Below are 72,089 nucleotides of genomic sequence, written 5' to 3'. Positions count from 1 at the left end.
GGGAAAGTGCAAAAAGCTGTAGCAATAGGTTGTATGTTAGAAGACTGGGCAGAAAAGCAGTGGCGAGAGCTGAAGCTGTGAACAGAAGTAGCCAAACTTAAAGTGATAAAGAAACTCACTGAGAAGGTCAGGAATTTACAAAGGCAGAGAGATGTAGACCTCATGCACATGAACCTGTATTAATTGCAGTGTGAGAAATTGATAAGGGAAAAGCAGAAAAGTGAAGAAGAAACTATAAGGGCTCACACGCAGACAGAAGAGTTAAAGACAATGTAGCAACTTGAAAACAGCTATGAATATAATGCATAAGTCAGCACAGAATTGAAAGGGGACCTCCGGTGATCATAAAAAATGAATGAACATAGAGAAGTTGCAGAGTCAGATACCTGCACAAAGGGATAATATGTTTGTTTGTGACCCCACTCTTTGAGGAGGAATGGGACGAAGACGGTGACATCAACTGGGGAGGGCTAGCAGATAAAGCAGCCAGATATGGACAGTAGGACACAGGGAAATGGAGTCCCCCTCTGGAGGAAGGGGCAGAGAAAGGGCCACTGTTCCTATGGCCCCTCGATCACTAGGAGACAACAGCCAGCAATGCTAGGAGGGCAACAGCCATCCTAAAATATTACATACACCATCCCTTAAGATGTTCAACAGCGAAGAGATATAGCCAAGTGTATAGGGATTGTCAGCCTGAGAGCTGTTACAACCTATCCACAAGCAGCGAACCATACACATTAGATAATGAGGAGGAGAAAAATCTAATACTGATGTGTCTCCATCCTACTATACATTCAGATTTGCCCAAGCCATAAAATGCAGGAGGGGGAACATTACATGAATTAAAGCAGGATGTACTGATGGCCATGGCAGCTATTAGAGGGGACCCAGTAGAAGCCCTGAATAAGTGTTGACAGAGGAAAGGCGAGCACCCAACTGCGTTTGCCGCAAGGTTGTGGCTCGTGTTCCAGAGTGTATACGGCCCAGGGTTAGATCGGCAAAATTTAGCTGTACCTTTTGACATGGGTCCATACACTAGTGTCTCATGGGACACAGGAGTTGCAAGAGGCGGATGATATATTTGACACCTCCAACAACACACACACACTGAGGTGCGAATGTCGACGAAAATGGTCAGAGCTTGGCAGAAGAAGAGAGGACATGGGCCTCAGGGAGGATGAATGGTGCCTCTTAGATAGCAAAGGGCAACATCGAGAAATGAGGGAAAGCGACGAGTCTCAAAGGGACCACCACCGTCCTATCAAATGGTAGGAAGAGGACGTGGGCGTGGATTAGGAGCCCGCCTACGGCCACAGGAAGTGGTAGGACCCCTGGGTGCTCATGGAAATGTTTTAATTGTGGCGAAGAAGGGCACTATGCCAGAGATAGTCCAAACCCCAACAGGCGGGGCAAATCAGATGCAGATCCTACCCTTGCCCCGAGAGGGGCCACAGTCGGTACAACAGAACAATCTGCAACCAATTGAGGCAACAATTGGGTTGTACCCCAATGCACAATGACAGTCTCAGGCCTCTTCAATATGGACGTGTGGTGCAAAATGAAATGGGACAGGGAGACCATTGGTGAACGGTAGGGTAGGAGGCCATCCTATCACTTTCCTTTGGCTGGGGATCCCGCACCACCCTGAACACATCTATTGTAAATACAGACGACTGGAAAATAGAAACTGACAACATCTTGAGTGGTTTTATGGGACAGTCTCAGGCAGGACAGTGACTAGCCCTTTAAATATACAAATTGGAGTGGTAGAGTTGATGCATCCGAGTGTATTAACAAAGATCCCAGCAAATCAAGATTATATCCTGGGGGATGATTACATGGCCAGAGCAGGACTGTGCTCTGATCCAGTTAACTGTATAATACGGCAAATGCTAGGAATTAATGAGAAGCAATTTTTTTTGCTGAAATCCCTGCAGGACAGTATAAGCAGAGAGAGTATATGGTGGGAGAAATGTGGATCAATCCTACTGACATGAGTGAGGACCTGACAATGCAAGGAATTATTGGACAAAACCGGAAGTGTTTGCCAAACATAAACATGACTGTGGACAGATGCAAGGGCCCAGATCCAAAGCCCCAAAAGTAGTATGGATTCTGCAAGCAGGCAGATGGTGATATAGAAAAGGTAGTGCAAAGTCTGATAGCACAACAGGTGTTAAGGTGAGCCGCCTCTATGAATAATTCACCTATTTGTCTGGTAAATAACCTGGATGAGAGTTGGCGACTGACTATTGATTATCAAGAACTAAATAAGGTAACACCCTTAACAGCACCTACAGTGGCTACTAGCCCCAAAACCATGATAAAACAGAGTGAATCTGCACAGTGGTTTACGGTGCTGGATATAAATAATGGATTTTGGTCAATCTCTTTGTCCAAGGAGTGTCAGCATAAGTTTGCATTTACCTTTAAGGGACAGCAATATACGTGGACAGCTTTGCACAGGGATTTCACAACTCCCGACCAATATTTCATCAATGGTTAAGCAATAGTTTGCAAGATTTTTCCAGGCCAGACTGCCTGACAGAGAATGTTGATGATTTGCTTCTACAAACAGGAACCAAACAGGAGCATTACCAGCTCCTGAATGAAGTGCTGCAACTGTCAAAGAAGCTTGGATTAAAAGTGAATCCGAAAAAGGCTCCGATAATGAGGCAGGAAGTGAGTTACTTAGGAGCAGTGTTAACACCAGGAAGAAGAGAGGTAGACAACCAAAGAATTGAAACAGCAGCTAGATTTCCTATTCCAACAGATGTGAAGGGATTAAGATTGTTTTTGGGGTTGATTGGATATTGTAGAGACCATATTGATGCCACAAAGGCAGCACCACTAATGATGTTACTGAAGAAAAATACCCCATGGAATGGAAGCCAGAACATATGCCAGCAATAATAGCTTCGAAACAGGGTTTGGCGAGTGCTCCCACCCTAAAAATTCCAAACTCAGCTGAACCTTTCTCCGTGGACGTGGCTGCAACAGACTCTACAATATCAGTGGGCTTATTGCAAGAGGTGCCCGGTCAGTTGAGACCAATAGCCTATGCTTCACACATGCTCACTCTATGTACAGCAAGGGTACATGGCATGTGAAAGGTATTTATTGGCAGTATTTTGGGTGGTACAACATTTTATCTACATTGTAGGGTTGAACCCGTTGACAATTTTGGTGGAACAAGGGTCCCGACACGAAACGCCAACTTTCCTGCTCCTCTGATGCTGCCCGGCCTTCTATACTCCTCCAGCTCCACACTGTGTTATCCCATTCAGATGCTGCTGGATGGACATATTAATGATGGCACAGTGAGCCAAAATAGAATTGCTAGATGGATGCTGTTAATACAAGGGAGAAACATAGAGGTAAAAAGGGCTAAATGTACCACCAGGTTGGCAGATAACTTAATTTACCAGGGGACACCTCATGAGTGTCAAGTGGTGAAAGTAAATGATTCCAAGGGACAATGTGTATCAAGACAAAAAGGAGGCAATACTGGTAAAGGGAATACAGGGAATATCCAAGACAAGGTACAGGCAAAGACAAAAACAGGAGAACAGCAAGGGAATGCCAAATTACCCTTAAAAATTTTAGTTGATGGCTCTTCATCTGTACAGGATAGAGAATGGAGAACTCATTGTGGGATCTATACAGAAGATGAGCAAAGACAAGAAGTAGATAGCATAGTCCTCAAGCTGCCTAAGACCCTGCGTGCTCAAGCAGCTGAGCTGGCAGCAGTGGCATATATGGTGAACTACTCAGATAAGTAGCCCCCAGGATCTACTATCTATTCAGATAGTATGTATGTGTGCAACAGTCTGAAGAATACCTACCCATATGGCAGGCGAGAAGCTTTGTGTCAGCAGATGGGATGGTCCTCCCATCCGCCCCATTGCGGAGGTACATCTTTGAGAAGGCAAAAGGGAAAGAATATGGAGTGATGAAAGTGAAAGCTCATTCTAAGTTATCACCAGAGAGAAATAGAAAGGTAGATGAATTCGCCAAATGAGGGGTGATAGCAGGAGAAGAATGGCAACCACAGATCGAGGAAACAAGAGTGCAGAAAGAGAAAGAAGTGGTCCCAATCGACTTAGCAGGAGAACAAAGAAAAGATAAAGAATTACAAGAAGTATTACAATGGAAGGAGTCAGAGGAATATGAGGAACGAAAAGGGTTACGCATGAAGAAGGTGTGCTACTGTGTGAAGGGAAATTTGTAGTACGGTACAGAGAAAGGAATCAGATGATTAATTGGTACCATGATACTTACGGACACTAAAGGTTGGAAGACACCTTGGAGAGGTTGAAAGAGTGGCCACAAATGAAAGGGGTCGTGGAACATTATGGGAAAAATTGTTTGATATCTGCCCAAAGTAACCCTGACAAAAATGTGAAGGGAGCACTTAGACACACACGGCCAGCAAAGGGGCCCACTACAAATCAACAAATTGACTTTGTGGGTCCCCTACACCAACTGCAAGAGAATATAAGTAAATCCTGGTGATAGTAGATAACTTCACCAAATGGGTACAGGCATTTCCCAGTCAAACTGATACTGCTAAAATCACAGCAAAGGTCCTGTTAGAAAAGGTTTTTACTCATTGGGGTTTACCAAGGAGTATTGAATCAGTCAAGGGCCACATTTTACAGTCCAGGTAATGCAGAATGTCATGACTCTGCTAGGGATAAAACAAAGGTTTCATATATCCTATAGGCCCCAATCCAGTGGGATAGTCAAAAAAATGAATTGAACTTTGGAAAATATGTTGGCTAAAATGGTGCAGCAACACCAGACCACTTGGCTGACCGTGCTTCCTTATGTCTTGATGATAATAAGAAGCACTGTAGCTTTCTTTACAGGATTTACCCCTTATAGGTTGATGACGGGTCAAGAGATGCGTGGGCTGGAGTCACTGCTAGGATTAGACCTATTCTGAGCCAGAAGTAGACTGAATATTGAAAAATAAGTCGGTACAATAGTGTAAAAGAAGCGAACTAAGTGGCTGCAAATAATATGGGAAGGAAGAAACAACAAAGTAAGGCCCACTCTGACTCCAAGACAAAGCCAATGGAGCTGCAGGTGGGGCAACAGGCATCCCTGTACCTCAAAAAAACACCCTTCCTGGCCCCTAGATTTGCAGGACCATATGAAGCGATAGACAAAGCAAGTCCATCGATATGCAAGCTGCTAATAGCCCCTGACAAGAATGGCTGGTATCATACTAACCAACTGAAACCATTTGGAGGGTGCCAGGATAATTATCATCATTTACACATAAATGTTGGGGAGAAAATTTTGCTCCAGAGTTAGGAAACTGAGAGTGGGACTGATTTTGGAACACAGACCAGGAGATTGTGCAACCAGAGCAACCTGAACAAAATGGAGATCTGGCAGGTGCACCATTATCTCCCAACTCCTTAGGGGTCAGATGGACTCCTCAGGCTCACCAATGGAAATGAAAACAAAGGAAAAAGATAAAGGGGAACAAATGGATGAAAAATCCACTCTCCAACCGAACTGAATGAAAGGATGGGATGGAAGCCTGCAACCAGCCCTTGATATACATGAATTGGCTGAGGAGGTGAAGTGATTAGCACTATAAATACAATAAAAGGAATAAAATCAGATCAGACAGAAACTACAATTGTTTTGTAGGAAGAAGAATAATCATGAGAACGTGGAAGATCATTATTGTCATTTTCCTTGGAATGGGGGTTCCTTCTGCGGTGAACACTTTGACTGGTATCTTTTGTGAAGGAGAAGGAATAACATTGGTTGATTGCAAGCAATGCATATTACATGTTCAAACAAATGTCACAGTAATGGTCCTGTGTCGGGAAGAAATGTGGGTTTTTGTGTCGCCATGGCCTGTCTCTGGACAGTTCCAACCCTACTTTCCAATCTTTGCCCCAGTGGCCAAGAAAGCAAAATTATCCGTTATATGGTCTGCAACAAAATTAATCCTTAGGGGACTTACATGGTTCAAGGTAAAATTTCCTAAAGGTCTGAAATTGCGTGTAATTATGAGTCTGGTAGACTTACTCATGGTGGAATGTAAATCTGGGGTTATCCCAAAGGTCAGACAGGTTGAGCAAAATTTAGGTATGTGTTCAGCAACAGGATCATCTTTCATACTTTATAGGGATGATCCGCCCACTACTACAACTGAACTTACTACCACAATAACCACTGGAACTACCTCAGAGCTATGGTGTAGAGAATCTCAGAGAGATACAAGGGAGTAGGATTAGTTCTGGAAGAAACAGAAGCTATACTTACTCTAGTACCAGGACATAGATACGTACAGGTACTGTTTAACCTGATGGATACATAGGTGCCATCCTGGTGTGACAGCACAGTCCAGCAGCTCTTTGATCACCTACTCCAGAGATAACTTAGTCATAGTGAATTCACATCTAAAAGAAAAAGGAGGAAGGCAGGGTTGATAGAGTTAGTGGGAGCAGGCTATGCGTCTGGGTAGTGACTGTTAAAACCCTTGACATAGCAGATTTGAAGACTCCAATAAGTTCTCTCCAGGAAAAGATGAGGATAATAGTAGATCTGGAATATTGGGATCAAGAAAAGACGGGTAGGATAGGACGGCAAGTGACCTATGTTAAGACCTCTTCAGGATATTACTAACGAGATGACAGTCAGAATGGCTTAGGAAGCAACTCGCAATAACAAAGCAGCATTTTGATCAACATATACATGCTGGCTTCTGACTATGGTCAGTACAAATATGTTGAAATTAGATGCTCATAGAGTACCAGATTGGGTGCCAGATGAGCAACTGAAGACATGGGTGGGGGAGAAGACGCCCCATGTCACCTCAGAAGTCTCACTCTCACCAACCAGGTCTTGAGCACCTGTGATGATAATAAAGGTCAGCTTTACATTGGTGCCGTGCTTCATATACCCAAACATGGGTACAATCTGATGCATGCCCTAATGCAAGTTCATAATGTGGGTAAACACCGTAAAGGAACGTGGACATCATTAAGTAAACCACCAACCCACACTATAGTTCTACAGGGATCTAAAAGGGGATTGGATTTGTCCCAATGCTATCAAGTGGGAAACCATTGAGCATGTCCAAAAGAAATGATCAAAGAAGAGCTAACTCAGTGCGGTTTTGCCTGTTATGGGAACTGTTCATTGTCTATCCTGCCAGTGAATAACCAAACTTTTCTTAAGTTCGCCTTAGTAGGAGAACCTGACTATATCGCGATGGCAGCCTCAGGATACAAAAAGGAAGGACACGGTGCACCTTAGATGGATAGAATGTGACAATCAGCAATATCTCTTCTGACTTAACCATTAACCATTAACAAAATTTTGTTTAAGCCAAAACCCGATGAGAAACTACGTATAACTCTATTCATCCACCCAAATGATACAGATGATGATTTGTGCCAATTATTAGCTACAGTACTACCACCTATTCCATCCTTCAAAGCAGTGGCAAAAGAAGTTATCCATAAATGGGCTATGCACGGGAAGTTGATTAAAACTCACGCAGAAGAGGCAAATAGAGACGTGCAGGCTCCAACATTTTGAAGTAAAATTTGTAATTGGGGACTGAAATTCAGGTCCATCCATGGATCAGAATTGTGTCTCATGTGATTGTTGCACTACAATTTGTTATACTTATTGTTGTAATAGTCTTATTTTGTTTGTTAAAACGCAAAGTTAAGAAATGGAAGGGACTGACAACAGGGATTGGTCTCAGATACCAAGAGATAGCTTGTATGGAAGAGGTTTTATAATGACTTATTGTAGGGAAGCAATAATGTAAACATAGCTAGTTCATAGTATTTGTGACTATTCGTTCATTTGTCATTCATATTGATATTATGTGTATCTTACAAGATGTGAAAAGTGTACAACAATGTATTTGCAACAGAATGAGACTGATTTGTAACTTTTTTTACGTTTATGACTATAGTTTTGATAAGTACAATGATCTAAATGGCATTTCAGAGAACACACCTGAAGTAATGCTTTGTTGAGAATACATCGCCGTAAGGAAGTAATACTCATCACTGTCTGGAGGTATCCTGGTGGTTGTAGCAAACCCAGTAGAGATGATCCTCAGATAAATCTTTGGATCAAAAGGAGGGAGATGTTGGATAAGGCTGAAGATTACAGGGAATGACAGGAACTGATAAGAAGCTTAACAGTGGGCAGTTATGTGAATGGGATTACGCTGAGTCAGTCAGGTCTGCCAAGAGTTAAAACTGCAGGAAATCAGGAACTCCTGTCTCTACCAGATAAGACATACATTTAGACAAAACATTCTGAATTGCTCACCTGCATGGATAAGTCCAAATAAGATATGCATTTGGACAAAATGTTCAGCATTGGTCAAGTGCACACATAATTCCAAATGAGGCACATACTTGGCACAGAGACTTGTGTATAAACGGCCTGACGAAATTCCTTTGTTCAACATACTTCAAAGATTTACATCGTGTAAGAAGTACCCTACGTCAGGAGGTAAAGTGAAGACATTGACACAGTTTCAGCCTGGCCAGCTGCGAACTCTCCCAGGTCATAACATTTGGGTTTAGTTACAGAAATCAGGGTAGTGAAAGACAGTGATTGAGATATCTCTAGCAGTTAAAAGTGTGTTCTATTCATTCAAGTACTTAATAAATGTATTGTGGTTTTATAGATCTCTGACTGTCTCCACTGTATGTTCGTCTATGTGACTATTGTAGTGTCTCAGAGACAGGCAACAGGACTAATGCTGTTCTCTACAGCAAACAGCAGCGATCTATTGAGCTGCACAACTAAGGAAGTACAGAGTGTTTCAACTAAATAGTGCAGGCTAGGGATCAAATTCGGGAAAATGTCATAAATGAAAGAGTAGAAACAAGGCAAGAGAAAAAGGGATTAGCATAGGAAATAATAAACAGAATGTACCAAAGAATAGACAGCATAAATCTAAATGTAAATCAACAGATAAGGCTAGTGGCTATAAAGAGAATAAGACAACAAAAATAAAGGCTAGGTATCTAAATACACATAGCATTGAAAACAAAGCAGAGAACTGATAGTGCAAATAGAAATAATAAAGTTATGATCTAATAGCCAAAAAATAATTCAAAGATGGGCCTTTACAGCATCAGTACAGACTTCTGCAGAGATCAGAATTTCTACCTGAGTTATTTCTCACCAACCATGAAAGAATTTCTCTCCCAGCATCCCTCCTCTGATCAGGTTTGGCAAACCATGTTTTTGAACTAGCCACTAAAAGCAATGTTAGAACAGTTTAGTACCATAGTCCAGAAATTGAGCTTCTATATTCTGAAGGAAGTAAACATTTTTAACAAACATTCATAGCAACTTCAGGAGCTGGAATCAGAATGTCATATCGGCTGAAAAAATAGCCCGTTTCTACAAAAAAAAATGGCACATCACAAGGCAATGATGTTTAGTAGACTCATAATCCACAGACAGGAATATACACCTGCAATAAGATTACCAATTAGGAAAACACTACAAACAGAAACTTCATGGCATCAAGATAGCAAAATTTAGCTTTTAATTGGTAAATAAGTGAGACTGCAGCGGAAGATCACAGATTTTAAACTTTCAATATTAACTAAGGAAAACATTGCAACTTCTGTCACTGCTCCACACATCCCACAATGTGTTTGCCTGACAGAAATTTCACTGGCCAAGATTGTCAGAAACTGTAGAAGGCCCAGACTTGAAGCCAAACTGAATATCCATAGCAGTCAGTTCGATTGCACAATATTATAGCTATCATGTACACAACGGTCAGTTAGGCAGGATTGTGACATACATCTTAAAAGATTTCATATCAGGGAGACAGGAGCTTACATCTTAAATTTATAATGTGCTGGGGCAACATTTTGTTCCAGTGTCAGCTTCATTGTCCCAAAGAATATAAAACAGTTAGATGTTCTGAGTGCTACATGGAGGTGAATAAGAACATAAGGAACAGGAACAGGCCATTTGGCCTCTGGAGCCTGCATAACCTTCAACCTAACTCAGCCTCTAATATAGTCAATATCTACCCTCTCTGAGGTAGAGAATGTCAAAAATTAGTAACCTTCAGCAGAAATTCTTCCTTATGCCTTTCTTAAACAAGAGCTGTTTATTTTTAACCTGTACTCTCCAAGTTCTCAATTCCCTGATGACAGGAATTATTATTTCTGCATCTAATTTGTCAAGCCACTTCAGAATCAAGTCTACTCTAATGGAATGGTTTAAGGACAGAGGTAGGTTTTCTTCACAAGCAAATACAATTAAAAATATATAACTTCTCCAAGCTTAAGTAAAATAGATATAAAAAGAATAAGGAAAGAAACTTATTGAACCATATGGCAATGCCATAGTTTATTTCTCACAAATAGATGAAAAGGCTTTCATTCTTTTAAGATAATAATGTTTGTCTGTAACAAATACTGCCCTCTCAGCTGGACATAAAAGATCCAATGGCCCTAGTATCCTTGCAATGATTATCTTATTATCATACTATGTTTATGAACCTTGCTGTGGTCGAATTGATTGCAACTATCTCTACATTTAAGAGGTACTTCATTGGTTGTAAAGCAATTTGGGACATCAAGGTCATAAAAAGCGCTATATAAATACAATTGATTTTATTTTTCCCTCCGAGGTAATCTCTCCCTCAAATTTCTTATAACCATACTTTGAAACTTCTGGCTTCAAACTTCAAACTTTTGGCATACAATTCATTATGATACATCTGCCATTATTAATTTGTTCCACCATTCCCCCACCTTTAACTTTGATTCCAACAAAACCTTCACCATGCCCTATTCCAGTACTGTCAGTGTCAATTTAAGAATTTAATCTTTACAGTATCTGATACAAAACAATCTTAGCCAACAGGTCCAATTAGACCATACCAAGGTCTCCTGGAGTTCACACTCCTTCTGCAAAATTACTCACTATTCTAGGATAATCTGGAGTGCAAAGACAACCACTGACTTCTTAGCTCCAGTAGCTAACGCCTGCTTAAATTCCTCTTTCATGCTGTCATCTCTAACAACAAAGACTTGGAGCTCAGGGATGTTTTATTCATTGAGAAAGAGATGACTGATGCAGCAGCCACCACTGTTTCTCATGCCCTTTTCCTTTGCCAACCAAACCAAATTTACTTAAAGCCCTGAACCTCTGATTCTCTCTGGTTTATCCCCCTTTACCTGTACAACTTCCAAATGCATCTCAACCCCTTCCAACTAAACTAATGAACACCTACTTTTTCTTTACTTCACAGCACAATGTAGATTTTGTTTTACTCTATGGCTACACTGCTGCTACACTGGCACAATCCCCCACTTCTTCCTCCAGTACATCGATGGCTGTATCGGCACTGCCTCGTGCTCCCACGAGGAGCTTGAACAGTTCATCAACTTTACTAATACCTTTCATCCCAACCTCAAATTCACCTGGACCATCTCTAATACCTCTCTTTCCTTCCTGGACCTCTCTGTCTCCATTTCTGGCGGCTGCCTCAAAACTGACATCTATTTCAAGCCCACCGACTCCCACAGCTACCTAGACAACACCTCCTCTTACTTAGCTTCCTGCAAGAATGCGATCCCCTGCTCTTAATTCCTTCACCTCAGCCGCATCTTCTCCCAAGATGGGGCGTTCCACTCCCAAACATCCTAGATGTCCTCTTATTTCAAGGACCACAACTTCCCCCTTCAGTGGTCGAAAATGCTCTCAATCGCAACTCTTGCGCTTCCCGCACCTCTGCCCTCACATTCCCTCCCTCCAACAAAAACAAAGACAGAATCCCCCTTGTCCTCACATATCACCCCACTAACCTCCGTATCCAACGTATCATTCTCCGCCACTTCTGCCACCTACAATCTGACCCCGCAACCAAAGATATATTTCCCTTCCCACCCCTATCTGCCTTTCGTAGGGACTGCTCTCTCAGTGACTCCCTCGTCCGCTCCAGACTCCCTACTAGCCCCACCTCCCCTGGCACCTTTCCCTGCAACCGCAGAAAGTGCTACACCTGCCCCTACACCCCCGCCCCCCCAACTCCTCACCTCCATTCAAGGGACCAAACAAAACTTTCAAATCAAACAGAGGTTCACCTGCACATCTGTCAATGTGGTCTATTGCATCCGCTGCTCCCGATGTGGCCTCCTCAACATCAGTGAGACCAAGTGGAGGCTTGGAGACCACTTTGTAGAGCACCTGTGCTCTGTTCACAACAAAAGACAACACCTTCTGGTCGCGAACCATTTCAACTCCCCTCCCCATTCCCTGGGTGACATGTCCATCCTGGGCCTCCTCCAGTGTCACAATGACACCACCCGGAAACTGAAATAGCAGCACCTCCTTTTCCGCCTTGGGAGCCTGCAGCCCAATGGCATAAACGTGGACTTTCCCAGTTTCAAAAGCTCCCCACCCCCAGCCTCATCCCATGACCAACCCTCCCTTTCATCCCCGCCTCCTGGACCTGACACAACCTGTCCATCTTCTCTCCCACCTATCCACTCCTCCCACCTCACTGACCAGACCCCACACTGCCTACCTGTACTCACTTATCACCATCCCATTTACCTTCCCCAGCCCCACCCCTCCTCTCTATATTTATTTCTGAGCTCCCTTCCCCCTCCCCCATTTCTGAACAAGGGTCCCAACCCAAAATGTTAACTTTCCTACTCCTCTGATACTGCCTGGCCTGCAGTGTTCCTCCAGCTCCACACTGTGTTATCTCTGACTCCAGCATCAGCAGTTCTTACTATCTCTTCTTCTTCATCTTAATTTCTAAACCTTTTGTCAGCTTTAGATTTGTTTGCCCTGCCTTTCCCCTTCACGAGACTACACCTTGACTGGACCTGGATGCTCTCTTCTCTAAACATATCCCATTGTTCAGATAGCATTTTGCCTGCCAACCTTTGATTCCAATTCATCTGAGCCAGATCCATTCTCAGTCCACTGAAGTAGGACTTCCCCAGTTAGTTATTCTTGCTCTGAATAGCTCCTTGTTCTTTTCTATAACCAATCTAAATTTTACAATACAATGATTAGTGCCTCCAAATATTCCTGTACTTCACTCCTGCAAACCAGGTCAAGCAATGCTCCCTCACAAACAAAGCTGTAAATGGGCAACAACACACTGCAGCAGCACAGAACAACGCCGAGAAGAAGAAGAATTCCTCTTCCAGGTTTTCAAGGATAATGGATATCCAAAAAACTGGGTCAGAAGATGCCTACACGAACAACACCAGGAAGATACCACACGCCCCAACACACTCATCACGCTACCTTACATCAGAAACATATCAGAACTAACCACAAGACTCCTACGACCACTGGGAATCAGAGTGGCACACAAACCCCACATCAACCCTATGACAATTGCTCACCTGAACCAAAGACCCACTACCCACTATGGACAGGACCAATGCCATATATAAGATTCCCTGCAGAGACTGTGACAAAGACTACATCGGACAAACAGGAAGGAAATTAACAACAAAGGTACACGTACACCAATTGGCTACAAAAAGACACGACCAATACTCATTCATCTCTATCCACATGGACAAGGAGAACCACCAATTTGATTGGGACAACACCAAGATCCTGGGACAAGCAAAGCAGAAACAGGCACGGGAGTTCCTAGAAGCCTGGTACTCCACGAAGAAAGCCTTCAACAAACACATAGAACTCGACCCCATATATACTGCACTGCGAAGGGAAACCGGAAGTGAGGTAATCCAGCTCAACAGACTCCAGAGTTTAAAAACCAGGCGGGAAAACGCAACAGCACTTCATCGGAGGCTGCACCGATGATGTTAACAAGCAGGGTAATGAAATGACTGCGGAACAACAACAACAACAACAACAACAAACCAGCTCGGTGAACCAACCAACCACAACATCCACAACTCGAGCTACAAATCTACTCCAAAACCTTATAAATGCTCCCTCGCTCATTAAGCTGGAAACACACTACTATAGTAGGTTTTCCTGAATATCGAGAAGAGGAACTCACTCCCCTCACTGCCTTTCACATGGCAATTATATTAGTCTGTATTTGGATAAAATCCTCTATTATAACTAATCTAGATTGTTGCATTTCCTATTTCCTTGCAAATTTGTCCATCTCTGCCCTTCAACCTTGGTAGCCAGTGGAATACACTTGGAAATTAACTGCACCGTTCTTAGTCCTTAGCGCCAGCCAAATAAACTTTGTCCCTTAGCTATTTCCCATATTCACTCTTTCAATATTACCCTTAAATCAACACCCAATTTTTGACTTACGTCCACACATTTAAGAACATGCACAGTAATCTAATTTAGACTTAATTACCTTTGTCTGTACATTAATAACTTACTAATTTGGAATGATTCCATCTGAATGCTGCCTCGTATTCTAACCCAATATCAACTACAGAAATATCTGTCCATCTTTGTAACTATACATCTCCCATAACAACAGCATTTCTACTCTTCACATTTCCTCCTGTGCAGTTCTTTGGCCATTGGTGCCATGGTCTGGATTGCACTCTGGAGCAGGATTTGAGAATAACACGCAACTTGAAGACCTCTGTGCTTCCTGCTCTTCGTTTTCTCCCCCCACTGGCCACCCACCCAGAATCCTGATTTCTTACTGCCTGAGGAGTGATGGTTTCCTCCTAAAGTGTACTATCCAGAAAAAAAAATTCTTCCCGATGGTTCACAGAAACTTGCTCCTCATCCTGAGCTTGAGTTCAAGCAACTGAAGAGAAAAACTTGATATGTGAAAGTGGATTTGCAGCTAAACGAACAAATCTCAGTGATTTTCTCTCCTTTCTTCCTTCACATTTCTGTATCCGTAAAACATTTGCTTTTCACCCTATCACAAAACTTCCTTTTTTGTCCTGCCTCTGTACTTGCGAAATTGCTCACTTTTTCCAGTTCTGACTAACGGCCATGGATCTGAGACGTTAGCTCTTCCTCTTCACAGATGTTGCCTGACCTGATGAACATTGCCAGAACTTGCCAATCTTGGAAACAAGAGAAATGAGCTCAGGCGCAGCTAAAGCAGGTACAGTTTTAGAATTTTTTTTACGGAAAGGAAGTGCGTTGAGATTACAAGTTTTGACTTTTACATGGGGTCCTGTGGTTACCTGTTGCAATGTATTCGGTTGGAATTTGGGTCTGGCAAAGATGATTTAGCGAGTATTACCGTCTCACAGAGAGATTGAGGAAAAGATGATGTTGTCCTATCCCGGCCAGGCCGCGCGACAGCCGGCATCCCTCACGTGGCGTTCTACATCCATTGTGCGCTCACAGCATCGCGTAGCAACCGTTACGCGCCCATGCACAAATCTCCCCACCCCCTCTCTCCCTCCAAACTTACCCCTCTCTCCTCCCTCATCCTAAACCACTTTTCCCTCTCTGCCTCTAACCTTACCTCCTACCTCTCTCCTCTTTCATCCTCAACCCTTCTCCTCCTTCATCCTCAACCCTTCTTTCTCCCTGCCTCTAACCTTATTCTCTCCTCCTTAATTCTCATCCCCTTTCATCTCTCCCATTAACCCTCCCACCTTCATCTTCACCCCTTCCTCCCTCTGTATATAAACTTAGTCTCCTCCTCTATCCTTATCCCTCCTCCTCCAACCTTCCCCTCCCCCGCACCCCCATACACATTCTGCATAAAGGAGACTGGACATATGATAGAAGATGTGCATCAGGACATGCTGACCGATGAACCTATATGGGAATTACCAGGAGAATTTCAACTTCCAATGGGCAATTCTCATATTCTGTGGGACCTGCTGTGAATTTCTCTGACTCAGAGCTGGAATCAGACACCTGGAAGGGGCCTTGATACTTACATAGGGTGGTTACCCGTGAAATGTAAAACAGATTAAAACCTAGTCTGCCACCAAGGTAGCTAAATAACTGACTCCACCTGACCGTCTGACTACCCCTTCTGACCGCCCCCCAACTCCCCCCCCCCCATTATCCTCCTAAGCACAAATGGCCTGTCCACCCCTCACAACTGATCTCCTGACACAATTCAAACCAACTACTTCACCATCTGATCTGATTTCCCATGCATCTATCTAACCCACTTATACACGTTATCCATTTACCTACCTTTGTACCCACAATTTTCACCTCACCTACTTATCCACCTCACCATTTCACCAGTCTACCCACCTCACCACCCAATCCACTTACCCCCTCAACCACTTACCTATATTCACTTACCCACTTTAACCACCTTACCTACTCACCTATTCACTCACCCACATGCTAAATCATTGTGAATGGATGAGTGAACGTGTGAGTGTATGAATGATTTAGGGGTTGGACCCCTAGCCAAGCTGTTCCAACTGCCATCTATCCAACATTGTGGAAATTTACCCAGTTATGTCTTGTCCTTAAGAAACAGAACAAATCCAACACAGCCAATTACCAAACCCCTATCCTCTGCATCAGCCTACTTCTAAGCATCAACACAGTGACAGATGGGTGTTGTCAATAGAACTACCAATCAGCACTTATTCAATAATAACTTGCTCAGTTTGTGCTTTGCCGGACCCATCTAGCTTTATCCTTGGTCCAAATATGGACAAAAGTGCTGAACTCAAGAGGGATTGACTTGTTCTTGACATCAAGGCAGCATTTGACAAATATGGCATCAAGGAGCCCGAGCAAAACTGGAGAAAGTGGAAATCGGGGAATGACTTTCTGCCAGTTTTTCTTATTCACTCATGGGCATGAGCAGCATTTATTGACTATCCATAGTTGCCCCATGAATAGGTGGTGGTGAGCTGCCTTCTTGAACAACTGCAAAGCATGTGTTGTAGATGGACCCACAGTGCCCTGAGGGAAGGAATTCTAGGATTTTGACCCAGCAACATTGAAGGAACAGTAATATATTTCAAAGTCAGAATGGGAGTGGATTTGACCGGAACTTGCAGGTGGTAGGTGTTACCATAGATCTGCTGCTTTTATCCTTCCTGATGGAAGTGGTCATGTGTTTGGAAGGTACTGTTTGGTGAATTTCTGCAGTGTATTTTGTAAACAGTAACACTGCTGCTGCTGAATGTTAGTGGTTGAAAGAGTCAATGTAGATGTGATGCAAATCATGCAGGCTGCTTTGTTCTGGATGGTGTCAAGCTGCTTGAGTTTTGTTGGGGCTGTCCCATCCAGGCAAGTGAGGAGTATTCACACTCCCGACTTGTGGAATCATACTTAGCACAAAGGAAGATAGGAGGCTTTTGTTGGAAGTCGTCTCAGCCACAAGGTGTTGCTGCAAGATTTGCTTAGGGCAGTGACCGAAACTCAGCTATCTTCAACTGCTTCATAAATGACTCTCTCTTAACCATAAAGTCAGAAGGGGTGATATTCACTGATGATTGCTCATTTTTTTAGTACTGTTCATACTGCCTTAGGTTTTGAAGCAGTCCATGTCCAAATTCAAAAAGTCCTGGACAACATTCAGATTTGAGCTGCTAAGGGCAAATGTTAAGATCCCAGCTGTTACATTCCCTCTAAACCGTATGCCCATGCAGCCGTACAGCCATTCTGACATCCAATACACCCCAACTGGTGTGCTGACACATTGACTTCCATATACAGATGTTACTACCACAAGTGGGCCTCTGATGTCCGTGAGGTGAAAAATATTAGGAGGATTGTAGTTCAGCTGATGGTAATACTGAACTGTCGGATTGCATAATAAAATCTGGCTTGATCATGCATTTAATTTTTTGTTTGGTTAATATGGTGGTTAATTGCTAAAACATATTCATATGAGACTGCAGATTTTCTTTGCCAACAGTACCTAAATTTATGACACAGAAGATTAAATAAACAAAGCTTAATATATAGAAGACAATTAGATTTTCTAATTATGTCCTGTCCGTTGGAAACAGAAACAAAGGTTTAACCTGTTTCTCAACACGAATCTGTTACAAATCCACAGTCTAAGAGAAATATCAGTCCTATCTTAGTTTTCATAAAATCTTTATTTAACCATTGGGGTGGCACAGTGGCTCAGTGGTTAGCACTACTGCCTCACAGTGCCAGGGACCAAGGTTCAATTCCACCCTCAGGCAACTGTCTGTGTGGAGTTTGCACATTCTCCCCATGTCTGTGTGGGTTTCCTCCAGGTGCTCCAGTTTCTTCCCACAGTCCAAAGATGTGCAGGTTAGGGTGGATTGGCCATGATAAATTGCCCGTAGCATTCAGGGGGATGGGTCTGGGTCTGGGTGGGGTGCTCCAAGGATCAGTGTGGACGTGTTGGGCTGAAGGGCCTGTTTCCACACTGTAGGGATTCTATGATTCATTGCTTTTCTTGAGCTGTAGTGTCAAATTTTCGTGATGCCTTTCTGATTCCAGTGAGATGAACCTCTCACGATTCAGATATCTAAACATTCACAGTTCCAACAACTTGAAGAATTGTATCCAAACCCTCGTCGCTGTACTGACTAGCAAATACATCTGCTGAGGTGAATGGTTCCCATGACATGAAGGGGAAAAAGCTTGGTTCTCCTACTAAGAGAAAAATTATTCTCTTCTGAACTAAATTCCAAGTCCTTCCCTACTAAAACTTTAAACCTTCCATTCTGACATCAAACTAATATTTTAATGTTTTTACTTGGCCAGTCATAAACACAACAATATAATCATTTTATCCCTTAACACTACAGGGGTTCTCCCAAACACTCTGCTGCAGTCACGTGCTTTCTTGGAACTGATGTATTAAGTCACTGTTTCAAATTGACTTTCTGATCCTTAACAAGAAAACATCCAAAGAACTAGCTCAGATTCATCTCCCTCTATGTTGAACTCTAAATCCCAAAATATAATAATTAGAAACATAGGGACTGGAGTAGGCCATTCAGCCCTGTGACCCTGACCTGCCATTCAACACAATTATGGCTGATCAAACCCTTCAATGATTTTATCCATCGCAGCCTCATAACCCCGTATCACAGGCAATCAGAAATCTATCAAGATCTACCTAAAGCATACTCAAAGATTGAGCTTCCACAGCCCTCTGTAGTAGAGAATTACAAGGTTTCACAACCCTCTGCATAAAAATGTTTCTCTTCATTTTGGATGTATGTAGAATCCACCTTATTCTTAAATTTCTCTCCTTGATTCTAAACTCCCCATCCAGGGGAAACATCTTAACCTCCATCCACCCTTCTGGGTGGGAGCTAGCTGATCCCATTGAGAACGGCAGTGTCCACATCTGCAGCAAGTGTTGGCTGCTTGAGGAGCTCCGGCTCAAAATTGATGAGCTGGAATCCGAACTCCAAACACTGCGGCACATCCAGGAGGGGGAGAAATACCTGGATGCTGTGTTCCAGGAGGCAGTCACACCTGGTAGATTAACTAATGTTAATTCCATCGGCGGGCAGGGACAGCAGTGTGTGACTGCGAGTGAGGCAGGTAGAGGGACCCTGCAGACAGGAACACAGGAGCCGCAGCCCTTTACATTGTCCCACAGGTATGAGGCACTTGCTCCCTGCGTGGATGAGGAACAGAGCTGCAGGAAGGATGAGTCAACTGACCATGGCACCATGGTCCAGGAGGCCATTCAAGAGGGGGAAGCAAAAAGATTGTAGTTGTAGGGGATTCCATCACCGGGGGATAGACAGTATCCTCTGTGAGCAGGATAGAAAATCCCGCATGGTGTGTTGCCTGCCCGGTGCCAGGGTGCGAGACATCTCTGACCAGCTTGAGAGGATACTAGAGAGGGAGGGGGAGGATCCAGTTGTTGTGGTCCACATACGTACCAACAACATAGGCAGGACTAGGAAAAAAGACCTGTTTCGGGATTATGAAAAGCTAGGAACAAAATTAAAAAACAGGTCTTCAAGGGTCATAATCTCTGGATTGCTGCCCGAGCCACGTGCAAATTGGCATAGGGAGGCGAGGATCAGGGAAGTAAACACGTGGCTAAAAGAGTGGTGTGGGAAAGAGGGTTTCCTTTTCATGGGGCACTGGCATCAGTTCTGGGACAGGAGGGATCTATACCGCTGGGATGGACTCCACCTGAACAGGGCCGGGTCCAGTGTTCTGGCGAAAAGGGTAAATAGGGTGGTTAATAGGACTTTAAACTAGTAATTAGGGGGGAAGGGAGAAGTGAGCGTAGAGGGAGAATAACAATTAATGTAAGGCAAAGCAGCAGGTTAGCAGGTGATGAGGAAGCTTCAACTCCATTGAAAATTAGGAAAAAAGTTAAAGGGAAGGAGAACTCAAGAGCTGTTAGTAATGGAGGTAATAGGACCCAAAAAGAAGGTGCAACAACTGGCATAAGGGCACTTTATCTGAATGCTCGGAGCATTCGAAACAAGGTGGATGAGTTGACGGTGCAAATCATGGCAAATGGGTATGATTTAGTGGCCATTACAGAGACATGGTTACAGGATGGTCATGACTGGGAGTTAAATATCCAGGGGTATCAAACTGTTCGGAAGGACAGGCAGGAAGGTAAGGGAGATGGTGTTGCTCTGATTTTTAAGGATGATATCAGGGCGGTAGTGAGAGATGATAAATAGAACATAGAACATAGAACATTACAGCGCAGTACAGGCCCTTCAGCCCTCGTAAAGGTTCTACTGAACAAAACGTTGAATCCATTTGGGTGGAAATTAGGAATAGCAGGGAGAAGAAGTCACTGATAGGTGTGGTCTATAGGCCACCAAATAATGACATCGTGTTGGGGCGGGCAATAAACATAGAAATAGCTAATGCATGTAAAAATGGTACAGCAATTATCATGGGGAATTTTAATCTACATATCGATTGGTCAAACCAGGTCGGTCATGGCAGCCTTGAGGGGGGGTTCATAGAATGTATCCGCGATAATTTCCTTGAACAATATGTAATGGAACCTACAAGGGAGCAAGCTATCCTAGATCCAGTCCTGTGTAATGAGACAGGAATAGTTAATGATCTCATAGTTAGGGATCCTCTCGGAAGGAGCGATTACAGTATGGTCGAATTTAAAATACAGGTGGAGCGTGAGAAGGTTAAATCCAGTACCTATGTCCTGTGCTTAAACAAAAGAGACTATGAAGGAATGAGGGAGGAGTTAGCTAAGGTAGAATGGGAGCAAAAACTTTATGGTGGGTCAATTGGGGAACAGTGGAGGACTTTCAAAACAATTTTTCACAGTGCTCAGCAGAAGTATATTCCAGTGATAAGGAAGAACTGTAGGAAAACAGAGACCCAGCCATGGATGTCTAAGGAAATAAAGGAAAGTATCAGATTGAAAAAAAACACATACAAAAAAGCAAAGAGTAGTGGGAAACTAGTAGACTGGGAAATCTTTAAAGGCCAACAGAAAGCCACAAAAAAAATTATAAAGAAAAGTAAGATAGATTATGAGAGTAAACTAGCTCAGAATATAAAAACAGGCAGCAAAAGTTTCTATAAATATGTAAATCGTAAAAGAGTGGCGAAGGTAAACATTGGTCCTTTAGAGGATGAGAAGGCCAATTTACTAACTGGGAATGAGGAAATAGCCGAGACATTAAACAGTTATTTCGTTTCGGTCTTCACAGTGGAAGACACAAATAACATGCCGAAAACTGATGGCAAGAAGGATATAGCAGGTGAGGACCTAGAAACTGTCATTATCACTAAGGAGGCAGTGCTGGGCAAGCTAATGGGGCTAAAGGTAGACAAGTCTCCTGGCCCTGATGAAATGCATCCCAGGGTACTAAAAGAGGTGATGGGGGAAATAGCAAATGCACTAGTAATTATTTACCAAAATTCACTGGACTCTGGGGTGGTTCCCGCAGATTGGAAAACAGCCAATGTGACGCCACTGTTTAAAAAAGGAAGTAGACAAAAAGCAGGTAACTATAGGCCAGTTAGCTTAACTTCGGTAGTGGGGAAAATGCTTGAATCTATCATTAAGGAAGAAATAGCAAGACATCTGGATATAAATTATCCCATTGGGAACACCCAGCATGGGTTCATGAAGGGTAGGTCATGTTTAACTAATTTGGTGGAATTCTTTGAGGACATTACTTGCATGGTGAACAATGGGGAACCTGTGAATGTGGTGTATCTGGATTTCCAACAGGCATTTGACAAGGTGCCACACCAAAGGCTGCTACATAAGATAAAGTTGCACGGTATTAGAGGTAATGTATTGGCATGGAAAGAGGATTGGTTGACCAGTAGAAAGCAAACAGTAGGGGTAAATGGGTGTTTTTCTGGTTGGCGGTCAGTGGCTAGTAGTGTGCCTCAGGGATCAGTGTTGGGACCGCAATTGTTTACAATTTACATAGATGATTTGGAGTTGGGGACGAAGTGTGGTATGTCAAAATTTGCAGATGACACTAAGATGAGCGGTAGAGCAAAGTGTGCAGAAGACACTGAACGTCTACAGAGGGATATAGATAGTCTAAGTGAGTGGGCAAAGGTCTGGCAGATGGAGTACAATGTTGATAAGTGTGAGGCCATCCATTTTGGTAGGAATAACAGCAAAATAGACTATGTTTTAAATGGTAAAAAATTGCAGCACGCTGCTGGTGCAGTGAGACTTGTGTGTCCTTGTGCATGAAGCGCTGAAAGTAGGATTGCAGGTGCAGCCGGTAATTAAAAAGGCAAATGGAATTTTGTCTGCCATTGCTAGAGGGATGGAGTTTAAAAACAGGGAGGCTATGCTGCAGCTGTATAGGGTCCTGGTGAGGCCACACCTGGAGTACTGTGTGCAGTTTTGGTCTCCTTACTTGAGAAGAGATATACTAGCACTGGAGGGGGTGCAGAGGAGATTCACTCGGTTGATTCCAGAGTTGACAGGGTTGGATTATGAGGAGAGACTGAGCAGACTGGGATTATACTCGTTGGAATTCAGAAGAATGAGGGGAGATCTTATAGAAACATATAAGATTATGAAGGGAATAGATAAGGTGGAGGCCGGGAGGTTGTTTCCACTAGCAGGTTAAACTAGGACTAGGAGGCAAAGCCTCAAAATAAAGGGAAGCAGATGTAGGACTGAGGTCAGGAGGAACTTCTTCACCCAAAGGGTTGTGAATCTGTGGAATTCCCTGCCCGGTGAAGCGGTTGAAGCTACCTCGCTGAATGTTTTTAAGGCAAGGCTAGATAAATTTTTGAATAGTAAAGGAATTAAGGATTATGGTGAGTAGGCGGGTAAGTGGAGCTGAGTCTCAAAAAGATCAGCCATGATCTTATTAAATGGCGGGACAGGCTTGAGGGGCCAGATAGCCTACTCCTACTCCTAGTTCTTATGTTCTTATTTTCTTATGTTCTTCTGTCATGTTAAGTATTTTGTAAGTTTCAATGAGATAACCTTTCATTCTTCCAATCCAGAGAATACAAACCAATTTGCCCAATCTCTCTGCATAGTGTAGTTTCAACATCAAGTCTCGTGGACTTTCACTGGACTCCATTAATCTTTCCAGAGATGAGACCAAAATGGCACACAATACTACAGGTGTAGTCCAATCAAACTCCTATACAATTGAAGCAAGACTTCACTGCTCCTGTATTCAAATTCTTATGCAGTAATGTCTAAACTTCCATTAGCTTTCCTTACAGCTTGCTACCCTTGCATGTTATCCTTCAGTGAATTATCAACACCTATGACTCTTTCTACACTTACACTTTCCAACTTCTTAACAACTTCTTTAACATAGACTCTGTGCATGTTCCTCCTACCAATGTGGGTAAGCACACATTTTCCATATTATATTCTATCTGTTATGTTCGTGCCCACTCACTAAGCCTGTCCAAATCCTCCTGAAGCCATTTCACATTTTCTTCACGTGATACATCCCCACTTAACTTTGTATCTGGAAGCATTATGTTTGGTCCCAACCTCCAAACCATTGATGTATGTTGTGAGAAGATGGGACCCAGTAATGATCCTTGTGGTGCCCCATTAGTCACAGCCTTCCAACATGAAAATTTTTTACTATTGTCTGTTTTCTATGTGTTAGCCAATCATTAATCCATGCCAGCACGTTATCTCCCATTTAGTGTGATTTAATTTTTCTAACCAGCCTCCTGTGGGAACTTCGTCAAAAGTCTTCTGAAAATCTCATTAAGTGTAAGTAGAGTCATGCCTTTTAATGTATTTTCGCACTCCACCCCAGCCAATCTGTGCCTTATGCCTTCATGGTGTATACAGTGTACTATGTTTATCAGCCCTCCTTTATCGATTTTGATTGTAATATCTTCAAAAAACTCCAGTAAGTTCATTGAACATCATTTTCCATTCACAAATCGATGGTGACTGTACCCAATTAGATCATTATCATCTAAATATCTATTTATCCCATCCTTTATAATAGATTGTAGCATTTTTCTTAGTATCAATATAAGGCTAACATATCTGTACTCCATGCTTCCTCTCTTGCTACCTTCAGAGTTTGGAAGATAATCACCAATGCGTCAACTATCTCTTTAGGCACCCCCTTCAACACTCTGGGTTCGAGATTATCAGGTTCTCAGGATTTACCAACTCCCAACCACATTAATTTCTCTAGTACAATCTTCTTACTAATGTTAATTTCCTTCAGCTCCTAATTCTCTCTAGCCATGTGGATCTCTAGTTCTGGGAGATAGCTTGTATCTTCTTCAATGGAAACAGACACTTAGCTTCCCTGCCATTTCTGTTTTCCCCATTATAAATTCTTCTGACTTTGCTTGTAATTGACTAATATTTGTTTTAGCAAACTGCTTCCTTTTAAGTATTTATAGATGCTTTAACAATCAGTCTTTTTTTAAGCAGAATTACATTCATATTCTGATTACCCTTTTCTTATCAGTTTCTTGGTCCTCCTTTGCTATATTCAAAAAGCCTCCCAATCCTCATAATTATTACTATTTTTGGCAACTTTATAAAACTTTTCTTTTAATCTTATACAATCTTGAACTTCTTTTGTCACTCACAGTTGACAGACCTGTTTAGATTTTTCATCTTGAAAGAATAAATAGTTCCACTATGACATGTAAATAGTTCTTTAAAGACAGTCCTATGCCTGTGTAGAGTCATGCCTTTAATGTATTTTCTCACTTCACCCCATCTGTGCCTCATACCTTCATGGTTTCCCTTATTCACATTTTACACTTTTGCTTCAGAATGAACTATCTTCACTTTCAACCATACTGGAAAATTTTTCATATTGTTGTCACTCGTCAGAAAAGGTTCTTTAAAACAAGTACGTCAATCAGCCCTCTTTCATGACATGATACTTGTTCTGAAATAGCATGGCCATTACTTAGCTCTTCTACATACCGCACTAGAAAACCATTCCTGACACACTCCAGAAACTTGACCTGCACAGCCTTAGTGCTCAATTTGTCTACCTAAACTATAAGCAGATTGAAGTCATCATGATTTCTATGTTGCCTGTGCCACATGATTCTCTCAGCTCCTGATTAGTACAATATCCGCACTACCATTACTATTTGGTGGCTAATAAATAATTCCTAACCAATGTCTCCTGCCTCTTGCTGTTTCTTAGCTCCACCTACAGAGATTTCACACATTGTTCTTCCAATGTGAGATCTTCCCTTATTAATGTATTGATCCCATCCCCTGTTATCAGTGAAACTCTACTTCCTTTTCCTCCTTATCTGTCTTTACTAAACATTCTTTTCCCAGACCTGTTCACCATGCAGCCATTAGATCATACCATATGTCTCTATTTGCACCTTTAGATTTCTAACTTGTTGGGAATACTTCATGCCTTCGAGTGCCCTTAACATTTGACATTGTTCTGTCTTCGAAGCATACTCAATATTCAGCTTTGTCTCGCTTGTCTTCTAGTCTTCCAAACATCATTTTGGCTTCCTGTTTACTGGCTTTACTTTCTACCAATTTGGGTTACCCCTCATGTTCCCACCCTCCTGACAGTTAGTTTATACCCACTCCAACAGCAAATCACACTGAGAGGATATCAATCCCACTCCGTTGAAGTGTAACCAGCCCAGATTATACATGTCCTACTTGCCCCAGATCTGGTCCCAATTCCTTGGAAATCTGATGCCCTCCTTCTATACCAGCCACGTATTCAATTGGGCAAACTTCCTGTTTGGATGTTCACCAACACATAGCACTGGAAGAAATCCTGAGATTACTGCTCTTGAGGTCCTGCTTTTTAATATTTTTCCTAACTTCGAAAAATCTGCCTTTGGTACGTCGTTGCAGTTCCTACTTATGTCATTGGTACCAATGTGGACACAACTTCTGGCTCATCCACTTTCCCCTGAAGAAAGCTGCTCAATGATATCCTTGACACCAGTAGCAGAGAGGTAACACACTATGCTGGAGTCACATTTCATGCCACAGAAACACCTGTCTGATTCCCTGGCTGTTAGAACTATTGCTCTTCCATCCTTGTTCCTCCTTCCCTTACAGCTGAGTTACCCATGTGTCATGGGCTTAGCTCTCACTGCACTCCCCTGACAAGCCACCAACTTCAGAAACAGTAGGAACTGCAGATGATGGAGAATCTGAGACAACAAAGTGCAGAGCTGGATGAACACAGCAGGCCAAGCAGCATCAGAGGAGCAGGAAAGCTGAGGTTTCAGGCCTAGACCCTTCTTCAGAAATTTCTTCAGAAGAAGGGTCTAGGCCTGAAACGTCAGCTTTCCTGCTCCTCTGATGCTGCTTGGCCTGCTGTGTTCATCCAGCTCTGCACCTTGTTAAGCCACCAACTTCACCAGTTTACAAAATGGAAAATCGATTAGCAACCAAGATAGACTCAGGCAACTCCTCCATTGCTTGCCTTGTTTTCTTAGGCTGCCTAATAGTCACCCATTCCCTCTCCACTGGTACACTTTTAATCTGAGGTGTGACCTCCTCTCTATGTGTGCTACCAATGTAGTTCTCAGTCTTGTGGATGGAACAGTGACGCCAGGAAAGGGAGCATAGGTTATGAATACATTTCCAGCAAAAGAAACATGTAAACTGACTGTAAAAGCTGGTCACACTTCCTATAGATGTGTTTGCCTGGGGCACATGATATGTCCATGACTTCTCACATACTGCAGGATTTACCATCTATGTGACCCTTCTAACCGGCCATCCCACAACTCTAAAAAAGCATCTGTTATCCTGAGAGTAAGTTTTAGCTTACTATCAAAACATAACAAGCTATTTTTCAGAAAAATGTCTACAGAAACTCAAACTAAATTCCCAACATTCATTTTAAAGATTAGAAATACTGACCAAAGCCACTCACCAATCCTCTGCTGACCTCTCACTCTAAGACTTTATTTATTGCAGTAAATCTTAATTAAAGCATCTCTTTCATTCTTGCCCTGAATTCCCATTTGATCCAAATCCCCAGTTATTCCATTTGTCTGTGAGGCAGCAGTGCTAATCACTGAGCCACTATGCCAATCGTGTCCCTGGCACCATGAGGCACCAAGGACCTGGGTTCAATTCCACCATCAGGTGACTGTCTGTGTGGAGTTTGCACATTCTCCCCGTGTCTACGTGGGTTTTCGCTGGGTGCTCCGGTTTCCTCCCACAGGCCAAAGATGTGCAGGCTAGGTGGATTGGCCATGCTAAATTGCCCACAGTGTTCAGGGATGTGTAGATTAGGTGGGTTACAGGAAAAGGGTAGGGAGATGGATCTAGGTGAAATGTTTTGAGAGTTGGTGTGGACTTGATGGGCCCAAAGGGCCTGTTTACACACTGAAGGGAATCTATAATTCTATGATTGTCTCTGTTTCACTTGCTCCGTCACTCTAACTGTATGGCTTACTCTGACCAAATGCTTTGAATAAGCCATTTTCATATTGAGAGGTCTGATGGGTCACTTATTTTTCTTAACTCACTGCTACAGTAATCAATACCTAATTTGGGTGGAAAATTTCAGGTGTTTGAGAGATAATTGCTACTACCAGGCAGCTTCCTGTTTAACTAGGCTGTTTTAACTTCCTTAAAGACTATTGGTTCTAGGTCTGACTCTGACTTTTGCTCTATAATTAAACCTGCAAAAAATTACCAGGGGAATTCCCACTTTGACCCAATTTTGCAGTTACTCATTCTATCTGTCTCACTCTGGCAAAATCCCCATCATAAATAACATTCACACCACATGAAACAATGACCATTCTGCATAAGAAAATTCAACGATCACCCCTTGATCACTGTTTAAAAATAAAGCGATGACCATTTAAAACAGGGATAAGGACAATGCTTTCTCAAAGATGGTCATGAGTCTTTGTAACTATCTCAGTGAAAAGGAGTGGAAGCAGAAATTTTTGAATATTTTTAAGGCAAAGGTGGATAGATTCTTATTAAACAACTGGCAAAATATTAAAAGCCAAAAGCACTGCGGATGTTGTAAATCAGAAACAAAAACAAAGTTGCTGGAAAAGCTCAGCAGGTCTGGCAGCATCTGTGAAGAGAAAATCAGAGTTAACATTTCGGTCCGGTGACCCTTCCTCAGAACTGGCAAAATATTGTCAGGAATTGGCAGAAATATACATTTGAGGTTAGAATCAGACCAGTCATGATCTTATTAAACGATGGAGAAGGCTCATTGAATCAAACTGTCTATTCTCTGCTCCTTGTTTGCATGTTGACTTTCAATGGCATTACCATCTCTGAATCCTTCCACTATCAACATCATGGGTGTTACCATTTACCAGAAACTGGAGTAGACTAGCCATTAATATTTAAGAGCCTCAAAAGCAGGGGAAATTTTAAGAATTCTGCAGTGACTACCTCCTATTCTCACTCATCAAAGCCTGTCCACTGACAAGGCACAAGTCAGGAGTATGATGGAATACATTCCATTTGCCTGGATGGCTACAGTTTAAACAACACTCAAAAAAACTGAACATCAACTGATACAAAGCAGCACCATCCTTGACTGGCACAATTTTCAACATGCACTGTCTTCACCATGACACACAATGGCAGCAATGTGTACCGTCTATAAGCTACTCTGCAGCGACTCACACAGGGTTAGGCTATACCCCAATGTTTCAAAAAGGAAGCTCACCACTATCTTTTCAAGGGCATTTAGGCTTGGGCAATAAATACTATTTCAACCAGTAACCCTAAAAACAAACACAGATGTAGAGAAAATGAATTTCTTTTAAAGACCAATGTACTGAAGGGGAAAGTATTGGTGAAGGTCAGTAAGAATGGGGATAACAATAAAAAAGAATTTAGTGCTGTCAATGATGTCTATGGATGAATAGTTTAGCAACTGGGATCTGGGGATAAAACCATTGAGAAAGTTGAGCTTAGAAATGATGACAGATTGGATGAAAATTTCTGCTAATTTGGGCATGAAGAGAGATGATATTATTCAAATAGAATTCCAAACTCTTAGTGATGGGCAGAATGAGGAGTTTGCAAAAACAAAATGTGATACTTTTAATCTCGGTTTGCTTTGGAAATCAGTGACAAATGTAGGAATGCATTACAATTTACAAGAAGAATGTAAAACCAAACTGAAATGCTTATTTACTAACTAGTTACTACTTGATACTCCCTCTGGGTGAAGTTCGCCTTTCTTTGCATTTGAGCTTTTAAGCAACAACTTATTTTGTTATCCAAATCCATCTTATACTCCTGACTTTCCCATGTGCTGATTGGTGAATAAGTCCTCTGTTTCACTTCATTGCTGTTGAGTTTGCCAAGTTTCTGTCAAGACTGCTCTAGCAATCCTGCCAGATTAATTGGACAAGGTGTAGAGCTAGATGAACACAGCAGGCCAAGCAGCATCAGAGGAGCAGGAAGGCTGACGTTTCGGGCCTAGACCCTTCTTCAGAAATGGGGGAGGGAAAGGGGGTTCTGAAATAAATAGGGAGAGAGGGGGAGGCGGAGAGAAGATGGATAGAGGAAAAGATAGGTGCAGTGGGAGAGAGATCCACTGAGGTTTTTCCAGAGGGAGGAGGGTAACTTCTTCAGAGTAGGCATCCTTAGAAGAGGCTTCGCAGTGGGGTTAAAATTGTTTCAGAGATAGTGGGAACTGCAGATGCTGGCGAATCTGAGATAACAAAGTGTAGAGCTGGATGAACACAGCAGGTTCTAGGCCCGAAACGTCAGCCTTCCTGCTCCTCTGATGCTGCTTGGCCTGCTGTGTTCATCCAGCTCTACACCTTGTTATCTCAGATTTTCCAGCATCTGCAGTTCCCACTATCTCTGAGCTTAATTGGACAGACTACAAGGTAACTGGAAGTAGACAAAAACTTGTGAATGTGTTTCATGAGCACAATGAAAATTATTCATTTGTGCTCTAGGGGGAGCCATGGTATCTAAAATTTACACTTTTCAATTCATTTCACTGTCCTCCTTTCCTAAAAATTGGGTCAGCATATTTGAATATTTCTGAAGGAATTATTCAAGTGTATGCATCTTACACCATTCAGTAAAATGTTTTGATATAGAATCTGAAAAATAAAATTGAAGATGTTTGCATTATTTTAATTTTGCATTAGTAATGCAATTAAAAAAATCAACAAAATATAAATAATATTTGCAATTTCTTTTCTCAAGTGTTTATTTTCACCTGGGTCTTTCCACTTAAATTTAAAAAATGTTACTTCAGTCATTAGTAATGATGAAGCAAAGGAAAATTATATCTAAGTTATGTGATATGGTTATGTACTAACTGAGGGAAATGCATCTGCAAGTTGATATTATTTTACTTTACTTTCCCTGTTATGGAAAGGCACTGGGAATTTTGGTAGATTAAACGCAGTCTAAGACTTGAGTTTAAGTTCAGACAAAATGCTTCTCTGTTAATTCTAAACACTCTGTGTAAAATTAATTTAGACACACAATCCAGTTCTTCTTGGATTTTAGCTCAAAGTACAAACCACACCTAATTTGATGATGTACTGTCTAAAGGAAAATATTATGTGGGGAAGAGCAAAATACCATAGAACAGTACTGCATTAAGGGTTCTTTCTCGACTTTGAAACAGAGGCACACTTCAGAGTGAGGAAGGAAATTTTACCCCGTGGGAAGATAAAGATAATTTTTACCTTGCATCCTTTACTTTGAAAAGCCTTTAATTCGCACAAAAAATAAAATTAGTTATATTAGTTGTTATGAATATGGGGCACTCGTTTAATGCACTAAATAGATGCAGTTTTTTTTATTCTTTCATGGGATGTGTGTATCACTGGCAAGGCAAATATTTCATAGGGTAGTGAAGAATAAACAACATTGCTGTGGGTCTGGCATCACGTTAGGACAGGCTTAGTAAGAATGATGTATTACCTTCTGTAAAGGGCATTAGTGAACCAGCTGGGTTTTTCCAACATGACATGATTGCTTTATTGTCACCATTACAAAGCATAGCTTGAACGGTTTGTTTTTAATTAACTTGAATTTACACTCCACCAGCTACCATGGTGAGAATTTAACTCATGTCCCAAGGACATTAGCCTGGATCTTCTAAAGCAGTGACACTACCACTTTGCCAGGGTTTCATTATAAATCTCCTGAAACGTCTCATTTCAATTTCAATTGCCACTCCCAACTCAAATGAATCCAAAATGAGCATTTTCTTTACTTCAACAGTTGCTTTCCAAGGACTGTTGTCTTACCTAACAATAAAGATTGTACTGAAAATCATTCTCTGAAATGAAGACTATCAGATGTTTTCAACTCTAGAATGCTATATAAATGCAAATATAATTTATCATTCTCAGATTGTCTGTTTCAAATAATAAAGGTGAAAAGGCCATGGATTTCTTCATGATTTCAACATGAATGTCATGGCTTAAAACTATCGCCAGCCTGTCAGTCCAATTTAACAATGTCTCCATACAAGTGACAGCTCCAGTGGACCATAAAACATAATCTGATTGGAATACATGCTCAATGAGCTGCATATATGCACACAAGGGACTTCCTACTCAGACATTTTTCTTACCTTCAAAGATTTCCTACAAGTACAAGTAAAGGTCATTTGAGATAATGTTGCTGGATCAGTATTTTGAAGACCAAAGGCATTTGTTAGCTGCACTTCTGAAAAGGTAGTCTGGAATGTCATTTTATGACTAGCTGACTGGAAACATGTGTACAGAGGGAGATAGAATCCCTATGTCCTTTCCAAGTTGAAAAATGATTAAACTCATTATATAGGGCAAACAACAGTTGAATGTTAAGATTATTTTGGCACATATGGCCAACATATCGTTATTAGACTAAATACCTCTGCATTACCATTATTAATTTATAATTATATCTGATTATACCTATAGCTTATGAGTATTTTTTGTTCTACATATTTGTTCTGCAAGTAATTATAAGCTTTTAGAAACATAGGGTTATAATTCTTTTATAATTATAAAGGATAATAAATGCATATAGAATAGTAACTTGAAAAAAAAAATTAGATTTATTTGAAAAGGAAAAAAAGTGCAGGCATAAAAATGCAGAACAAATTGATGGCTCTTTAACAGCTAGCATGGCCACAATGGACTAGACAATCTCCTCCAGTATCGTATAATTGCATGTCTCAGCTTGTTTTTCCAGTTACCTTACAAGAGTTTTTCGACAATCGGACATAGATAGAGCAAGTGTTATGGAACGACTACTGAATTCTTGGTTTGGTTTCCTCATTCCAGCGTTATCAGTTTAAGAGCTCTGTATCATTATTCCTCCAATTAAATATTGCGAAGGTTGCTGCCAATTGTTTTAAGGCCACACTCTGAACATTCTGGTTACCAACTCCATTTTTGTGGCCATAGCTAAGATTAAATTAGTCTGTTTGCAACCTCATATCTGTGCCATCACTTACACCATCTGTTTCTTTTTCCATATCATTGCTCAACTTTGCGTCTGTCTCAGCTCTTCCACTGCTGAAATTCCCATCCATATCTTTATTTCATCTAAACTTAACCATTTCAGTGGTTTGGTCTCCCACATTCTACATCTCATAAATGTGAGGTTATCCAAAGTTTTGTGTCTTAACTTGCAATAAGTCTTGTTCCCCTATCACTCTGTACTTGGGTTTCCAGTCACACAATTCATTTAATCATTTCTATTCTTGTTTTTCAAGTCTTGCTGAATGTCTTGCCCCTCCCTATCACAGTCATCTTCTCCAGTCCCACAACCTTCCAGAATAACTGTGCTGCCCTACTTGTGGTCTCTTGTGCAAACTCAACTATAATTGTTCCACCTTTGAAGACAGTGTCTTCAATTGACTAAGCCTCAAGCTCTAGAATTTGCTTCCTACATTTCTACCTGCTTTCCTTCTTTCAGATCGTCCTTAAAACTGACCTCTTTGACCAAGCCTATGGTCACCAAACTTAATGGCCCAAATGATCTGGTCAGTGACACTGCTGTGCACATTTCTGCCTTCTAGCCGTTGCTACTGCCTAATTTGTCTGGAAGATTTCATTCCCTGCTGATAGAGGAATGAACAGTGCAACATCTTCCATCTAACATTAACAAGCAGAGTGGAGTTGGATTAAGAAAAGGACATGCTCCCTTTTTATGCCTTTTATAAAAAACATTCAAGGTCCAATTTTTTAACGAATGAGCATAGGTCAGTGAATGAATGAATTAACGGTTGAGTGGATGAATGAATCAGTGTCTCCCACCCTCTCATGCTCTCTACCCTGCTCTTCTGTGCTCTTATGCTTTCTCACACTCTCTCCCAGTCTCTCACACTCTCTCCCAGTCTGTCATGAATTAGGTGGGTGGGGTGAGTAGATGGCTGAAGTTGGTGAATGAGTCGTAGGGTCAGGGGATAGTTAAGTAGTCAGAAGAGTTTTGGGCAAGGATTTATTGTTGGGGCTCAGTTACCAAGTTACCCAAATATTAGATAACAAGGTGTATAGCTGGATGAACACAGCAGGCCAGGCAGCATCAGAGGAGCAGGAAAGCTGACCCTTCTTGAAGGGTTCAGACCCAAAACGTCAGCTTTCCTGCTCCTCTGATACTGCCTGGCCTGCTGTGTTCATCCAGCTCTACATCTTGTTATCTCAGACTCCAGCATCGGCAGTTCCTACTATCTCTACCCAAATATTAGAGCAGGTTTTAAACTGTCTAATATTTCCTAGTTAACCATTAAAGTAAGTTATATCTTTCTAGCCCAGGTCCCTATCCTAAGCTCAGGATCGAAGATGTTAGCACAGGGTCCCAAGGAATTCCCCAACAGAAGTTTAATATTCCAATGAGGCAGCCTGGGACAGTTCACTGTGTTAAATGTGCTATATAAATACAAGTTGATGTTATTGTATTTTAAAATTGTGGATAGTTTGAGTTTAGACCTTTTTCGTTCTTCATGGAAGTCTTCCCAAACTCAAGAAAAGGACAGTACTAATTCATATGTTTAAACAATCGGATATTAAAAATACTGCTTGGGATTCAGGCAGTTGGCTTTGGCACATATTAGTGACATGATTTATGTGCAGGAATAATATATTTTAATCAGAACATGATATATTTATCCAATCATATGAATATTTATTCATATCCTTTATATCCCAGAAATAAAGGATATGTCTTATGAAGAGAGACTGAGCAGTTTAGACCTCTGCTTTCCAGAGTTTAGGAAAATGAGATAAGCTCCAATTGATGTTTGCAAGATGCTAAAGGGAATTGACAAAATAGGCACACAGAGGATGTTTTCTCATGTGGGGCAATCTAGAACGAGGGGCTACAGTTCTAGACAAGGGTAGTAGATTCTCTCAAAAGACCTGCACCCGTGGAATTTTGTACCCAGCAAATAGTGGATACTGGGACATTGAGTACGTTTAAGGAGGAAACTGACAGATTTTTAATTAGTAATGGGTTGAAGGGCGATGGACAGCAGGTAGGATATGAAATTGAGGCCAAGATGAGATTAGCCATGATTGTATCAAATGGCAGAGGAGGCTCAAGGGGCTGAATTGCCTACTTCTCTTCTCGTTCTTGTGTTATTATGTTTTTTTAAATTGAATAAATGGAGTAACTTTGGTATTTTTTTGTCTCCAGTCAGTAGTTGCTGCAACCCACTCAATACTGTTATTATCAAGAATAGAAATGGCTTAGTATCATAATTAACCATTTGCATTCACCTTTGTTTAGAAAAAGTCATACTGCAAATCCTTGAATTTATGCAGTCTTTGTATTTTTGTCACTTGAACTGAATTTGTAGCTTGAGGAATTTGATTCCTCAAACTGTACTACCATATCATGCCTCCGCGTGGTGCTGATGAACTATTGGAAATCTCCACTGGATTTTTTTCAAAACCACAAACAATGGAACTGTGAATTAAGATGTCAAATGCTGCAAGTATTCAACAGATTATTAAAATGTAAGGTAAGATTAATGTGGGGAGCACCTAGTGGCTTCTGATAAATTAATTCCTTTTCAAGATTTATGGTTCAGCTATAGATAGAATATTTAAGTCAACAGGTTCAGAGATGTTACAACATACATACCTTTGCAGCAGGTGGGAGTTGAACTCTGGCCTCCTGGCCCAGAGGTAGTGACATTACCACGGGCTCTGTTGCAAATTCCATTCTATTCTACCAACAAACAGGAACAACTGACCTTGTCCTCATGCAGGATACGGAAATAGTCTTGATGTTTCTACCTGGTTTCAAACCAGGAATCTTTTGCATGTTATGTCAACATGATATCCATGACAGAAACACCATGGTTCAGTTGTATATTTCTGTATTTTGTTTTTCTATATATTTATATAATTTCAGCAATGTAAATTTATTTGACTTCCTCTCTCATATTTATTTTCCTTTGGACTGGGATAAGGTTTTGAAATTATTACATAATCATACAACTCAAATTATGTTGACCACAGCAAATTTTTTTTCTCATGCTAAGGTACAATTCCACAGGCTTATTCTAGTGACCACTGTGTGTGCTAGTTGCTTAAAAGTAGACCATCAGATTCCTGGACAAACCCATTTTTGTCAAATTTGCATACTTACACAAACATAGATATCAATGATGATGAGTACCCGAGTTGAGTTTTCATTGTTTAGCCAAAGGCTGGCAAAGCAAATTACAGAACTCCAATCAACCCTTTGCTGAGATTACCTAAGGGATCTTACAATCAGAAACTGGGAACGTTAGAATAGGGTACTAATAAATGACAGAAGAACTTAACAGATACTTTGGTTCTGTCTTCACAAGTAACCTTCCGAAATATTACAGATCCAAGAGTCTGTTCAGAGGACAGAACTGAAGGAAATCAAAATTTGTGAGAAAATGATGCTGGGGAAATTAATGGAGTTAAAGGCTGACTAATCACCAGGGCCTGATAACCTACACCCCAGAGCACTAAAGGAAATGGCCCTGAAAATATTGGATGCATTGGTACGCATCTTCCAAAATTCTTTAGACACTGCAGCAATTCCAACAAATTGGGCTGTGGTAAATGAAAACCCCACTATTTAAAAGGGAGGGAGAGAAAGAAACAGAATAACAAACCAGTTAGCCTAACATTCAATGCAGAAAATGCTGGAAATAATTATTCAAAAATGTGACAATGGAACATTTGGAAAGTATTAACATGTTTAGACCAAGCCAGCATGGGTTTATGAAAGACAAATCATGCTTAATAAATCTAATGGAGTTTTTCAGGATATAACTAGCAGAATTGTTAAGGGCGAACCAGTGGATGTGCTGTTTTGGGATTTTCAGGAAGTTTTTGATAAGGTCCTTCAAAAGAAGTTAGTGGACAAAATTAACGCACATGGGATAAGGGGCATGTTTTGAGAAATGGTTGACAGATGGGAACCAGAGAGTGGAATACATGGGTCTTTTAAGTGACAGGTAGTGATTCATGAGGTACCGCAAGGATCAAACTTGGGCCACAGCTCTTCATGATATACAAAAATGACCTGAATGAAGAAATCAAATATAACATTTGAAAGTTGCTGGTGACACAAAACTGAATGAAATTGTGAGTTGTGAGGAGGATGCAAGGAGGCTTCAAGGTGATTTAGATAAGTTAAATGAATGGGTAAATACACGGTAGATGCAGTGCAACATGGCTAAATGTGAAGTTATACACATCAGTATGCAAAAACAGGAAAAATATATTTAAATGATAATTTATTAGGAACTGTGGGTGTACAAAGTGATGTTGAAATCCTTGTACATCAGTCAATTGAAGTAGACAGACTGGTACAGCAAGCAATCAAGAAGGCAAATGGCATATTGGTCTTCATTGTAAGAGGATTTGAGTTCAGAATTAGGGATGTCTTACTGCAGTTAGAGAGGGCTGCTAAGGTTCAATAGTGGATTCAGTGGGATGTCCCAAAATAACTCTATGGGTTAAGTGATCTAAATTAACACATTTATTAACGGTATTAAGTGGGTATCAATCAGTAAATATATTAAATAGTAAATTTATATATAAAGCAGTAAATGTGTATTGATAATGAGTCTTATGCCCTTCTGCCCATCGTTGACACTGCTTTACATTGGCTGGTTTGGAGAACTTGAGGATTCTGGCACTGTTCGCGAATCCTGGTCCAAGGTGAAGTCCAGCAGCAAATGACACATGCGTTAAGTTGACAACAAGTCTAACTCTCTGCTTATAGTCACAAATCCCAGCCCAAGGTAATGTCCAATGAATGAGGCAAAGTCCTTGATATTAGCACTATTCTGAATCTAAAATTACATGCTGTATCACCATCTTGTAGTACTTTCAGTACTTTCCCAGACATTCCATCATGCAGAAAAACATCTCCAGGTGATTCCGTGTGATGGCCCAACAGGTCAGTTCTCACAGACAATTCAGTATCACATGGTTATCTCTCAGTCAAAACAGGCTGTTTTTGCATTAGGCTTGTTTTCCATGTATTTTTCTACTTTATTTCAATTGCTTGTGGCCTTGTCCAATAAACTCTTAATGATTAACCCTTGACAACAAGGTGCAGAGCTGGATGAACACAGCAGGCCAAGATGCATCATGCTGCTTGGCCAGCCTTTCTGCTCCTATGATGCTGCCTGGCCAGCCTTTCTGCTCCTATGATGCTGCTTGGCCTGCTGTGTTCATCCAGCTTTGCACCTTGTTGTCTCGGATTCTCCAGCATCTGCAGTTCCTATTATCTATGATTAACCCTTAATGGTTTGGTTTGAAGATATCATTTTAATCCTTCCACTACAAGAACTTTGGTGAGCCCACACCTTTGGGTATTCTGGTCTCCGTACCTCAGAGAAGATAGACTTGCAATAGAAGAAGTGCAGTGGAGGTTCACTAGGCTGGTAACAAGGATGGCAGCACTGCCCAAGAGGAGAGATTGGTTCAATTGAGTCTGCATTCACTACAGCTTGGAAGAATGAGAAGGGATCTGATGGAAACATATAAAATTCTAAAAGGTTTGGACAATCTACCTGCAGGAATAAAAATCTCAATGAGGGCGCTAGTAGATATGAGTTGACTTCCATACCATTTCAGGAAGTGGAAAGTAGGCCAGGGTTGCTGGTCAGAATCAGCATCAAATGACCTTGTTGTCTGTGTGAATGTATGAATATTTGTTGAGCACTATACTGGGGTTAACTAGAATGCCTTTTGAGGGTGAATAGCCTTCCCAACATCAACTGCCAAGGTTTATACTTAAAAAGAGGACACCTACAAAATCATACTTCAGAGAAGGTAACAGTTTGAGTAGATGAGGGAAAGAGAGGAAATTGCTGGGGCAAGCAGCAAAAATTACATGAAGTTAAGAGTGGTTTGGATTACAACCAGTAGTGTTGGGTACAATTAGAACATAAAAAATATAAAGTAAAAGAACACCAAATCTAGATTTCTGTGAAATAGCAGTCAGTTTCAATTGGATATATTTCAATATAGCTATGAGTGCTTGGGCATTGAGAGTAACATTTCCATAGAAGGAGGAAAGCAAATCCCTGGTAAGGTCTCACATCCTCCAACAAGGAGATTTACTCAGTTGATGGTTCATGTACCTATGCAGAGTGGCACGGTCATCACTGACCCACGCCATCAACATCCTGGAGATTGCCATTGATCAGAAACTTAACTGGACCAACCGCGTGAATAATGTGACTACAAAAGCAAGTCAGAAGCTGGGAACTTTGTGATGAGTAGCTCATCATTTTGACAAACCCCACCTACCTTCCTTACCATCCAGACATGGAATTATATTGTGTTTCTTCACAGTGTGTCAAAAACGTTGGAACTCCCTACCTAATTCTACTCCTATACCTCACCACAGGAAGCAGCTCAGCACAGTAGATCACTGATATCTTGTTAAGTGCAATAGGGGTGGGCAAAATAATGCTAGCCTTTCCAACAATGCCCACATACAATAAACAATAAAGCTGCTGACATCCATGAAAATATGTATATAGTACTTCTGATGTAACAGCCATCCCATGTAATGAGCAAATAATTTTTGAACAAGATACCTGGTAAAAATGATGGAGAGTGTACCACAATGTAAAAAGAAATCAATAGTATTCTGACATGAGAAGACTTCAAAGGACAGTCTTAACCCTTTCCTTTATCAGTGTAAAAATTGAAGCTTGTTTTTTTTCCAGAGCGTGAGTGACCATCTGTGGTTTCTTACAGTTACTGGGATAATAAATACATTTCATGAACCATAATATTCTGAGGTGTGGAATTTTTGATAACTTTGACACCTATGTCTTAATTAAGTTGTTACATGTGGAGCCATGTTTGGCTTATAATCAGGTGTATTATTTACGATTACAGCATTATATTTTTGGAAGTAGGAAATCCCCAAATCCAGATTTTCTATGAATGGACAGCCAACTTCATTTGGGGCATTACAGATACAGGTACTTGAACAATGAGAGCAACATTCCCAGAGGAGGTAAGAAAGCGAGAAAGAAATATAAATCCCTCGTTAAGGAAATTCTGGTAACATTTGAGATATTAAAAGAGATACTTAAAGTTCAATGCAAGCAAGCCAGAAAAATAAAACAAGCTGATGAAAGATTAAAGAGACAGACACAATTCTGATGTCTTTGGAAGGGAAACCATTGGTAAAATTTCTGAGGGTCAGAATAAATCTCTATTTGGAAAGGCAAGGATTAATCAAGTATAGTCAGCATGGCTTTGTAAAAGGATGAGATCGTGTCTAATAAATTTGCTTGATTGTTTTCAAGAGAGTAACTACTTGTGGAGTTCGGAAGAGGGATCACTGGACTCCTTACAATAACTCTGTTTTCCTTCCACAGATGCTGCTCGATCTGCAGAGTTTCTCCAGAAATTTCTGATTTTGTCTAATTAAAATTGAGGAAAAGTAGAATTACTTATGAAAATGGATAGTGTTATGGAGAATAGACGAACAAATAGTAAAGGCAATGGATTCAAAGATTTCATATTTTTATACATGATGACTGGAGATACAGAGTCTGAAAAGGGCTTTATAAAAACACACAAGATGAAACAATCAATGGACCATTGGAATAAAATAAATTGTGACAAAAAATGATCTTTTTTGCATGGTATTTTTAATTTGTGTTCTTTAATACAGGGAAGAGTGAGGAAGGGTGAAACAAGTCACACAAGTTAAGTCACCGCTAGTTATTCTCTGCAAAATGAAGACAGTTCATTTTATAGTTACAGATAAGAAATTCCAGATGGTGCTTCAAAGCAATTCAAGAAATTATTATAGTAATTTGAATGCTTGATTCATACTTGCTGCCAATTCTAGATTGGTAGCATTTCAAGCAAACAGAAAGATTATTTTGTTCAGTGTTTTTCTGCTTATTTGCTTTCTGCTGGTAGTCACTAACAATTTTTTTATTCATTTCAGTTCTGTGAATTGCATGTTTGACCAGTATTTTAATAAATAAATCATCATTTCAGCCCATTATTAATTTTTGACCTTAGAAGGTGCAACATTTGCAAGTGTGATGCCTTTGATAGTGTAATGAGATGAAGCAGAGCTGAATACAGACTTTAATTATATAGACAAGTTAGTCTAGCTAAAATGAAGAACAGACTTGTTAAGTTGAATAATAAATCACAAAATTATTAAAACATTGTGAATTCAAGAACTTTCTATGGTCTTTTGAAATTATAACATTCTTCATTAGAAAGACAGACTAAATAAAATTCAATGTGATGTGCTATTATAAAAGATTACTGCTTGAAGATTATTTTGATGATATTCACTTTGATAGGTTGTTGAGCAAAAAAGGATCATGTATCTCTAAATAAAGAATAATTAGTTCTACATTTATTGAGTGTTCTGAAATTTTGATTACCACTAACGTAAAACTTTTGTTTCACATCCCGAGAAATAAGGCAGAAGCATCCAACTACAGATGGTCCACTCAGGTTCATTTTTTTTTATTCATTGAAGAGATGAGGGTGTCACTGGCCAGGGTGCATTTATTGCCCATCCCTCCTTGCCCAGAGAGCAGTTAAGAGTCAACTATATCGCATGGATCTAGAATCACATGTAGCCCAGACCAGGTAAGGATGGCAATTTCCTTCACTAAAGGACATTAGTGAACCTGATGGGTTTTTTTTCCAACAATCGACGATGGATTCATGGTCATCAATAGACTTTTAATTCCAGATTTTCTTTATTGAATTCAAATTCCACCATCTGCCATGGCGGGATTCAAATGCAGAACATTATCTGCGTCTCTGGATTAACAGTTCAGCAATAATAATACTAGGTCATCACCTCCCAGTCATGAGAAATCAATATCTGCTATTTACATTTCTCAATAAAAAGAGCACAGTATTGAGTGTTGTGTAAGCCCTTTATGACTGAAGTCATGGATGTGTTCTTCACTGGGTATAAATAGCACAGTCTGGCAGTGTTAGAAAGATTGGAAGAAAGAAACATGTGCATAGAAGCAGGTGGAGAAAGCCAATGAGCAATAGGCATGAGAGTTCACAGAAAAGTCTTTCAATAATTTCTGCCTTCCAGACGTACTTGCCTTTGTTTTAACTTCTAATTCTATCTCATGTTCTCTCCCCTCCGACCTACTTGCCCATCTATCTATTTTAAATGTGCCCCAACACCATTAGAAAACCTCCTGCCAAAGATATTGGTTCCTTTCCTGATCAGAAACCCATTCGTCTTGTACAGGTCTCCACTCCCCTAGTAACATTCCTAATGCCCCGAAAATCTAAAGCCCTCCCTCTGCACTATCTCTTCAGCCATAAGTTCATTGCCTGTAGACTTTTATTCCTACTTTCTCTGGTCCATTAGGTTTACTCTTGGTATAAGTGACCGAAGGCAGTTCTATCAATGGAATACGCCCAATGTTCTTTATTAAAGTACACTACAAAAATACTGGAAAAAAACTTACCCATGCATTGTTTACAATCAAAAGAGGCACGTTCATGTGAATTTGTCTAAGGATGACACCAAAACAGGTAATCAGCCTGCTTCATCCCACCCTCCAACCAATGATCTGACAATGAGCTCCTGAGCTAGCTACACACGTGTCAAAAAGCTTTCTAAAACTCTCATTTTTCCGTACAGACTGTCTGTGTTCAAACTCTGACACTATCCAGTCTCCAGTAAATGATCAGTTTGACTGCTGCCAAATATCACAAACCTGTTATCTACACAGCTGGTTTGATTAATTAACTTATTAAGACTTGCTTGTTCTTTCTTGGAAATCATCTTATCTTTTGGTGTTAGTAAACTTTGACCACAAGCTTACTTATGCTGTCACTATGTTATCCAATCAACCACATGATATTTATATAGCTTAATTCTGTGACAGTCACAATTTCAGCTGATAATTAATCCACGTTACCACATCTGCCTCAGTGTCTGGTTTTAAACCAAACTCCACTCTTACACAGTTACTTACAGTTCGGTCCATTACTGCTGAGTTACAACACAAATTTATAATCACACACATATTTCTTGATTAAAGCCAGAGACTTTTCTAATCATCAGGTCATCACCAGGCTTCTTTTTTATTAATATTCATTCACAAGCTGGGCCACCATTTATTGGCGGCCTCTAATTGCCCAAAGGGCAGTGAGTCAGCCACTTTGTTGTGGGTCTGGAGCCACATGCAGGCCAGACCAGGTAGAGATGGCAGTTTTTTCCTCAAAGGACATTGGTGAAACAGAAGGGTTTTCCAACAATGGTGTCAAGGTCATCATTTGAGTCATAGAGTCCTATAGCACGGAGATAGGCCTTTTGGCCCAAATTGGTCCATGACCAAAATGTCCATCCACGCTAAGCCCATTTCCCTGCACTTGGCCGATATCCTTATAAAACTTTCCTATCCATGTATTTGTCCAAATGGATAAAGGACTCATTTAAAGCCTTTGACAATTATTCCCAATTTCCGTACTCTTATCAATTGAATAGCTTGGTGATGCCTCTTGTCTAGTCGTACATATGAAATAATAGATAACTAACAAGAGGAGATTCTTGCTACCACTCAGATAATCTTTCCACAAGAATAAGACTAGACAGGACAAGAGAAAATTATTGAGGCAGTGGCAGTAAAGAGAAATAATTAAACTCCATTATCCTTTACAACTGTTATCCAAAATCAGATACAATCAACGAGTGTTCACACTGCTGCATCAGACTCACGTTCAACCTTTGATTGCCTTAGCTCAAACAGCCAGAGTAGCTTTAGCAGGACAAGGTAGTTGGGCTGAAGACCTTACTCTTAATTTCAGATTTGTATTGAATTCAACTTCCACCAGCTGACATGGCAGGATTTGAATCTGAGTCCTCAGAACATGACCTGGGTCTCTAGAATAATAGTCCAGTGATACTACTAAGAAATTGCCTCCCCTCATTTTAGCCTTCTCATTTCATTTCATTTCAGTTAACCCAGTAAATTTTAGATCAATATCTACTTTGCTCAATCCCTCTTTTCCTATACTTGCAACTTTTTGGAACCATGAGTAGTACGGAGGTTACAACATTTAAAGTCTTGCTTTACAATTTCATACATAATGCTCTAAAGTTTGCTTACAGGGCCTCATTATTCTTTATCCATAGGTCATTGGTCCCAACATGACCACAACCTGTGGCTGTTCACCACCACCTGCCTTCAGACTGCCCTGCAGGTGCTCATTGACATCCTTGACCCTGGTAACATTTTGTGGAGTCATGTCTATGACTGCAAAAGCACCAGCCTACTCCCTTCACTACCAAAATCCCACACCAATATTGTATTTACCCACTTCTTCTCGCTGAACAGCTTGACCACCCACAAAGCCATGGCCTTGACTCTGGCTGGCCTCCACAGAGGAATCATCACTCTTGTTGTTTCTCAAGGCCAAAAAGTTTGTGAGTGAGGTGCACATGGGAGATTCCCTCACTATCTGCCTAGTCCCCTTTGTCTCTCTGGCAGTAACCCAATTCCCATTCTGCCTGCACTTCTTTAAACTGAAGGATGACCACATCCAGGAACCTGCTAGCCTTGTGAAAGTGCAGTAGTACCCCCAGCTGCTGCAAAAGCTTCAAAACCCAGAGTTCATGTTACTCCAGCCAGAAACGCCTGCTCCACATATGGTCATCAAGAATGTCAGAAGCACCTAGGATTTCCTGCATAGTGCAAGGTGTGCTCACAACCCTGATCTCCCCAGACATAACTAACTAAATAGAATATGGACATTAGTTTTATTTTACTCTTATACTCACTTAAGAATAGACAAGAAAAATATCATTCTTGCTTATGTCAGATAAACAACTAGAACTCCCTAACTCTATCTGCGGTCCTGTCACATCCAGTTGTGAATAGTGGCAGACAATTAACAACTCACTGGAGGAGGAGGCTCCACAAATCTCCCCATCCTCAATGCTAGAAGAGCCCAGCACATCAGTGCAAAACATAAGGCTGAAGCTTTTGCAGCAATCTTAAGCCAGAAGTGCTCAGTGGATGATCCATCTCGGCTTCTTCCAGTCATCCCCAGTGTTATGGATACCAGTCTTCAGCCAATTTGATTCACACCACATGATATCAAAAAAATGGTTGGAGACACTGGATACTGCAAAGACTACAGGCCCTGACAACATTCCAGCAAAAGAACTGAAGACTTGTGCTCCAGAACTTGCCACTCTCCTAGCCAAGCTGTTCCAGTACAGTTACAACACTGGTATCTACCTGACAATGTGGAAAATTGCACAAAAATGTCCAGAACTTAAAAAGCAGGACAAATCCAACCCAGCCAATTACCGTCCCATCAGTCTCCTCTCGGTCATCAGTAAAGTGATGGAAAGTGTCATCAACAGTGCTATCAAGCAGCACCTGCTCAGTGACACCCAGTTTGGGCTCCGCCAGGGCCACTCAGCTCCTGACCTCATCACAGTTTTGGTCCAAGCATGGACAAAATAGCTGAATTCCAGAGGTGAGGTGAAAGTGACAGCCCTTGATATCAAGGCTGCCTTCGACCGAGTGTGGCATCAAAGAGCCCTAGCAAAACTGGAATCAATGGGTATTGGGAGCAAACTCTCTGGTGGTTAGAGTCATACCTGACACATAGGAAGATGGTTGTGGTTGTTGGAGGTCGGTCATCTCAGCTCCAGGACATCTCTGCAGGAGTTCCTCAGGGTAGTGTCCTAGGCCCAACCACCTTCAACTGCTTCATCAATGATCTTCCTCCATCATAAGGTCAGAAGTGGGGATGTTTGCCAATGGTTGGACAATGTTGAGCACCATTTGCAATTCCTCAGATGCTAAAGCAGTCCATGTTCAAATGCAAGAAGATCTGGACAATATCCTGGCTTGGGCTGACACATGGCAAGTAACATTCGCGCCACCCAAATGCCAGGCTTTGACCATCACGAATAAGAGACAATCTAACCACTACTCCTTGACATTCAATGGTGTGACCATCACGGAATCCCTACTATCAACATCCTGGGGTTTATCATTGATCAGAAACTCAACTGGACTCATGAAATAAATGCAGTGGCTACAAGAGCCAATGAGGGGTTAGGAATGCTGCAGTGAGTAACTCACCTCCTGACTCCCCAGAGCCTATCCACCATCTACAAGGCACAAGTCAGGAGTGTGATGGAGTACTCCCCACTTGCCTGGATGACTGCAGCCCCAACAACACTCAAGAAGCTTGACACCATCCAGGACACAGCAGCCCACTTGATTTGCACTGCATCCACAAGCATCCACTCCCTCCACCACCGACGCTCAGTAGCAGCAGTGTGTACTATCTACAAGATGCACTGCAGAAATTCACCAGATCCTCAGACAGCATTTTCCAAACTCATGACTGCTTCAGTCTAGAAGGACAAGAGCAGCAGATACTGTATTTGGGAACACCACCACCTTCAAGTTCCCCTCTAAGCCACTCACCATCCTGACTTGGAGATATATTGTTGTTACTTCACTGTCGCTGGGTCAACTTCCTGAAATTCCCTCCCTAATGGCATTGTGGGTCAATCCAGAGCAGGTAGACTGCAGCAGTTCAAGAAGGCAGCTCACTTGGTCTCTTCCCTCACTAAGGCTGAATTCACTGGTTTGATTCTGTAAGTACGTTATTTTATGGATAATGCATTCCCTAAATGAATATCTTATATAAGATATTTTCCTGGCTTATTTACAAAAATCGATTTTTGAGTTTGTAATAGCTTCAGTAATTCACTTTGATTCTTTTCTGGGAGATAGCAAAATATTTCAACCAACTTTTCAAGCACCCATTTAATGTGATTGCTGTAGGGTCGACATTTGAATTTTCAATTTCTAATTCATTCTCAAATGACTCTAATATTTGTTTTTCATTCCTAACTTTTAACCACTGTAAATACACTTTATTCAGACTGTCCACTCCTTCATAGTATTGCTTCAAAAATAACTAGTCATACCCACTGATTATTCCTCCTGCCTGGAGTACTGACTTTGTAACTCATATTATTGGTATGATTTGATTTGTGAAGGTCCAATGAACTTTGCTTCTAATGGTTCCCTAAAGATAGGTAACAGTATGAACAATTAATCTCCAGCAACAAAATTCTGAACATTTTACTTTTTATGTCCTCTAGCTTTCATTGTTTCTTGAGCTCTCTTGAAATGCTTTTTTGGCCAATGCACAAACTTAGTTTTTTTTTCTCAGAAGCGTGACACATAGGTCAGAAAGATAGCCTCTGAGATTTGATTTATAAATTTTTCTTTAATCAATTTGAGTGGCCCTTTCATTTCGTAATAGTCTATTGGTTCAAAAGGATTGACTCCTGCAAACTCATTAGGGGATTCCCTAATGCAAACAAGGGACAGAACTGTCCCCAGTGGGGTGCAGGGCTCAGGGCAAATCACACTATGTGCCCTCCTCCCCTGTTGCTTTCCGGTTTTTCCCTTCCATTCCTTAAGCAAAGACCTCTGAGACTGCAAGTTTAATTTTGTTGTGATTACCATTCATTACCGTGTTTTATATATTCATCTAGAGCATAGAACAGTCCAGCACAGGAGCACGCCTTTTGGCCACCATGACTGTACTGACCATTTTTCCATTCTGAACTAATCCCATCTGCCTGCACATGGTCCATATCCCTCTATTCCTTGCCTGTTCATGTGTCTGTCTAAATGCCTCTTAAACTTTGCTATCATATCTGCATCTACCACCTGCCCGGCAGTGGATTCCAGGCACCTACATCGTCTGCATAAAAAGCTTTCTAAACACATTTCCTTTCAACGTTTCCCTCTCACCTTAGATCTATGCACCCTAGTATTTGATATGTTCACACTAGGGAAAAGACTCTGACTGTCCGTCATCTCGATGGCTCCCATAATTTTATATACTTCTATCAAGTTGCCCTCTTTTGCACTCTCTCCAGAGCTTCCAATTCCTTCCTATTGTGTGGTGACCAGAACTGCACACAACACACTCCAAATGGAGCCTAACTAAAGTTTTATACAGTACAACATGACTTTTCAACCGTTATAGTCAATGCACTGACCGATGAAGGCAAGCATGTCGGTTGCCTTCTTTACCACCTTATGCACTTGTGTTGCCACTTTCAGCAAGCTGTGGACTTGGCCCCAAGATCCCACTGCATATCAATGATCCTGCCAATAACTATATACTTTCCTCAGGCATTTGACCTCCCAAAATGTATCACCCACACTTATTTGGATTAAACTCCATCTGCCACTTCTCTGTCAACTTTCCTACTGTTCAATATCCTGCTGTATCCTTTGATAACCTTCCTCAATATCCACAACTTCACAGATTTTCAGAAAGAGGTCCCAGCACTAACCCTTGCCAAACACCACCAGTCATCGACCTCCAGTCAGGAAAACACCCGTCCCTGACTACCCTCTGTCTCCTATGACCAAGCCAATTTTGTATCCAATTTGCCAATTCACATGGATCAGATTTGACTTAATCTCTGGACCAGCCTATCATGAAGAATCTTGTAAAATGCTTTAGTAAAGTTTATGTAGACAACATCCCCCCATCATAAATCGCCTTCGTCACTTCCTCAAAAAACTCAACCAAATTTCTGAGACAACACCTCTGCCGCATAAACCATGCTGACTTTCCTTAGTAAGTCCATTCTTTTCCAAATGCAAGTAAATCCTGTTCCTAAGAATCTTCTGCAATCATTTCTCCTCAACTGATGTAAGGCTCACCGGCCTATAATTTCCTGGATTATCCTGTTGCTTTTCTTAAACAAAGGAACAACATTGACTATTTTCAGTCTTTTGGGACCTCACCTGTGGACAAAGATCTCTGTCAAGGCCCCAGAAATCTCCTCTCTTGCCTCCTTCAGTATCCTGGGATAGACCCTATTAGACCCTGGGAACCCTGGGAATGTTTTTCAGGACACCCAACACCTCCTCCTTGTTAATATTGACATGCCCCAGAATACCAACGTACCCTTCCCTAATCTTACCATTATCCATGTCTTTATCCTTTGTGAATGCTATTGCAATGAACTCATTAAGGACCTCATCAACTTCCTCAGGCTCAATGCATAAATTCTCTCTTTTTCCTTGAGTGGACCTATCCTTTCCCTGTTATCCTCTTGCTCCTTATATATATAAAATGTCTTAGAATTCTCCTTAATCCTACTTGCTAAGGACATTCCATGGCCCCTCCTAGCCCTCCTAAATTCTTGTTTAAGTTCTTTTCTGCTTCCTTTATATTCACAAGGACCTTGTCTGATTTCAGTTTCCTAAACCTTACATATGCTTCCTTTTCCTTTTTGACTAAACTTCAATATCTATTGTCATCCAAGGTTTGTGAATCTTGCCATTCTTATCTTTCATCTTCACAGGAACATGCTGGTCCTGAATTCTAATCAACTGGCCTTTAGAAGATTCCCATATGTCATATGTGGATTTACCTTCAATCAGGCACCCCCGATCTAATTTCTCCAGGTCCTGCCTAATGTTGTTGTAATTAGCCTTTCCCCAATTTAACACTTTCACCTGAAGACCAGTCTTCTACTTATCCATAACTATCTTAAAACTTACTAAGTTATGATCACTCGTCTCAAAATGCTCCCCACTGAAACTTCAATGACCTTGCTAGGCTCTTTCCCCAGTACAAGGTCTAGTATGGCCCGTTCCCTAGTTGGACAATCTACTTATTATTTTAAGAAACCCTGCTAAAATTTTATGCCCCATCTAAGCCCCTGGCCGCAGTCAATGCTGGGAAAGTTAAAATTATCCACTACAACAACCCTGCTGATTTTACATCCTTCCCTGATCTGCTTACGTGTTGTTCCCCTATCTCCCAGGGGGTGTTGGGAAGTCATTGAAGTTACCCCACCATAGTGACTGCACCTTTCTTATTCAGAAATTCAACCAATGTGGCCTCGTTGGAAGAGGCCTATAAGATTACTTCTCTCAATACAGTTGTGACATTCTCCTTAAACAGTAATGCAACTCCCCCTCCCTTTTCATCCATTCCTCTCTATCTCAACTGAAACACCTAAACCCTGGAACATTGTGTTGCCAGTCCTGCCCTTCTCTCAACCAAGCTTCTGTAATGGCTACAATGTCATAGTCCCATGTATAATCCAGACTCTAATCTCATCTGCTTTACCTGTTATACTCCTTGTATTAAAATGAATATACTGTCAGTCCTGCCATTTTCATTAACCTGGCCCTGCCTGTTCTTCCTATTAGGCTTACTTGACTTAAAGTCAACCTTCTCCTCAATCTCCCATGCTGACCTGCTGCTCTGTTTGTCACTCCCCTGCCACACTAATTTAAACTCACCTGAGTGGCACTAGCAAACCTCCCTGTTACGATATTGTTGCCTGTCCAGATTAGGTGCAACTTGTCCTTCTTGTACAAATCCCACCTGCCCTGGAAGAGATCCCAATGATCCAGATATCTGAAGCCCTCCCTCCTACACCAGCTCTTTAGCCTCACATTCATCTGTATTACCTTCCTATTTCTGCCCTCACTAGCATGTGGCCCAGGGAGTAATCCCAAGCTTACAACCGCAGAGGTCCTGCTTTTCAACTTCCTACCTAACTCCCTACATTCCCTTTGAAGGACCTCATCTCTCTTTCTATGTCATTAGTTTCAATATGGACCCGACCTCTGGCTGCTCACCCACCCCCCTTTCAGAATGTCCTGTACTGCTCAGTGACATCTTTAACCTTGGCACCAGGGAGGCAATACACCATCCTGGGGTCTCGCTCGCAGCCACAGAAACCTGTGCCCTGACTATACAGTCCCCTATTGCTAATGCTTGCCTACACTTCAACCTCCCTGCTGCATGATAGTGCCTGTCATGGTGTCACTAATCAGGCTGCTGCTGCTTTTCCCTGCAAGGCCATTCACCTCAAAAGTATCCAACAACACAGATAGCACATTTAGCTCACTAAATGTGCTATCTATGACATCCTCAGTCTCATGGATGCTCCATAGTAAGTCCATCCATAGCTCCAGCCACTCCACAAGGTCAATCAGGAGCTGAAGCTGAACACACTTCAGGCATACATGGTCACATGGAGAATGAAAGTGTCCCTGATTTCCCACATATTGCAGGAGGAGCATTCCCTGGGGCTGAGTTCTCCTGCCATTGTGGGCGTTATCAACTACAAGCAATAAACTAGGAACCAGTTACACAACCTTACCCACTATTCACCAAAATCAGATTTCTCTCTCTCTCTCTAATTCTAGCAAACAACAAACCATAACAATAAATACTTTACACTGTATCTCTCTCCAAACACTACTCACTCCGTCTCTAATGTGGAGCTGGAGGAACACAGCAGATCAGGCAGGCCTCAGTCCTGATGAAGGGTGTTATCCTGAAATATCGACTTTCCTGCTCTTCTGATGCTGCCTGACCTGCTGTGCTCCTCTACTGTATTGACTTTGAATCCAGCATCTGTAGTTCTTGCTATCACTCAGTTTCTAGGCTTGGTACATGAGCAGCCAATTCTCCATCACTTTTTAACTTGTGACGCCACCTCTGGAGTTCCACCCCAGATTCAGCTCTGTTCCCGCTGCCACCATTCACCCCCAGGTTCACTCCACTCTGCTCCCACAGCCACCATTCATCCCCATGTTCACTCTGCTGTGCTCCTAGAGCCACCATTCACCCCCAGGTTCACTCTGCTCTCCTCCTACAGCCACCATTCACCCCCACGTTTACTCCACTCTACTCCTACAGCCACCTTTCACCCTTAGGTTCACTCTGCTCTCCTCCTACAGCCACCATTCACCCCCATGTTTACTCCACTCTGCTCCTACAGCCACCATTCACTCTTAGGTTCACTCTGCTCTCCTCCTACAGCCACTATTCACCCCCACGTTTACTCCACTCTGCTCCTACAGCCACAATTCACCCTCAGGTTCACTCCACTCTGCTGTTACTGCCACCATTCAACCCCACGTTCACTCCACTCTGCTCGTACAGCCACCATTCAACCCAACATTCACTCCACTCTGCTGTTACTGCCACCACTACTCCAACTGATCCAGGTTGCCTCTTCTCTTACTTCTTATGTTTAATTGTAATGAAATTCAAATAATTTTTTTAAAAATACACACCAATTATGTCATTGCTGTTTCCTGCCAGGTGCCCACTGCCCTATTCGAAGCGGATTGTCCAGGGCAGTCACCCCAATTCGCCCGATCCTAGGATTGGTTCTGACAAGGGAATTTCTTAATCGAATCATTACAACATTTTTGACAATATGCCCTAATTATGGTCTCTAAAGTTCGATGTCATCTCTTTAATTCTCCTTATGATTGTGGATGATAAACTGAAAATGTTATGGTTTTTTCACAAACTATTCACTAATTCTTCAATTATTTGTGACACAAAATTTGAAACTTGATCAGACTATTTATTTGGGGCATCTAAATCTTGTAAAACAAATTGAACATCTATTTTGCTGTGATTTTCTTCAAAAGCACTGCCTTCGCAAATCTTGATGAAAATTGCAAAAGAAAATATTTATTTTCTCCCTTGGCTTTAAGTAGAAATTCTACGTTATCTTTTAACAGCTTACTAAACAATTCTTCGAAGATGTTATCAGAATTAAAGGCACAACTTTAACTGATGGTTATGTGACAACCTGATAAGGATGGCATATCAGTTAACATTAAACCAAGCCTTTATATAATCCTGGTCATGAAAATGTAACATTTTACTTGCATGTTGAAGTCAATGACCTGCCATTGGAATCATGTCAGCCATTTGTATTGCCAGTACAATACTCAAATGGAACTACCACCTGATTGACTACTGCCCTTTTCTCATCAGCTGATATTTGAGGTGGTCTCCATTTCCACATTAAAACATATTATTTAAATACTATTGAATACTGGTTTAATAATAACACTTGGGTATTGGTTCTGCTTCAAATTCTGAGCCAGATGTTTGATCCAGCTCTCTCAACTCAGGATTTGCTTATTGCATTTCCATGAAAGAAGATGGGTTAAACACATTGGAGAGGTGATGGCTTCATGTATGTGTCACTAAACTATTAATCCAGAGTCAGGTTTGAATCCCACCATGGTAGAATTTGAATTCCATAAAAATCTGGATTTAAGAATCTAATAATTACCATGAAATCTTTGTTGATTATTGGAAAAACCATCTGGTTCACTAATGTCCTTCAAGGAAGGAAACTGCTGCCCCCACCTGGTCTGATCTACACATAACTCCAGACACAGCAATGTGATTGACCCTTAACTGCCCTCTGAAATAGCCCAGCAAACCACTCAATTGTAACAATTACTAGAAAGTCTCAAAAAAGAAAAGAAACCAAAGCATCTGGCATCAACCTAGGCATCGGAAACAATGATGGCAAACAGTCTTGTCAACTCCCTTGCTAACCACTGGGACCTAGTGCCAAAATTGGGAGAGCTACCTCACGGAATAGTCAAGCAACAGCCTGGTATAGTCATTGTCACATAATCTCATTTTACAAACAATGTCCCAGACACCACCATCACCACCCCTGGATATGTCCTGTTTAACTGGAAGGAGAGGCGCAGCAGAAGTGGTGGCACAGTGGTATGGAGTCAGGAAGGCGTTGCCCTGGTAGTCCTCCACATTAACTGTGGATAGCATGCAGTGTCATAACACCAGGTCATTGGCAAGGAAACCTCCTGCTGATTACCATATATTGCCTCCCTGATGAATCAGTATTCCTCCACGTTGTACAACACTTGGAAGAAATAAGGAGGGTGGCAAGGATACAAAATGTAGTGGATGTCAAAATCCACACCAAGACTGTTGTAGCAGCAGCAAAGCTGGTCAAGCTCAATGAGTCTTAGAGGCTGGAGCTGCTGGACTGCATCAGCAGCAGGTGGTGAAGGAACCAGCAGGAGGGGGAAACATTCTTGACCTCATCTTTATCAATCTGCCAGCTGCAGATACATCTCTCCGTGACAGTATCGGTAAGAGTGACCACGGTACAGTCCTTGAGAACAACCTCCATCGTGTTGTGTGGCACTATCACCATGTTAAATGGAAAGACTTTGAACAAATCTAGCAATTCAAGACTGAGCCTCCCTCAGGTGTTGCGGGCCATCAACAGCAGCACAATTGTACTCCAGCACAATCTGCAACCTCACAGCCTGGCATATCCCCACTCGACCCTCACCATCAGGCCAAGGGATCAACCCTGAAGTGTGCAGGAAACATTTCAGGTGCAGCACTAGGCATCTTTAAAAATGAGGTGTGAATCTGGTGAAGCTACCAAACAGGACTAAATGCGTACCAAACATAATAAAGAGCAAGTGATAGACAGAGCTAACCAATTCCACCAATGGATCGGATCTAAGCTCTACAGTCCTGCCATATCCAGTCACTAATAGTGGTGGTCAATTATACAATTCATGGAGGAGGAGACTCCGTAAATACCCCCATCCTCCATGATGGGAAGATCTCAGCACATCAATACAAAAGATCAAGTGCTAAGTGGATGATCCATCTTGGCTTCCTCCTGTGGTCCCCAGCATCACAGATGTCAGTCTTCAGCAAATTCAATTCACTCCACATGATATAAAGAAACACTTGGAGACACTCGATATTGTAAAAGCTATGGGCCCCAACAACATTCTGGCAATAGTATTGTCCTGTGCTCCAGAACTTAGTGCTCCCCTAGCCATGCTGTTCCAGTACAGTTACAACACTGGCATCAACCCGAAGATATGGAAAATTGCCCAGGTACATTCTGTACACAAGAAGTAGGACAAATCCAACCTGTCCAATTACCACCCGATAAGTCTACTCTCAATCATCAATAAAGTGATGGAAGGTGTCATCAACAGTGCTATCAAGCAGCACCTGCTCAGCAATAACCTGGTCAGTGATGCCCAGTTTGGGTTCCACTAGAGAACTCAGCTCCTGGCCTCATTACAGCCTTTGTTCAAAAATATTCAGAAGAGATGAGGTGAGAATAACTGCACTTGACATCAAGGCAGCATTTGACTGATTGCAGTATCAAGAAGTGTCATGGGCCCAACCATCATCAGCTGCTTCATCAATGACCATCTGTCCATCATAAAGTTCAGAAGAAGGGATGTTAGCTGATGTCCACACAATGGCAGCACCATTCACAAGTTCTCAGATATTGAAGCACTCCATGTCCAAGTTCAACAAGGCCTGAACAGTTTCCAGGCTTGGGCTGACAGGTAAGAAATAACATTTTCATGACCAAATGCTAGGCAATGGCCATCTCTAACAAGATATAATCTAACAAGTACCCCTTGATAATCAATGACATTACCATCACTGAATAATAAGACAAGACCAAAAGATATATGAGCAGAATTATGTCATTTGGCTCATCAACTCTTTTCTGCCATTCAATCATGGTTGATATGTTTCTATATCCAATTCTCCTGCCTTCTCCTTGTAACCCTTGATCCCCTTTCTTAACTATCTCTGTCTTAAACACACTCAATGACTTGGCCTCAACAGCTTTCTGAGGCAATGAATTCCACAGATTTACCACCTTCTGGCTGAAGAAATTCCTCTTCATTTCAGTTTTTTTATGCCTGCAGTCTGAGGCTGTGAGCTCAGGTCCTAGTCTCTCCCACTAGTGGAAACATCTTCTCCATGCCTACTCTATCCAGGCCTCTCAATATTCTCCAAGTTTCAATGAATTCCCCCACTATCAACAACCTGAGGGTTATCATTGACCAAAAACTCAACAGGACTCACCATATAAATATAATGGCTGCAACAGCAAGTCAGAGGCTAAGAAGCAGTCGGTGAGGAACTCAAATCCTGACACCTGAAGCCTGTCCACAATCTACAAGACACAAGTCAGGAGTGTGATTTAATACTCCCACTTGCTTGGATGAATGCATCTCTAATAACACTCAAGAAGCTTGACACCATCCAAGACAAAGTTGCTCACTTGATTGGCACCACATTCACAAATGTACTCCCCTACTACAACTGATGTTTTATAGCAGCAGTGTGTACCATCTACAAGACGCACTGTGGAAATTCACCAATGCATCTTAGACCATCCAAATCCACATCCACAATCACTTACATCCAAAAGAACAAGGGTGGCAGATACCACCATCTTCAAGTTTCCACCAAGCTACTGGTTACTATCACGTTTGTGAGACCTTGCCACTGAAGTAATTGGATCCATGTTTCATACATGACAACAATGACTACACTTCAGATGTCCTTCATTGACAGTAAAGCATTTTGGGGCATCATGAAATCATGATAAGTGTTTTATGAATGCTATTTTTGTTGTGCCAAACTCTGGAAGACCATCCAATACTCCTAAACACATGGGCCATGCTGTCAAATCTTTCTAGTATTATGAAGCCTCAGAAACCATTCCCATTAGAGGTAAACTCCATTATTTCCAGAGTACTCTACAGAGTACTGCTAAGTATCAGAAGGTAGAAATATTGTTGGTGTTCATTGTTGTTAACCCTGCTTGATTCCAGTAACTGAGTCATGAACTTATCATACAGGTAACAGGCTAGTAATGATGCTACAGAGTTATCTGCTCAGCGGACATGGCAAGATAGCATTACCAGTCTGGGAAACGTATCATCCACATCACTAGGAGATAATTCATCATTTGCTCCTCATTGCTTGTCCCAGATTCACATAAATATTGATTCACTTTTCAGGAACAAAAACAAAGTTGCTGGAAAAGCTCAGCAGGTCTGGCAGTATCTGTGAAGGAGAAAACAGAGTTAACGTCTCGGGTTCAGTGAGTTCTGAGGAAGGCTCACCGGACCTGAAATGTTAACTCTGTTTTCTCCTTCACAGATGCTGCCAGACCTGCTGAGCTTTTCCAGCAACTTTGTTTTTGTTCCTGATTTACAGCATCCGCAGTTCTTTTGGTTTTGATTCACTTTTCTGTAGGAATACAAAAATAGTACTACATAGTATTTGCAGCACAGAAATAGGTCAATACATCTAATAGGTTTAAGCCAGTGTTTGCGCTTGTTGCAAACACAGAACTCATTTCTGAAGAAGGGTCCAGGCCCAAAACGTCAGCCTTCCTGTTCCTCTGATGCTGCTTGGCCTGCTGTATTCATCCAGCTCTACACCTTGTTATCTCAGATTCTCCAGCATCTGCAGTTCCTACTATCTCTGAAACCACTTTACAAGACAGTTGCATTAAAATTCCTGAGTTAATTTAAGGTAAAACAAAATGTTTTTTGTTAAGGGGATGGTGATCTTACTAAACCTCTGCTTAGATGGAAACCCAAACAAAAACCTTTAGAAAATCAAGTGACATATTTGTACCTTGACCTTGATACTAAAAGGGACTGTTTTTGTTGGAGATAGAGAGAAACAGAGAGAGGAACAAAGAGAGAGAGAGACAGAGACAGAGAGAAAGACACACTCACAGAACAGACAGACAGAATGTAGCTGCCATGAAGAACAGAAAGATTTTGTTTGTATTAGCAACCAAACAGGTGAAAGGTGGATCTCTAAACACAAGTGTGAAAATGGCTCAATGTTTTAAAACTTTTGAGTTTTAAGAAACAAGGAGTCATTGCCAGTAGATATTGGTTTATTCAGATGGAGTGGGACAATTTTCAAAGGACATTGGAAGATTCAACCTGCATAGCAGGAATAAGTGAGCTTGTTGGAAACCTGAGTGTTTTGAGACTGCACCTCATAATGCTATAAATTTGCCAGAAGTGCAAAGTCCAGTGAAATTAATTCTCTAATATATCTTGACTGGTTCACGTAAAATCACTTTTTCTTCAGTTTGATGCATTAGTTGCCTATAAAATTGCCTGAAATGTTTAACTTACTTTGATATAGTTAGCTTATTACAGTTAAAGTATTAAGATATAAAAGCTTATGTTTCAGCTTATTTCTGTAGATTGATGAGAAATTAATTTTTTTCGCTAACGTTATATGTCTCTATGGGAACAGTTAAAAAAAAACCCACCTGAGCTACCTCCCACCCTCCTTCTTGTCACCTTGCCATCATATCCTTCTAATCTTTCTTCACTGTGATGAGCTATGCCTCAACTCTAAACCACTGCTGTCATAACACCTGAATCCCAGCCCATGGCAGAGTTAAGGTTCCAAGCTCAGATAACTTACAGATCTTGAAAGCACCATTAAAATCTCAGATATTCTTACAATTAATGTGATTCATTAAATCATGTGATCAGTGGCAGAAACACTCCCATTGGTATAAAAGAATAAATCCTTTGACTCACTGAATAACATGACTAGCTCATGTCCTGTGACATTGTACACAGTGAGTCAACAACTGATTCAGACAGAATGTACTACCAAATATTTTAAGAATATGAAGAAAAAACCTGGATTGTGGATGAGGGAGAAAGAGGTGGGTTTGGAGGAGATACATGACAAGAAGCCACATTGGGAATCAGAGGTAGATTCATGACAATGGAGTATGATCCACGAGAGGAGAAAATCACAAACACGGGAATGATTTAGAATGGGAGGAAACAAGATCCATAAGGGTGTGGAACTGAAGCTATGTCCAAAAACTAAAGTAATACATCTGAGTTTGCTGACACACAAAGTTAAGTGGGAGTGAAAACTCTGAGGAGGACACAAAGAAGTGGCAAAGAGATATATGACATAAAGACTGTCATGAGGAAGGATCTTGGCTCAGAAAATCAGGAAGTTGAATCAATAGGGATGGAAATTAGGAGTAACAAGGAGGATAAGATACTGGTGGGAATAGTTTATTGGCCCCTAACTGTACTCATACTATTAAACAGAACTTTAAGCAAGAAACAATGGGAACTTGTGACAAAGGAAATGTAATAATTGTTGGGCATGTCATGTGTGCTGCCATCTGTACCTTCTTGGTGTATGGTTTCTTTAGAGTCTTACATGGCATAATATGTGTGAGGATGGCCACGTTCTGATCCAAAGAGAAGACTGTTGTAGTGTAATCAATATGTAGGTTATTACATCTCCGCACCTATTAATAACTTATAAGAAAACAAACACCTAAACTTTGGTCTGTCCCCTACAAGGTCCTTCCTTTCTGTCCCACCAAGTTTGTGTAGCATCAACGTAGTGGGTGGTATTTATTGCACTCAATCAAGCATTAACTCCCCAGATCCTTTCAGAGCAATATTTAACCGGAATTTTAATCTTTGATTAGGGTGAACTGATCAAATTGACAAATAAACCTCAGAAAAATATTGCACAATGTGTTTGTACAGTTTCCTAGAGCAAATAGTTGTGGAACAAACTTGGTATAAAATTATTTCAGATTGAGCATTGTGCAAAGAAGCAGAATTAAATAGTAATTCCACAGCAAAAGATCCATTGGGGAAAGTGATTACAATGCCATTAAACTCTATATTCAGTTTGAAAACTCCAGTCTCAAAAAAGAATTTTAAACAAAGCCAACTGGATAGATATGAGGGTAGAAATGGTGAAAAATTATTGTGTGAATAGATTAAAATTTTGGTGATAAATAAACACTGGGAATTATGGAAAAAGTACTGATTCAAAATGTTGAACAAACGAGAGTTATCAATACAAGAACTCTCAGAAAAATATATCATCCTTGGCTCATTAAGGAAGTTATGAACGGTATTAATTTAAAAGGAGAAGCTTACAATGTTTCAAAAAATAGTCAAAAGCCTGACGACTGAGATGTTTTAAGAACTCCACAATAGGTGACCAATAAGTAGATACAAAGTGAAAAATAGAATGATAGTCCAGGTGAATTAGAGGTTGGGGTGAAAGGTAGTTAGTACCATTCCACACTCCCCACTAACCCCGGCACTTTCCCTGCAACCGCAGGAAGTTCTACACCTGTCCCTACACCTCCCCCCTCATCTCCATTCAAGGCCCAACGTAAACCTTTCATATCCGACAGGGGTTCACCTGTACATCCACCAACTTAGTCTACTGTATCCATTGCTCCTGATGTGGCCTCCTCTACAGTGGTGAGACCAAGCATACATTTGGGGACTGTTTTGTTGAGCATCTGCATTCTGGACACAATAAACGACAACACCTTCTGGTTGCCAACCATTTTAATTCCCCCTCCCACTCCCTGGGTGACATGTCTATCCTGGGCCTCCTCTAGTGCCACAGTGACACTACATGCAAACTGGAGCAGCAACACTTTATATTCCGCCCTGGGATCCTACAGCCCGATGGCCTAAATATGGAATTCACCAGTTTAAAATCTCCCCAACCCCAGCCTCATTCCATATCCAATCTTCCCTCTCACCCCTGTCTCCTTGACCTGACACAACCTGTCCATCTTCTCTCCCATCTGTCTGCCCCACCCATCGCACTGACCAATCCCCACCATACCCTACCTGCACTCACCTATCACACCCTACGTACCTTCCCCAGCCCTAGCCCTCCTCTCTATATTTATCTTCTTGCTCTCTTCCCCCTCGCCATTTCTGAAGAAGTGTCCCAACCTGAAACGTCAACTTTCCTGCTCCTCTGATGCTGCCTGGCCTGCTGTGTTCCTCCAGCTCCACACTGTGTTATCTCTGACTCCAGCATTTGCAGTTCTTGCTATCTCCATGAGACTAAACTAGTGAACAATAAAAAAAATTGTAAGAGCTCTTACAAGCATGAAAAAGACAGCAGCTAAGGTAAACTTAATAAAAACCAAAAGAACTGCAGATGCTGTAAATCAGGAACAAAAACAAAATTGCTGGAAAAGCTCAACAGGTCTGGCAGCATCTGTGGAGGAGAAAACAGAGTTAACGTTTCGGATCCGGTGACCCTTCCTCAGAACTGATGGTGGCTGGGAAAACGTCAGTTTATAAGCAGAAAATAGGGAGGTGGGTGGGGTAGCGAGTAAATGATAGGATAGAGCCCAAAGAGAGAGAAAGACAGTTGGACAGACAAAGGAGTTGCTAACAATCAGGCTGGGAGGGTGAATAGTTGTTAATGGGGACTGTTAGTGACTAACAACAGGGCGTGTGTAATGGCAGGCTATGTGGTAACAAGGCCTGGTTTGTGGGGTGGGGGGCTGGGACACGGGAGAGTTTAGGCCCTAAAATTATTGAACTCAATATTGAGTCCGGAGGGCTGTAGGGTCCCCAAGTGGAAAATGAGGTGTTGTTCCTCCAGCTTGCGCTGGGCTTCACTGGAACACTGTAGCAAGCCGGAGACAGAGATGTTGGCCAGGGAGCAAGGTGGTGCATTGAAGTGGCAAACCAAAAGAACTGCAGATGCTGTAAATGCACCACCACTTCAATGCACCACCTTGCTCCCTGGCCAGCCAACATCATATTGCAGTCAGATGTGGGGAGTGTGCAGGATCAGACACACACCCATTTCCTCTTCCTCCTACTGGACTCACTCATGCACAAAAAGTACCAGTTATTCCAGTGGGCAGGATAGGAATGAAGCTGGAATGAGCAAGTGTCTGCTTAGGCAAATGCAGTTATTTAATGGTCCATGTTCCTAGATGAAGAAAACCATGTGAATATAAGAAATACAATGTAGCAGATTTGTGATGACATTGATAGTGAAGTACATATCTGTACATTTGCTGGTGCAACTCACAGCGAAATTATTGTTATCCTGTTTTATTGAAAGTTATTAACACTTGATTGAATCAGATGCTGATGAAGTCAAAACAGCCTTTATAAATTTACTTTCAGAATTGGTGGTTGAGTCTCTAATATTAGCTGCTCCCATTCCTTCTGCACATTCAAAGCTAAACAGCTGAAGAACATTCTTTACAGTATTGCTGAATTCCTTCATTAATCTTAGTTTTCCCCCAGTTGTTTTTTCTCGTCAGAGAGTAAAATGCTCTTTTGTTCACATCACTGAACAGCTTTGAGCTTTTGATCATTCAAATTAAATACAATTAGGAGGGAATCTCCTCTAGCTTCTATCCTGTCCTATGGATTCAAGGGGATGGAATATTATCACCTGCCTGAAATCTATGATCTACTTTAAAAGGATCTGCTATTGCTTTGCAAAGAAAGCCTTCCAATTTTTCTGTATCAAAGCTGGGCATTGCCGAATCGTCTGTGATATAATTATTGTCTAGTAACATGAGAAGACTCAAGTGCCTCATGTCCTGCTTATTTCAGTGCTAAACTGATAATTACAGCTGTGTGCTGGTGTACTACTTTAAATAGCCATAGCTGATGCTTTAAGATATCAAATATTTAGATTTGCAACAATATCACAAAGGCAGCAACAAAAATATTCACCCCAGATAACTATTCAAAGTACTTTAAATATTTTTTGGCCCTTTTAAGGACCTCAGACACTGACACACCATTGGATATTAAATGATTAATTTCGGCCAATTTTGTTGCCACTCGTGATACAACCAGTATCCCTCTCAATAATTTATATAGAGGTAGTGGGAACTGCCGATGCTGGAGAATCTGAGATAACAAGGTGTAGAGCTGGATGAACACAGCAGGCCAAGCAGCATCAGAGGAGTGGGAAAGCTGACGTTTCGGGTCTAGACACTTCTTCAGAAATTCTTCAGGGTCTAGACCCGAAATGTCAGCTTTCCCGCCTGCTGTGTTCATCCAGCTGTACACCTTGTTATCTCAATAATTTATATAGCTATTTTGGTTGTGCTCAGTTGGGTTTGAGAACTCGTGATCCTACTACTTTTTGATTTCTTGCATCTTTAAATATGGAAAGGTGATGGCCTAGTGACATTATCACTCGACTATTAATCCAGAAACCCAGATAATGTTCTGGGGTCCCAGGTTTGAATCCTGCCACGGCAGATGGTGGAATTTAAATTCAGTAAAAAAAAACCTGGAATTAAGAATCTACTGATGACCATGAAATTGTTGTCAATTGTCAGAAAAACCCATCTGGTTCACTAATGTCCATCAGGGAAGGAAATCTGCCATCCTCACTTGCTCTGGCCCACATGTGACTTCAGACTCACAGCAATGTGGCTGACTCTCAATTGCCCTCTGAAATGGCCTAGCAAGCCATTCAGTTGTACCATGTGCTACAAAGTCGCAAAGAAACAAAACCAGACGATCACTCGGCATCGACCTAGGCATCGGAAAAAACAACAGCAGAAACAGCCCTGTTGACCCGACACTTAGAGGAAGCGCTGAGGATGTCAAGGGCACAAAATGTACTCTGAGTGTGGGATTTCAATGTCCACCATCAAGAGTGACTTGGCAGCAGTACTACTGATCGAGCTGGTCGGGTCCTAAAAGAAATAGCTGCTAGACTGGGTCTGCGGAAGGTGGTGAGGGAACCGCCAAGAGGGAAAAACATACTTGACCTCATTCTCACCAATCTGCCAGCTGCAGATGCATCTGTCCATGACAGTATCGGTAAGAGCGACCACTGCACAGTCCTTGTGGAGACCAAGTTCCACCTTCACATTGTGAATAACCTCCATCATGTTGTGTGGTACTATCACCATGCTAAATGGGACAAACTTCGTACAGATCTAGCAACTCAAGACTTTGCATCCATGAGCTGCTGTGGGCCGTCAACAGCAGCAGAATTGAACGCCAGCACAATCTGTAACCTGATGGCCCTGCATATTCCCCGCTCAACCATCACCATCAAGCCAGGGGATCAACCCTGGTTCAATGGAGACTGCAGGAAGGCATGCCAGGAGCAGCACCAGGCACACCTGAAGATGAGTTATCAACCTGGTGAAGCTACCAAACAGGACTACTTGCATGCTAAACAGTGAAAACAGCAAGTGACAGACAGAGCTAAGCAATCCCACAACCAATGGATCAGATTTAAGCTCTGCAGTCCTGCCACATCCAGTTGTGAATAGAGGTGGACAATTAAACAACTCACTGGAGGAGGATGCTCCACAAATATCCCATCCTCAATGCTGGAGGAGCCCAGCACATCAGTGCAAAACATAAGGCTGAAGCTTTTGCGGCAATATTCAGCCAGAAGTGCCAAGTGGATGATCCATCTCGGCCTGTTCAAGTGGTTCCCAGCATTACACTTAACAGTCTTCAACCAATTCAATTTGAGCCACGTCACGTCAAGAAATGTTTGGAGGTGCTGGATACTGCAAGGGCTACTGGCCCTGACAACATTCCGGCTATAGTACTGAAAATTTGTGCTCTAGAACTTGCCGCTCCCCTAGCCAAGCTGTTCCAGTACAGTTACAACACTGGTATCTACCAAATTGCCCAAGTATGTCCTGTACATAAAAAGCAGGATAATTCCAACCCGGCCAATTACCGTCCCAACAGTCTACTCTCGATCATCAGTAAAGTGATGGAATTTGTTATCAACAGTGCTATCAAGCAGCACCTGCTCAGCAGTAACCTGCTCAGTGACGCCCAGTTTGAGTTTTGCCAGGGCCACTCAGCTCCTGACCTTATTACAGCCTTGGTTCAAACATGGACAAAAAAGCTGAATTCCAGTGGTGAGGTGAAAGTGACAACCCTAGACATCAAGGCTGCTTTCAACTGAGTGTTACTTCAAGGATCCAGAGCAAAACTGGAATCAATGGGTATCAGGGGGAAAGCTCTCCAGTGGTTAGAATCATAACTGACATATAGGAAGATAGTCGTGATTGTTGGAGGTCAGTCATCTCAGCTCCAGGAGTTCCTCAGAGTAGTGTCCTAGGCCTGACCGATTTTTTTTCTGAAGAAGGGTCCCGACCCGAAATGTCAGCTTTCCTGCTCTTCTGATGCTGCCTAGCCTGCAGTGTTCATCCAGCTCCACTCCAGCATCGGCAGTTCTTACTATCTCCAACCATCTTCAGCTGTTCATCAATGACTTTCCCTCCATCATAAGGTCAGAAATGGGGATGTTTGCCAATGATTGCACAGTGTTCAGCACCATTCACAACTTCTCAGACTTTGAAGCAGTTCGTATCCAAATACGAGAAGTTCTGGACGATATCCAGGCTTCAGCTGGCAAGTGGCAAGTTACATTCACACCACACAAATGCCAGGCTATGACCATCACCAACAAGAGACAATCTAACCATCGCCCCTTGACATTCAATGGTGTTACCATCACTAAATGCTGCATTATAAACATCCTGGGGGGTTATCATTGATCAGAAACTAGCCAAACTAACCCACCAAAATGATCAGCCAAAGATCAGACACTTGGATAAGAACCTATCTGACAAAAAACTAACAGACACAGAGAAAGCTGTGCTAAAACATAGACTCAATTACAATGACAGAGATGCTAACAAGACAGAATTCCTAGCCACATTAGAATCCATACTAAAGACCAACGGCATCGATGAAGAAACACAACAAGCCATAAGACAGATAACGGTCTCAACACTGACTAGAATGAATGAACTTAACACTCTCAACACATCAGAAAGGAAGGCCCTAGAAGGATTGAAAAAAAGACAAAAACAACATATTCCTACTAGCAGACAAAGGGCGCATGACAGTAATACATAACAAACGAGACTACCTCACTAAACCACACACATTACTAGCAGACACAAATACATACCGACAAGTGGAAACAGACCCAACACTGCAACTGGGAAATGAAATCATCTACACACTAAAGAGACACAAACAGACCGGACAAATTAACAAAGCAGACTACCTAAAAATGAAACCTGAAGGGACAAACACTCCTGATTCTACAGCCTCCCAAAGGTATACAAACCAGAAGTACCCCTCAGACCCATAGTCTCTCTCTCCCAGGCACACACAGGTTAGCCAAGGAATTACAATGAAGACTAAAGCACCTTGTCAACAACTCAACCCACTCAATATATTCAGCCCAGGGGTTCCTCAAAACCCTCAAAGACATAATAGACGAGGATGAGACCATGTTGTCCTTTGACATTACCGCTTTCTGCATATTGATCAACATACGACTAGCAAGAGAAACACTAGCCAGGTATGATTCTAACCACTGGAGAGCTTTCCCCCTGATACCCATTGATTCCAGTTTTGCTCTGGATCCTTGAAGTGACACTCAGTTGAAAGCAGCCTTGATGTCTAGGGTTGTCACTTTCACCTCACCTCTGGAATTCAGTTTTTTTGTCCATGTTTGAACCAAGGCTGTAATAAGGTCAGGAGGAACTGAAGGAACCGGACCAAGTAACACTATTTCCACAGACAACACGCTGAAATTACTGGACCTCTGCCTCATGACCCACTTTATCTTTAATGGCCAAATCTACGACCCAATCAACGGGACACCTATGGGGTCACCCATTTCTGGACTAATAGCAGAAGCAGTGATGCAGAGACTCGAAAACATGGCCCTTCTGCAGGTCCAACCCAAACTATGGATCCGAGATGTGGATGACATTTTCGTCATCATAAAACAGACTAAACTAGTATAAACACACCAACTTAGAAACAACATTTTCACTGGCATCAAATTCACCAGAGAAGAAGGAAAGAACAAACATCTCTCATTCCTGGACATGATGGTAGAACACAGGGCCAAAGGGGAATTTCTGACCAAAATACACAGAAAGGCCACACACACAGATCAAGTCCTAAATTTCAACACTAACCATCCCAACACCCACAAATGGACTTGCATAAAAACACTGTTCAAACGAGCCACAACACACTGCAGCAATCCACAACTATGCCAAAATGAAGAAGGATTCAACATTCAAGACACTTGACACCATCCAGGACAAAGCAACCCGCTTGATTGGCACTGCATCCACAATTATCCACATCCTCCACCAACGCTCTGTAGCAGCAATGTGTACTGTCTACAAGATGCACCGCAGAACTTCACCAAAGTTCCTTATACACCACCTTCCAAATCTACAATTACATCTAGAAGGACAAGGGCAGTAGATACTGTATATGGGAACACGACCACCTTCAAGTTCCTCTCCAAGCCACTCACAATCCTGACTTGGAAATATATCACTGCTCTTTCACTGTCGCTGGGTCCAAATCCTGGAATTCCCTCCCTAATAGCATTGTGGGTCAACCTACAGTAGGAGGACTGCAGTGCTTCAAAAAGACTGCTCACTACCACTTTATCAAGGGCAACTAGGGATGGGCAAGAAATGCTTGCCAGCCAACGACACCCACATCCCACAAAATGAATAAATTAAAAAAAAAGAAATTGCTTATCACCCATCTTCACTCCCACCCATGTTGATCACACCCCAATTTCAAATTAAGCCCAAAAATCACAAGGGGAATATGCTTGAGACAGTAGAGGAAAGACAGAAAGAGAGTACTCCTGTACTCCAACTCTACCTACTAACTTGTTGTCTATTTTAGGGCCATTTGCTTCTCCGAACTTTCATGTACACGAGTGTTACTTTCTAATATTCTCTCCTGGTTCCACATTTCTTCTGAGTTAGTTTAATCAATCCCCAATAGCAAGAGCAAGCACCCCTTAAGGAACTTAGTCCCTGGCTCTATTCAGATGTAACCTTTATGGTTTACACAGATGACATTTCCCTGCAGCCAGTTTTAGTGTCTCAGGAATCTAAAGCTTCCCCAATGCATCATACTTCCAGCTACACAATCATCTGTCTAATTTCCAATTTCTTTAATCATTTGCAAGTGGTACTGGGAGTGACAGGAGATTACGACTTCAGAGGTCTTGCTTGCTAATTTTCTGCCTGGCTCCATACGTTCTAATTGCAGGACCACATCCCCTTTTTCCCTTGTCATTACCAATGTTGTTTGCCCTCCCAAGAAGAATGACCTGCAGTTGTTCTGTGACATCCTTTACCCTAGCACTAGGGAGACATCATACCATCCTGGACTCACATTAATGGCCTCAGAAATGTTTCTTCATTCCCTGAACTAAACAATCCCCAATCGGTACTGTCCTTCATCTTTACTTCCTCCCCTTCTGTACAGCTGGCCCACTCATGGTGCCACAGATTACCCTCAACAATATCCAGAATGGAAAGCCTATTAGTGAGCAGGATCTCTGGACAGTCATGCATTATCTGCCTGATTCTCTTGGACTGTCTGATGGTCATTGATTCCCTATTTGTCTGACGCATTTAAAGTGGGATGTGCCCATCTATTTGAATGTGCTAGCCACATATTTCTCTGCCTCATGGATCTACCTCAGTGACTCTAGCTGCTGTTTGAGTTCTGAAATCCAGAGCTCAAGCTTGTGTAGCTGGTAACACTTCATGCATTTGGACTAGTTTAGGTCACAAGGAGTCTCCATGACTCCCACATGAAACAAGACAGATTTTCTGCTTAACCAAGTTGGACTGCCATATATTAAGTTTATATATTCAGTTTACTTTATTTACATTAACATTACTTTACTTACTTTAATCTTACTTTTGCTAAAAATGAGAGATTAGTATAATGTAGAAATTTTTCACCCTGGCTCACAAATCAGCTCCCCATTCTGTGCCGATAATTTCTTACTTAACCTGGGCTTTCAAAATGGCTGGAATTGAAACACATTTCCTAATGTCAGCTGCTCAACAACATATGCTTCAACAACAGGTCTGACTCTTGGATATTTTTTCAAACTCTGCCCACCACCCAAGATTGGTGCTCCCACACAAGTTTTACAGTTCTCGCCCTCACAAGGTAAGTGGAAGGCACTGACCAGTAGCCTCTCCTTTTATCAGCAATCCAGTAAAAGTGTTCCCTCTAACATTTGTTTATCCCAGCCACTGAAGGTAAGTCTTTTATGTTCATCCCTTTCTTAATAAAAGATAGTATTATTAGCCTTCTTAATTACTTGCTGTACCGGCATACTAAATTTTGATAACTCTTGCACTAGAATACCTAGAAAACAAGTAGAACAGGACACCAACACTTCACCGGAGGCGCACTGACGATTTTACCCAGCAGGGTGATGGAACGTCTGCAATCAAGCACACTGTCTCTGTGGGCAAGTCTACAACCTCATCCTCAACCTTAGCTACAAATCTTCTCAAAAACTTAATACCTAGATATCTCTGTACCTGAGAATTTTGCAGTCCTTCTATGTTTCAGTAATATTCTGTTTTTTTTTTCAATTTTTCCTTCCAAAGTGAACAACTTCACACCTTTCCATATTATACACTATCTGCTGTATTTTTGCATGTCTACTACCTCATTGGCCATCTCTTTTAAGACCCTAGATGAATTATTTCTCTTCCTTGAGGTCTAGGAATCTTTTGGCAAGCATAAAACATCTATCAGGCCTTAAGCCGATTTTAAATAACACTTATTTTCTTTATGATTTGTTTTGTGTCTCAGAAACGTAGGGTTGGGGCAGTGGTAGTGAACTGTTGACTTGCAGATTGATGAAAATATCAAATTTTATATATTGTTTACCGTTCAGGCCTAACAGGATTGTTGCACCCTCTACCTCATGTGTGTAACCCCACTTTAGCCGATTTGGTCTGGAAACTTGAGCCAATATATATGTTTTATTGAATTCTTGACAACATTCTTTTAAGAGCAACGCATTTTTGAAAAACTGTCAGATGTCTTTCACAAATGTTATCTGTTAGACTGATGCATGCACTTCAAATGTTAATTATAGCTGTACATGAGTTCATGTCTAATATGTCAATCTAATAATGTATTAAATATGTATAAACCTGGAAATAAATCACAAAATGTGGCTAAAGAGATAAACCAAGCAGAAAATGTGTTCATGCAACACAACCCTTACACTCTAATAGATTCTATAGACAAAAGGATTGAATGTGAGATTTCTCTCAATTACAGTACAATAAATATATCTACAAAGTATTTGTCTCATGTTTGTTCTTTAACTAAGACAAAATATAACTAGTGTAGAATATATACTGGGAAAGCACTTAAATCTATATGCGTCATGTCACTTTCAGCATTAAGAATTTGTTTTTATTCTTTCATCATTGACATCACTTTTATTGTCCACTCTTTGTTGTCCTTGAGAAAGCAGTGGTGAGTAGTATCTTAAATCACAGAGGTGTGTGTTGTTTTGGTACTCCCACTGCACTGTTGCAATGAAGGAATGGTGATTTATTTCTAAAACAGGATGGGTGTGGTTTGGAGCAGAGATAGTAGGAACTGCAGATGCTGGAGAATCCGAGACAACAAGGTGCAGGGCTGGATGAACACAGCAGGCCAAGCAGCATCATAGGAGCAGAGAGGCTGACGTTTCGGGCCTAGACCCTTCATCAGAAAAGGGGGAGGGGAAGGGGGTTTTGAAATAAATAGGGAGAGAGTGGGAGGCGGATAGAAGAGGGATAGAGGAGAGGATAGGTGGAGAGGAAACAAACAGGTCGAAGAGGTGGGATTGGAGCCAGTAAAGGTGAGTGTAGGTAGGGAGTTAGGAAGGGGATAGGTTATTGATGTAAAGCCATTTTGGTTTTGAAGGCAACTTATACTAACTATAGAAAGTGACATTCCATTTATTTATTTATCACTCACCACACCACCCGTGGAATTATAGTATCTTTTGGAATTACACTATGTTTAGCAAATACAGACCTCTTAGAAAATAGTGCACAATTACTCCCAGCCTTCGTTGCATTACTGTAATCCCACTTTGCCTAGCAATAACTTTAGGTGACCACGTCTAGGCACTTTGTTCAGTTTTAAGTGAGTTTCTTAAATCTGCCACCAGGAGTAGAGCTTTTTTCTCCTGTCCCACTGGCCATACTAGAAGTTGCGGTACAGCGGTATACAGTTTTGGACCCTGGTTCTGAATCCAGGGCATGGAGATTCCTGGGAGTGCTCAACATTGATTATGCACCTCATGAAGTCTGATGGCATCATGTCAAGCATGGGAAAGAAAACTTGCTGCTCTTTACCATCTACTGGGATTTTTTGGCTCATGAATCATTTTGAACACCATTTGGAAGAACCATTTAAAATATTAAGGACACATATTGTGATTTTTCTTAATAGTCTTTCAGTAGCCAACTTTAGGAAGAACTTAGTAGCATCACAACTGACCAACTCCTGAAAGAAATATTTGCCAGACTGCGTCTGCAGCAGCTGCTAAGAGAATCAAAAGAGAATCTAACAATCTATTTGACCTTGCAGTCACCAAATTAGTTATCACAGATGTCTCAATCATGATAGCATTGGTTGGAATAGCTACTACATAGACTTCCAACATGATGCATGACAGTACCACTGTTCTAAATGGGATAGATTCAAAACAGGGAATCCATTATACATTCTTGGCCAATAGCAGCAGAATTACATTCCACCTCAATCTGTAACGTTATGGCCAAAAGTATCCTTTATTCTACCATGACCGTCCTTAGTTTAATGAGGAAAGTTGAAGAACATACAAGGAGCAACGCCAGGTGTACCTAAAAATGAGATACGAGTTTAAAGCACAGGGTTACTGCTTCAGAACTGATGTTCTGGTGAAGAAGGCGGAAGGTCTGGCATGGACTATTCTGAAATGCAGCAGTTGTCACGAGGGCGGACCCATCACTATTCCACAGAATTCTGGATCTGTGTCACACTAACTTGCAGAATTGCTAGTCTAATGGAAACGATCAGATTCTAAGATCCCTGAAGGACATAGAATGCTTTGTGACCAGAAATTACCATGATCTAGAAAGCACGAGGCAGGCTCCACCTAGAAACTGATATCCATTTCAAGCCCACCAACTCCCACAGCCACCTAGAATACACCTCCTCCCACCCATCTTCCTGCAAAAATGCCATCCCCTATTCCCAATTCCTTCGCCTCCGCCGCATCTGCTCCCAGGAAGAGGCATTCCACTCCCGTACATCTCAGATGTCCTTGTTTTTCAAAGAGCGCAACTTCCCCCTCTCAGTGGTCAAGAATGCCTTCGACCGTGTCTCCCGCATTTCACGCAACTCATCCCTCACAACCCCTCCCCGCAATAACAACCAAAACAGAATCCCCCTCGTCCTCACGTACCACCCCACCAACCTCCGGATCCAACGCATCATCCTCTGACACTTCCGCCATCTGCAATCCGACCCCACCACCAAAGACATTTTTCCCTCCCCACCCTTATCTGCTTTCCGGAGGGACCACTCTCTCCATGACTCCCTTGTCCGCTCCGCACTCCCCTCCAGCCCCACCTCACCCGGCACTTTTCCCTGCAACCGCAGGAAGTGCTACACCTGCCCCTACACCTCCTCCCTCACCCCCATCCCAGGCCCCAAGAAGACTTTCCACATCAAGCAGATGTTCACCTGCACATCTGCTAATGTGGTATACTGCATTGGCTGTTCCCGTTGTGGCCTCCTCTACATCGGGGAAACCAAGCGGAGGCTTGGGGACCACTTTGCAGAACGCCTACGCTCGGTTCGCATTAAATAACTGCACCTCCCAGTCGCAAACCATTTCAACTCCCCCTCCCATTCCGCAGACGACATGTCCATCCTGGGCCTCCTGCAGTG

Source organism: Rhincodon typus, chromosome 1 (assembly GCF_021869965.1).
Source record: "Rhincodon typus isolate 14 chromosome 1, sRhiTyp1.1, whole genome shotgun sequence".
Taxonomy (NCBI): domain Eukaryota; kingdom Metazoa; phylum Chordata; class Chondrichthyes; order Orectolobiformes; family Rhincodontidae; genus Rhincodon; species Rhincodon typus.
This window is presented reverse-complemented; position numbering follows the sequence as displayed.